The sequence below is a fragment of the Loxodonta africana genome, chromosome 2, assembly GCF_030014295.1.
Source record: "Loxodonta africana isolate mLoxAfr1 chromosome 2, mLoxAfr1.hap2, whole genome shotgun sequence".
Taxonomy (NCBI): domain Eukaryota; kingdom Metazoa; phylum Chordata; class Mammalia; order Proboscidea; family Elephantidae; genus Loxodonta; species Loxodonta africana.
The window spans coordinates 162,051,426-162,123,514 of record NC_087343.1 but is presented as its reverse complement, the minus strand read 5'-3'; the positions used below and the strand labels follow the sequence as shown (position 1 = coordinate 162,123,514).

Genomic DNA, 72,089 nt, shown 5'->3' with positions numbered 1-72,089 from the left:
TGTATCTATCTATCTATCTATCATCTATCTATCTATCATCTATCATCTATCTATCTATCTACCTGTCTGTCTATCATCTGTTTATCCATCTATCTACCTACCTATATACCTTTCCAACCACCCATCCATCCATCCATCCATCCACCCACCCACCCACCCATCCATCCATCCATCCATCCATCCATCCATCCATCCATCCATCCATCCATCCATCCATCCATCCATCCATCATCTCTTACCTTTTTAATATAGAAGGTAAGTAAAAATAACTCAGCTGTCAGTAAAATTGGAGCATCTCAGAAAAATTCTGGCAATTAAAGCACATTAGATAAGAATTTCTTGAGGGTAACTTTAGCTGAGAATTTCTAATTTCAATATAAACTGCTTCCTGGAAGAATGAAAGTTATTGGTACACCTATGCTGTTAACTCTTGTCTACTGATGGGAAAACAATTAGTCTGGAACTTCTGAATTAGCCATTTGAGATCCATGTGACCCAGGGCAGGCCATCTCATGTTAAGACATGTAACATTGTCTTTGCAGTTGGATAAAACTATCTCTTATATAGTATTAGAATGACAATCGAAGAGGCCAATCTAATTTAGAAGTTCTTTTTAAATTAAAAACGTGATGGGCCATTACTATCATTGACCACCTTTATCATCATCATCATCATCAATAACATCATGACTGCTGACATTGACTAATCTGGTCCAGAATTTCATGATGTCTCTCTTTCTATCTCTGTCTCTATGTACTACTCACCTGCAAAGAGGAACAAACAAGCCACACTGACCAAAAGAAGAAGGGTGCCTGATGGCTTCATGGTTACGAGGTCTGCAAGGTTTGTAGGAAATACGTTATGGGTGTGCTACAGGCTGTATTTATAAGTGGGTCCATATGCACGCAGCAAAGTACCTATACAATTGGCAGCCATCCAGATCCTCCACCCTGATTATGTAATCTATTTCCCCAGTGGTTAGGCACCAGAAACTAAAGAAACTCATTTCAGGTCATTTTTAATAGGTAGGAGCAATGGTCAAAAATGGTGTTTAGGCAGAATGAAATTTATTACATATAACACACCTAGAATTTCCCCTGTTCAGCACACTGTGATAATTGTAATCAGGTCGCTTTTTTTTAAATTGCATATTTTGAACCTACCCCAGCTGAGCCTTGGGGCTAGAAAGCTTCTCTCTTGCAGTAGCCTGTGCATATATACGTAACATTTGGTGTCACAACTATCAAATAAATAAAAATGCTGATCCGAGGGATTTTCAGGCAAAGGGATTTATTAGGCAAGTAGTTTTTTTTTTTTAAGTAGTAGCACACCCTAAATGGTCATTACATTAAAAATCTCAGATTATTCAAGGTGAATGTTCATTAAGGAGCCATTTTCTTCAATTACCCTAGACAGTATATGATAGTTCCTATTTAATGTTTTTTAACAAGTATTTTGCAGGTGAATTTTTAGTCTTTGCATGTATTGTTAGCCAATGTTTTCTTCTTCTTCTTACTCAAATGCACCATGCACTCTTCACCTGTGAGCTCTTTCTCTTAATGTTTCCTCTGCATGGACAGGTCCTAGCCCAGAAACTTGAAGAATTGGTTCCTTTTTTCTAGAAATATCAGCTCGAATATAACCGGCTCAGTGAAGGTTTCCCTGACTATCCAAAATATTCCACACCCCAAACAAAGTCAATGTATTTTACTGTCTTTGCATATTTTTCAATGTCTGAAATTATCTTATTTATTTAATTGTTTACTTGCATAACTTCCTACCACAAAGTAAACGCATATATAAGTACAACCATAACATGTACATGCATGGACACTAGGATGCATGCTCATGGCCCTTTTTCCCTACTGTGTCTCCACGCATAGAACGTTATCTTGCACATAGAAGCATGCAAACACCTATGAATCTACCATTCTGATTTAACAATTGTTAACCAATAAATACTTCTTCCTCCCTTTAAAAATAATAATTGAGCACCAGTTATTCCAGGTGTTGATAGGCTGAAAATAGTGACAACAAAGACAGATTCATAAAGTTTATGTTTTTCGGTCCTTCACAAACACTTGCTGAGTGAAACCTACTGAAGCCAGGAACATTATTAAATTCTGGGAATGTAAATATGAATAAGAGAAACTCAGAAGCAAAGGGAGATGAAAACAATTTGATTAAAGCTATACACAAATAAGTAGGGGAGCACTGACGAGAACACACCCATTTGAGTAGGGTGGGAGAATGGCAGAGGGAAGATGGTCATGACCAGGCTTCACACAGGGCCCAGACTTCATAGCTGTTAGAAGTTCTTGAGGCATATAAAGAGATGGCCAGTATTTCCATAATAAGAGATGTTGTTGTTAGGTGCCACCAAGTTGGTTCTGACTCATAGCAACCTTATATACAACAGAAGGAAACACTGCCCAGCCCTGCGCCATCCTCGCAACCCTTGTTATGCTTGAGCCTATTGTTGGAGCCACTGCATCAATCCATCTCGTTGAGGATCTTCCTCTTTTTGCTGATAAGAGATAATAAGAATAAAACAAAACTAATAAGAACTAAGGTTTATTTTTGGAGATGAGAGTAATGGCTAGACACAAGTGCATAGACGGGCCTTAAGGTGAAGGTTCTATAGGCTATGCTAAGGACTTTTATGTTTCTTGTGTTTGGGGTTTATTAAGATTCTTGAATCTAAGGATTTATAATTTCATAAGTTTTATAAGTCTTCCAACAGTTATACCTTCAAACATATTTTGCACCTACTCTAAGCTGCTTAATATTGTCTCACAACTTACAGATACTCTCTATTCATCAACTTTTTCACATGTTTTTCTTTGTGTTTTATTGTGGTTTGTTTCCAATGCTATGTCATCAAGTTTACTAACTTTTTTTTCCCCTGCAATATCTAGTCTGTTGTTATTACCATGCGATGCATTTCTCTTCTCAAACACTGCCATTTTTTTCATCTAATGGCAATGCAGCTTGCTTCTTTATTATATCTTCCTTCTATCTACTTAACATGCTCAATCTTTCCTCTACCTTCTCGAACATATGGAATGGCTGATTTAACGGCCTTGTCCACCATTTGTGTCATTTCTGGGTCTCTTTAAATGGCTAATATTTTTCCAGATCATGGGTGGTATTCTCCTGCTTCTTTGCACACTTTGTGTATTTTACCTTGTTGGATGTTAGATTTTTTTTTGTATTTCTATAAATATTCTTGAATTCTTTTGTTGGATGAAGTTAAATTACTTGTAAATTGTTTGTTTGTTTGTTTGTTTTAAGGCACGTGTAAAGCTTTGTAAGATAGGACCAGAGTAGCCTTTACTCTAGAGCTAATTTTGCCCCAGTTAAGAGAAAATAGTTTTAACACACTCTACCAAATATCCATGAATTATGAGATATTCCACTCCGGCTGGTGGGACCGTGGAATATTCCCAGGCCCATGTGAACTCTAGGAGATAGAGTTTCACTATCTCTTCCATTTAGGTGACTCTTTTCCTAGCCTCATGTAGTTTCTTAACACACGTATAGGCTGATCAGTATTCAGCTGAAGACTGAAAAGGACTTTTTCAGATCTCTGGCACTCTCTTACTCAGACCTGTAAACTCTAATTGCTTGGGCTTCCTCTGTGTCCTCAACTCATGAAGGCTGCAGGTTCTCCTTGGGATTCTTCTTCCTGCCGTGTCACCTGGAAACTCTCCAAGAAGTAAACCGGAGCCATCTTAGGGTTCCTTCATTTCTTTCTTCCTTCAGGGATTAGAGTCTTATGTCTGATGTCCAGTATATAAAAAACATTGTTTCATTATTTTGTCTGGTTTACTAATTATTTTAGGTGAGAGGATAAATAGTAAATTCAGTCTCTTTTCTTCATCTTGGCCAAAACTGAAATTCTATGCTAAAAGTTTTGGTTTATCCTATTTTTGTCCTAAAGGTGATGAGAATTATATACAGGAGTAACATGACTGAAAGGAGTCCTGATGGTGCAGTGGTTAAGCATCTGGCTGCTAACTGAAAAATCGGCGAATCAAACCTCCCAACCACTCCACAGGAGAAAGATATGGCAGTCTACTTCTGTACCTTTGGGTAGTTCTGCTCTGCCCGACAGGATCTCTATGAGTCAGAATCGCCTCAATGGCAAGAGATTAGAGACAGTATAAAATCTGCCTTTGTGTCAGAAAACAGAATGCAAACATTAGCACCAATAGACTAGCTCTTATACTGACTAGCTGTGTGAACTTTAAGCAATTTTTGAAAGTCAAAAACCACATTTTTATTTTATATTTACTCATAAGCTTCCTGCTTGCCAGAAGATGGTCAGAAGCAGTTCACACTAAAATAAGTATATACAATATGGTTTTTTAAATAAACATTGAAAAAAGCAAAGTTAGGGAAAAAGTGGAGGAAGGAAATATGCTAACTACAAAAAACTAATGGTTACTATGCTTAGACATTAATTTTGGAGCAGAACTTTCTGGAAGCCCAGACAGAAGGAGAAAATCACGGTGTTAAATTAATTTGGATTGTCAGAAAGAAAAAAAGGCTTTAATTGGTATCCTAGTAATACATTTGTTGATATTTTTTAATACTAAGATATTTCAAATACATAGTAAAATACCAGAAACAAAACAAGTTGCATCAAGCTGACTCCAGCACATGGTGACCCCAGGTGTCTCAGAGAAGAAATGTGTTCCATAGGATATTCAATGGCTGATTTTTTGGCAGGAGATTGCCAGGCCTTTCTTCCAAGGCACCTCTGGGTGGATTCAAACCACCAACCTTTTGGTTAGCAGCTGATTGAGTTAACCATTTACACCACGTGGGAACTCCTCAGTAAAGTACAGAATGTTATAGACAGACATACATGTGCCCATTACACTCATTTTCCAAAAGTTCACATAACTCCACATATTTTTATTATGCTTTTAAACAAATAAATCATTAAAAAGTTGTAAAGGAAAAAAAGGACATAAACTGTTAGAAGTTATTGGAGCTTATTGTCAGTAACAATTTTGAGAGCATTTCAGAACTGTTTTCACAGAACTGGAAGATATGTCCCTCATGATTATTATTAACAGTAGTATATTTCCCTATAGATACATGACACAGCACTTTACGGTATGCACAGAGCCTTTATACATGTTATATTTATTCATTTTTCTAAAATTTGATCTGTGAATTCTTATCATTATCATACATGTGATACTATTGACCCTTAGCAAGTTGTGATTAAACTCACAGTTGCTAACAGGACTCAGAACAAACTCAAATCTGGTTCCTCCCAGAGACTCCACATCTGTGCAGGAAATAGGCTGACACGCTGTTGATAGTACAGTACATGAGGAGCTAACACGGTGAATCCTCGTGCAGATCAGGTTGATGGTGAGAACAAAAGGTGCCAAGACCTCACTGAAGAGATGACATTGGAGCTAGAGGACGAAAGAAGAAAATTCATGAAAAAGAATGATTACTCGCCTTTGCCACCTCTTTGCTTACTTAGTCTAGTAGTCTGTACATTTCTATGGAATAGATTTCCCTATCAGTGTGTTTCTGCAGTATCATAGTTCTTACGTGGGCAGCATGGTAAACAATATTCCCATAAAGTGGGCATGTAAAAGAGCCCTGGTGGCACAGTGGTTAAGAGCTTTGCTGGTGACCAAAAGGTCAGCAGTCTCAATCTACCATCCACTCCTTGGAAACCCTATGAGGCAGTTCTACTTTGTCTTACAAGGTCCTATGAGTCTGAATCAATTTGATGGCATGTAAAGAGCTCACTAGCAAGTAGAAGCAAATTACTGCCTAGATTTGAAGACTTTAGGAACAAAAAGCTTAGTGTCCTTGGAAGGGTGGGAAAGAAATCATACATGATGATGAATTCATGACAGTCTACTAGTTTCATTTATATAAAACTGTATGAAGGTTTCCAGCAAGTCCCAGAAATTAACCTATAATTATGATGCTTGTAAGAGGGGCTCAATGCCTCTTTAAATACACAGTAGGAATGCATTTAATGATGTCTGCTTACATCTATAAAACTGTTTTCAAAGCATTATACATCCAACAAGGGTATTACATGAAATGAGCTAGATTTTATTTGGTGAACACTTTATGCATAATAAGAACTTCAGGACTGTATTTATAAAGTCAAACTATTCATACGAACAATCAAATAATTTAGGTGGCTGCTACTGCTGCTCTGATGTGAGAATTGAGTGGTGCCCTCTTCTTCCACCACTTCCCTTTCTCAGGAGGTAATCTTACATACTTTTTCAGAGATAAAATTGACGGTTAATTTCCTCTACTTCTCATAGCTAGTTTTTCTGAGTCCACACATGTACCCTCACTCCATTCCTAAATCTCAACCCACCCCTGATTTTCAGTTATTTCTTATTTACACTTCATCCTTTAATATATCAAGGACAGAGTCGTAGTGGCAAGCATCAAATACTTTCTGTCATCCTTCTTACAGCAAAGACCTAAAAACACAAGTGAATCAATTATGTGTAGCAATCTAAGAGCCTTGATCATCAAAGACAAAGCTGAAGAGTCGACTGAGCAGCAGGGGGAAGGAGAGACAATTCAAAAGCAGTGTAGAAATGTCAGTCATGAAGTTGCCTGTGCCCTGCTGGCTTGGTCAGCTGGCACAGTAGCATTTGGGACACGTCTCACCACTTCGGGTGAGGCTGGGAGGCAGCGAGTCTGCACTTGAATCCAGAGTTGGGCGGATGCTGCCCCAGACCTGCAAAAGTTAAACACAAGCATCTAACCTACCAAGTAGGATCAAAATAACACCTCCCCCTCTGGGAGTTTCACAGAGGAGAGGTGCTTCCTTCCCCTCACCCACAACCCAACCTGCTCCACTCCAACACCAGTCCAGCAGTACTCAACAACTGCCAAGCCCCTAAACCAGAACTCGGGCTATCCATGCTCACACTAGTCTTCTGGCTTAAAAAAATGTCACACCCCCTAAGTCAGGAACTCAGGGCAAGGAGACCCTGCCCTTTCATCCACCCACTGGCATAAAGAGTTCACAGGTTTGCAGCAAACTTCATCCCTTTCTAGACCTGGGTGGGCCAATTCAATACCTCATGCCCTCATTAGCATAAAACACCAGAGTATACAACTAAAGCCTATTTTCAACTGCAGCAACCAAGGGGGAGCTGCAGATTCATGACATTTGGCACCATCCTGCCCCTTAAGCAGGGATCTCATCCACTCACATCAAGGGCCTGAGGGCTGGCATTACCATCCACTCTATCTAGCCACCAACAACAAGGGTCTGAGAATAAGTGGTGCCTCCCAGCTCCTCCAGCCAGCAGCACCAGGTACCCAAGGACTGGCTGCAATACCCACCCACTACACACCCTAGGGGACAGGAACATGCCCTCTACTCAGGCACCCAGGGGCAGCTGTCAGCTTCCTGCCTTGCTTCACATATAGCCCCCTACTGTAGCCAGATACCTGCACCTGGCCTGAACACTACTATGCAACCCTGCCCATCCAGGACTACAGGTGAGAGCCTGCACCACACACTCAGTGACTGACAAACTGGACTCCTGTGCCACACCCACACAAGAAAAGTGAACAGACTCCTGGGCTCACATACCTAGCAACTGCTCTAACCACCTGGTGACAGAACATGAGAGCTTCAAAAATGCCAGTAACCAAAGTAGGTCACAAGCCCAGCCTACTTGTGCATTTTTTAAAAAAAAGAGGGGTCAGTAAACAATCAAACAATAAATAAACATAATAACTTATTGATGCCACCCAAAAAAGAGTCAATATCAAATCACATGAAGAAGATGGTCCAGATGGCTCCAACAAGAGACAAAAATTAAGAACCAGGAAACCTTCCAGAGAAAGAAAAAGTAATGGAATTATCTGAGACAGAATTCAAAAAACTAATGTACAGATCTGCCCAAAAGACCAGGAAGGAGATCGGGTAAAATTCAGACAAAGCCAAGGAACATACAGACAAAGAAAAAGAGGAATTCAAGTAAACAATACAAGAATAAGATGACAAATTTAACAGGCCACTAGAAAACATAGACAGCAATTAGAAATCCAAAAGATTAACAATAAAATTTCAGAGTTAGGCAACTCAATAGAAGGTCATAGGAGCAGAATTGAGGCAAAGTAAGTCATTAAGATTAAAAAAAAGTAAGTCAGAATTAGTGAGATTGAAGATAAATCCCTTGACCCCAATTTATTTGAGGAAAAATCAGAAAAATAGAATTTTTAAAAAATGAAGAAAGCCTAAGAATTATGTGAGACACTATCAAAAGGAAAAACCTCCGAGGGATCAGAGTGCCAGAATGGGGTGTGGGGGTGGGAAGATACCAGAAAACACAGAGAGAATTGTTGAATATTTGCTGACAGAAAACTTCCTTGATAAAATGAAAGACAAGAAGATATCTATTCAAGAAGCTCAATGAACCCCACGCAGGGTACATCCCAAAATAAAGTCAGCAAGACATATTATAATCAAACTTGCCAAAGCCAAAGACAAACACAGAATCTTGAGAATGGCTAGGAATAAATGAAAAGTCACTTACAAAGGAGAACCAGTAAGACTAAGCTCTGACTGCTCAGCAGAACCCATTCAAGCAAGAAGGCAATGGGATGATATACACAAAACCTTGAAGGAAAAAAAAATTACCAGTTGAGAATTATATATCCTGTAATTAGATCATTTCCAGGTAAATAGAAGTTAAGGAAATTTGTAAAAACCAAACGAAAATTACAAGAAATATTAATAGCAGTCCTTCAGTTAGAGAACCAACAACATCAGACAACAATCCAATACTAGAACACAGAACAGATCAACCAGTAATCAGCCCAGATAGGAAAGTCGCAAAAACAAGTAAAGGCCAAAAGACTGAAAATAGGGAACCAGGACCACCAATATGTAAACGATGACAATTTCAAAACACAAAAGAGGGAATGAACAGTGTGGTAATGGAACTTCCATATGGACAGGAAGTTAAGGCAATATTAAGAAATAAAAAATAAGTTTAAACTTAGAAAAATATAGGTAAATTTTAAGGTAACCACAAAGTAATCTAACAAACTTACCAATCAAATAAAAAAAAGAAGAAAAACATAAAGACTCAGCAAACACAGCATTAACAATAATGAAAAAGATTAAAAGAAAATACATGAAGAAAAAGACAGCACAGAAAATTAAGTGGAACAAAGAAACTCTCAATACCACAAAAAAAAAACTGTCAAAACCAAAAAAAAAAAAATTCATCAAAATGACAGAACCAAACTCATACCTATCAATAATTACATTGAATGTAAATGGACTAAATGCACCAGTTAAGAGACAGAAAGTGGCAGAATGAATTAAAAAAACACAATCCAACTATGTGCTGCCTACAAGAGACACACCTTTGATTCAAAGACACAAACAAACTAAAACTCAACAGATGGGGGAAAAATATATATATAAAGTAAACAACAACTAAAAAAGACCAGGACTGGCAATATTAATCATGGACAAAATAAACTTTAAAGCAAAATCCATCTCAAAGAATAAGGAAGGACACTATACAATGATTAAAGAGTCAATATACCAGGAGGATATAACCATAATAAATATATACGCACCCAATGACAGGGCTCCAAAATATACAAAACGAGCTGTAACAGCACTGAAAAGAGAAATAGACGGTGCCACACTAATAGTAGGAGATGTCAACACACCACTTTTGGTGAAGTACAGAACAGTCAGAAAGAAACTTAATAAAGATACCGAAGATTTAAATGCCACAACCAATCAACTTGACCTCATAGACATATTCAGAACACTTTCCCCAATAGCAGCCAAGTATACATTCTTTTCCAATGCACATGGAACATTCTCCAGAATAGACCACATTTTAGGCCACAAAGCAAGCCTTAACAGAATCCAAAACATCAAAATATTACAATGCATCTTTTATGACCATAACATCATAAAAGTAGAAATCAGGAACAGAAACACCAAGGGGGGTAAAAAAAAATCAAATACATGGAAACTGAGCAATACCTTCTCAAAAACTACTGGGTTATAGAAGCAATCAAAGATGGAATAAAGAAACTCATAGAATCAAAGGAGAATGAAAACACATCTTACCAGAACATTTGGGACAGAGCCAAAGCAGTGCTTAGAGGTCTATTTATAGCAATAACATACAACCAAAAAGAACAGCCAAAATCAAAACATTAATCTTATAACTTGAACAAATAGAGAGCAGCAGAAGAAGCCCTCAGGCACCAGAAGAAAGGAAATAATAAAGATTAGAGCAGAAATAAATGAAACAGAAAATAGAAAAACAATTGAAACAGTCAACAAAACCAAAAGTTGGTTCTTTGAAAAGTTGAACAAAATTGACAAACCGTTGGCCAAACTGACAAAAGAAAAACTCAAAAGGAAGCAAATAACCCTAATAAGAAATGAGATGGGTGATATCACAGCAGACACAAATGAAATAAAAAGGATTATAACAGAGTGCTATGAAAAATTGGGCTCCAACAAATTTGAAAACCTGAAGAAAATGGACAAATTTCTGCAAACACACTACCTACCTAAACTAATACAAACTGAGGTAGAAAATCTAAATAAACTCATAACAAAAGAAGATATTGAAGACATAATAAACTCCCAACAACAACAACAACAAAAAAGCCCTGGCCCTGATGGCTTCACTGAAGAATTCTACAAAACTTTCAGAGTAGAGTTAACACAAGTACTACTAAACTAAAGGTATTTCAGAGCACAGAAAAGGAAAGGATACTCCCAAACTCATTCTATGAACCTAGCATAACTCTGATATCAAAACCAGGTAAAGACACCACAAAAAAAAATTACAGTCCAATATTCCTCATGAACATAGATGCAAAAATCCTCAACAAAATTCTAGCCAATAGAATTAAACAGTATAAAAAAAAAAAAAAATCATGACCAAGTGAGATTCATACCAGATATTCAAGGATGGCTCAACATTAGAAAATCAAAGTAATCCATCATATAACTAAAAGATAAGAACCACACAATCTTATCAATTGATATAAAAAAGGCATTTGACAAAGTCCAGCACCCATTCCGGATAAAAATTCTCAACAAAATAGAAATAGAAGGGAAATTTCTCAACAGAATAAAGGACATTTATACAAAGCCAAAGGCCAGTGCCATTCTAAATGGAGAGAGACTGAAAGTATTCTCCTTGAGAATGGGAACCAGACTAGGATGCCCTTTATCACTGCTTCTATTCAAACATTGTGCTAGAAGTCTTACCCAGAACAATAAGGCAAAAAATAAATTAAAAAATAAAGGACATCCAAATTGGTAAGGAAGAGGTAAAAGTGTCCCTATTCCCAGATGACATGATCTTATACACAGAAAACTCCAAAGAATCCACAAGAAAACTACTGGAACAAATAGACAAGTTCAGCAATGTATCAGGATACAACATAAACATACAAAAATCAGTTGGATTCCTCTACACCAACAGAGAACTTCAAAGAGGAAGTCACCAAATCAATACCATTTACAATAGCCCCCACGAAGATAAAGTATTTAGGAAATAAATCTAACCGGAAACGTAAAAGGCCTATACAAAGAAATCTACAAAACACTACTGCAAGAAACCAAAAGAGACCTACCTAAGTGGAAAAACATACTATGCTTATGGATAGAAGACTCAACATTGTGAAAATGTCAATTCTACCCAAAACTATCTATAGATACAATGCAATCCCGATCCAAATTTTAATGACATTTTTTAACAAGATAGAGTTCCAAGTAGAGTGGGAGAAAAGTATGCTTGTTGTTCCAACTCAGAGATCCTAACTACAACAGAACGAAACACTGCCTGGTCCTGTGCCATCCTCCCAGTCGTTGTTATGCTTAAGCCCATTGTCGCAACCACTGTGTCAATACATCTCATTGAGGGTCTTCTTATTTTTCACTGACCGTCTACTTTACCAAGCATGATGTCCTTCTCCAGGACCTGATCCCTCCTGACAACATGTCCGAAGTATGCAAGACATAGTCTCACCATCCTTGCTTCTAAGGAGCATTCTGGTTGTACTTCCTCCAAGACAGATTTGTTTATTCTTTTGGCCCACCCACTGCCGTCGAGTCGATTCTGACTCATAGCGACCCTATACGACAGAGTAGAACTGCCCCATAGTGTTCATTTGGCAGTCCGTGGTATATTCAATACTCTTCTCCAACACCACAATCCAAAGGCATCAATTCTTCAGTCTTCTTTATTCATCGTCGTGCTTTCACATGCACAGGAGGCTATAGAAAACATCATGGCCTGGGTCAGGCACACCTTAGTCTTCCAGGTGACATCTTTGCTATTCAATATTTTAAGAGGTCTTTTGCAGCAGATTTGCCCAATGCAACGCGTCTTTTGATTTCTTGACTGTTGCCTCCATGGGTGTTGAGAAAAGTGTGGAGCAGAACTCAAGTTCACGTAAAAAAGACCAGACTTAATGGTTTGACAGAGACTCGAGAAGCCCCCGAAATTATGGCCCCAGACTTTCTGTTAACCCAGCATTGAAACCATTCCCGAAGTCCATAATTCAGGCAAAGACTAGACAGGAGTATAAAACAAAAAATGATATACCTGAGGAGTGTGCTTCTTCATTCATATACATGAGACAAAATGGGTCGTTCCTGTCCAGAGGTAGGATGAGAAGGCAGGAAGGGACAGGAACTGGTGGAGTGGACACAGGGAAACTGGGGTGGAAAGGGTGAGTGTGTTCTCATATTGTGGGAATTGCAACTAAAGTCACAAAAGAATATGTGTATAAATTTTTGTATAAGAAAATAACTTGAGCTGTAAATTTTCACCTAAAGCACAATAAAATAAATAAATAAATACCAAGGACAATTTTATCTTAGTTGTATTCTTTTATTTCACATAATTTAATTGCCAAATTGTTTCCCTAAATTGTTTTAAATTAAAAATAAGTATAATTCTACCGTGTTCTCTTAGACATTTTCTAATACGCATTCAAGTAGTCATTTTTTATATTAGAACATGCTTTGTCTTTTTTTTTTTTTTTTTTGTCTTAGTAGTAAAGGCTAACTTTCTAAAGCTGATTACAAGGATTAAATCTAGTCCACAGATTTTCTATTCTGTCTTTGCTCCTATAGTTTTTCCTCGGGCAGTACATTCAGTTTGAAGGTCACCACAGTTCTCATCATTTCCAATTTCTTACAACCAGCTGCTTTATATAGATGTGGACTCTGTAGACCTTTGAGTATTTGAACCCCAACTGGGCTGGATAGGATCCATTATGCTCACTGCGCATCTGTCATTTTGTGGTACTTTGGCGTCTTTCATGTTGTAGTGATGCTGAAAGCTACGCCACTGGCATTTCAAATACCAGCATGGTCACCCATGGTTGACAGGTTTCACCAGAGCTTCCAGATGAAGGCCAAAAAAACAAAAAACAAAAAAAAAACACCCAGCTACCTTATAGGACTTGGTAGAATGGCTCCATAGGGTTTCAAAGGAGAAGCTGGTGGATTCCAACTGCTGACCTTTTGGTTAGCAGCCGCAGCACACCATAGCTCTTAACCACTGCATCACCAGGGCTCCCCAGAGGAAGACAGACTAAGGAAAAAGACCTAGAGATCTACTTCAGGAATTAGCCAATGAAAACCTTATGAAACACAACAAAATGTTGCCTGATTCGCTCATTTTGGACACATCATCAGGAGGGATCAATCATTAGAGGACATCATGTTTAGCGACACAGAGGGCCAGTGAAGGTGAGGGAGACCCTCAGTAAGGTGGATGGACATAATAGCCTCCAAGATGGACTCCAACATGTTGGCAATCATGAGGATGACGCCAGACCAAGAAAGATTTCATTGCATTTGACATAAGGTTTTCATAAGTGCGAGTTGACTCAACAGAGGCTAAAAGCAACACCACATATATTGCACAATGTAATTAAGTCCTTAACAAGTCCCAATGTAAATTTAATTATAGGTCAAAATTAATTTATTGTTCCACATGCATTTATTAGCATCAAGTCTGGACCAGGCATTGTCTTATGTACTGGGAATACAGCAGTAAGCAAAAAGACCACCAAGGTTCCTACTCTCTGCATAAAAGAAATGAAGTAAAATGTAAAAGGTAGATATTATTACTTGGTGTTAATAAAATCAAACATTATATATAGAATTTGTATTAGCAGCCAATTTTCCATAACAAAACTGGCATTAATAAAATGTCTACGGTAGGTTCCGGGGATGGGTTGAAGGGGCCAGGAAAGTGTAATGCCCATGATGTCATACACCCCACATCACAATTTTTGTATCTGCATTAACTGATCACTAAATGTCAGGCTAGCATTCTTATGTACAGGGCATATAGCACTGGAGACATAGTCATCTTGATGTCAGGCAAGTATCTGCTGAATTCTCCAAAATATCCTCATAGATACAACAGTGAGACACGAACTAAATGAGAGTTTTGGAATTGACTGTATTCTGATTTGGAGAGATATCTGCAATGTATTGTTACATGGATCTGTTTTTGCTTATTCTGATGTCTATATTATTGTTATATATATATCAGTTGTTCTTATCCAGGGACAATTTTTTGTACCCCCACCCCCCAGGGGACATTTGGAAATATCTAGAGACAATTGCTGGGGAGAGGGGACTACTGGCATCCAGTGGGTAAAGGACAGAGATGTTGCTAAACATTCCACAATGTACAGGACAGTCCCCACAGAAAAGGATTATCCAGCCCAAAATGTCAATAGTGCCAAGGCTGAGAAAGCCTGATATAGATATAAATACATTAATTCATAGGCTATAGGAGCTGAAAGGAAACTGAGATAAATACTCCAATGTGTTGATTTTATTGTAGACATATCTGATTCCAAAAAGAGAAAATGAGCTCCAATGAAGATTAAATCCATTTTCTGGACATTTAAGGCAGAGCATGATGTTCACTTGTGGAAGATAGAATTAAAAGTCAGTGGTTTTAGACAGATTAGAAAAGTACACCTCTATGCCCAGATATATACGATGGCCTTTCCCTTTTTGTCTCTCTGTTCACTTCCACAGCAGTGGGTACTGAGTTAAAGGCTGACCTTTACTTTAAAACCCTGCCTGTATTCAAATACGTAATTCATCTAGTTCTAGTCCCCTTGCTAAGTTACTGCCTGGGGTTAGCAGTTCTTTTCCTCTTGAGATAAAGGCATTGGCAAGTGGCCCCATGTCCCTTTGGAAAGACAGGTGCATATTCTTGGTTAGGTGCAGCTTGAATACCAGTTCTAACACCTGAGAAAGACTACTAATGGTGAGCATAGACCCAGAGCAGGGGATGTCCAGGGCCTCAGTGATCCGAACTCAGCCCTGATCTCTGATTTTGAATACTTAACAATCACTGCTAATCAAGGACTTCCTGCGAGTCCTAGCAGGAGTACGACTGTGCTTTATTATTTGCATTATTTGAGTGAATGCATCTTATCAAACCCAAAGGATAACTGCAGTGAGCTAAACTGGGCCGAGAAAAGGTGATCTTTCCTTATTACAAGAAAAGGTGTAAATCTTCAAATTAAAGCAGAAGAAATACGTTCAGTGTATTTCCCCTTAACCTATGTGAGAAGTCACATGCACCAGCTCTGGAATAAAAAAAATGTCAAAGACAAAAACAGCATTTCACTAAATGCCCGGTTTAGAGTTAATTAGCCCCCATGAATCAGGGCCTTTCAGGCTAAAGCTGTAACCACAGAACAAAATTAAAAAATTAGGGCACATATTAGAAATTATGGCAGATACAGCCCACCTTCTTTACATATTTGCCTAAGGTCTTGATTGAATTTTAAATACTTTTACTTGTGATATCTCCAAAATATAGATCAATCTCTTCCAATTCAACACCTACATTAAACTCATTCAAATTACTGTGATTGTGTGGTATATAGTTTAGGAATATGGGATTGAGATAATCATCTTGGATTTAAATTCAGACTCTAATGCTCTGGCTATATGATCTTGGACAAATCATTTATATCTCTGTACGTCAGGTTCCTGTTTTGTAAAATGAATCTACAACCTCACAGCCATTGCTAAATTTAATGGATGTTTGCTTGATAACAGTGCATGTGGCAAATACTAGGTAAGTAGATTAGTTAGCCTTACTCAAGATGAGCTATTTTAGTCTTTATCCTCATTACTATTTTCTCTGGCCTTTTTTTTTTTCTTGTTGTGCCCTTCTTCACTTGTGTGTGTGTATATACTTGTGTATTTCACTTCAGCAAACCTTACCATTGTCACAGACAGTCCCCCAGCAACCTCCTTTTATTCAAGCCTAATCATCAGCCTACCATATTATTTGTGCCATGAATTTAGTTTCAAACACACAGTAAAAGGAGAACAGCTCAGAAAGAAATGACTTGTCAACAGTTGGTATAGAAAAAAATTTCTGAGGATAGCTAGTAATTACAAGTTTGGCATGATCCAGTTGTGACAACGTGCCCATGGTCCCCTGAGGGTTTGATGAGAGATATAGATGTTCAGCTAAAATAAATTACGATACTATGCTTTGGCGCAGGGAGTACAAACCATACTTGAAACAGTGTGTTCTGTCTTTCGTTATCGTAAGTATAAGGAACATGGACAGAATTATCAATTTGAGCTCCCATTGGCAGAGATTCTCTGGTTTATTTTTTATCTGCCTTCTTTTCATCCCCAAAGAATAGTTTAGAACTAGATAAAATTACATGTTCTGGCAATTTACTGACGTAAGGCAAACATAATGAATACTGAAATAAATGGAAACATTAAGTAGAAGAGAAGACCTTGGCATGAGGGGAGAGGATGTTGACAGAAGGCGGCACAAGAGGCATTTCAGGCAGGATAGGGCAAAGTGGTAGAAATGTGTCTTTTCTGGGGGAGAGGGAGGGATAGTAGACAGGAGCCTGGCCTGGACGGTGGGGTTGTTCCAAAAGAGGAGAGGAGAAGGGGCAGGCCATATTTTCAAAGACGTACAATGACTAAGTTATCAAACTGCACATAAAGTTCTACATGTACACATTCAAAGTAAGTTGGTGTTTCATCTCAAGGGTAGACTATAAGAAAGAGAGAGGGGCTTGTTACCCTAATGAACAGGGGATTTAGTCTACAGATAAAAAAAAGATGGGGAGGGGGAAGAGGGGTGGATATTAGATGAGGATTTCCAAAAGTGCTAAAAGAAAATAAAATAGATATTTCGAAAACTACGTAATTACTGAGAAAAAGAACAGATATCCTAATCAGCGAAGATGACAGTATAATACTGAAACTGATAACAAGATGTACTAATAAAGGCTACTGATTTTTGAGCTGTTGTTATGGGTCAGAGATTGACATTAACTAGTTTATTAAGTCTTCTCAACAATATTAAATCTTCACAACAAAATTAGGGGGTAGGTACTATTATTCCGCTTTTGCCCATGAGGAAATAAAGACAAAAGGAAGCCAAATGATTTGTCCAAAGTCACATGGCTTATGTCAAAGCCATAACTCAAATGTTGACCTGTATGACTCTATAATTCATCACCTTATCATTGTAGTACACTGATACATATCATGTGGTCATTTTTCTCCAGCAAAGGGAATAATCTTTAAGTATGGAAGAACACATATTTCTGCACCATAACCTATACCACTTCCTTGCTCTTTAACCGGATATCGGATGCATCCTCCAATTTGGCTGGCTCTTCTTCAAGTATATACATAAAGGAGTACATCTATATGTGTAAAACTGTATTTGACAGTTTTAAATCAGGAATAATATCTTAAAATTAATAATTAGCAACACATTTTATACTTCAGGGTATAAAGCTAAAATCTTAACACTGATGATAAATTCTTTCATGATTTGGCCTCCTCAGTCCTCTGAATTTATCACCTATCATTTATCCAAACAATTCTCTTCCGTCACCGTTGCCTCCTTGTTGAATCTTGAACAAAATAAGCATGTGCCAGCCCTGAGGTCTGTGTTCTAGCTTCTCTTCTTCTTGGAGTGCTCTTCCCAAAATATTTTTGTGGCCAACCACTCACATCCAGGCTTTCATAATAAGGTCTACTCTAAACAGTTTGCGCTTGACTACTAACGTAAAGGTTGGCAGTTCAAACTTATCCAGCAATACCAAGGGAGAAAGTCCTGGTTATCTGCTTCCATTAAGATTACAGCCAAGAAAACCCTATGGAGCAGTTCTACTCTGTAATACATGAGGCTGCCACCAGTCAGAACTGACTCAATGGCACAATCAAGATCTAGAACTCGACTGGGGTTAGGGAGAGTGGAAAGAAAGGGCTGGATTCTGGATAGGAAGAAGCACCAGGACCTACAAATACAATTTGGATTTTATCTCCTCTATGAAGGAGAAAAAAAAAAAAAAAATTTTCTTATGAAGGAGAAAAGTTTTCAAACTAGAAAGGATAGAATAGGCATGATTAAAATAGAATTAATTTGCAAGAAGATCAAGTAGAGAATCTGCTTTTTAAAAATAACTTCTTAGGCTCAAACAAGTTACAACCCAGAATAATAAAATATTTTGCTATGATGATCATTAATCAACAAATAGGATACCTTTTAAAATGAAAGGAAAGTTTTCAGATATAATAATAATAATGCACATAAAATAAGAGAAATAAATTAAAGTAGATAAAAGAAAAAATCAGGGAGCTTATCCCCAAAGACATGTCCTTAGTTAACATTTTGGTTTTTTTTTTTTTTTTCAATCTTTTCTATATATAATTTTGTTTCTATTTTAATACATAGTTAAAATTATCACATATATAGAAAAATTTATGTCTTGTTTTTGAATTAATAACACTCTAATAAAACATTTCATATTCCAATAAATAAATAAGCAAACTAAACACTAAAATTCTTGTCACTGATGCCATAATTACTGTGACAAATAAATGAGACTAACCCTACAGAGAGTTTACTGTTTCTTCAACAACATGAAGTATCATTAAATACATTAGGTTTATGTGGTGTTCTTCAGAGAAACCATCTAAGACGAGTTAGAAATACCCCATCAGAGACTGAAGAAAACCAAAAACACAAGGAAAATACTAGCCCAGAGGACTAGAGGAACACATGAACCAGAGACTCCACCAGCCTGAGACCAGAAGACTAGATAGTACCCGACTACCACCAATGACCGCCCAGACAGGGATCGCAACAGACAGTTCCAGACAGAGCCAGAGAAAAATGTAGAAAAGCATTCAACTTCAGGTAAAAAGACCAGGCTTACTGGTCTGACAGAGACAGGAGGAACCTCCAAAACTATGGCTCTCAGAAGCTCTGCTACCCCAGAACTGAAACCATTCCCGAAGCCCACTTTTCAGACAAAGATTAGACAAGCATATAAAACAAAAAATAACACATGTGAGGAACGGGCTTCTTAGTTCATTCAAATATATCAGACCAAATGGGTAGCTTCTGTCCAAAAGCGGGATGAGAAGACAGAAAGAGACAGGAACTGGACGACTGAACATAAGGAATCTGGAGTGTAAAGGGGGAGCATACTGTCACATTCTGGGGATTGTAACCAATGTTACAAAACAATACACGTATAAACTTTTGAATGAGGATTAACTTAAGCTATAAAATTTCACCAAAAGCATAATTAAAAAAAAAAAAAAGATAAAACAAAAGAAGAATTGACTCAGTGGCAAATGACAACAACCACCACCTTCTGTCATGGATTGAATTATGTCCCCCCCAAAAATGTGTGTATCAGTTTGACTGGGCCATGATTACCAGTATTGTGTGATTCTCCTCCATTTTGTGATTGTAATTTTATGTTAAAGAGAATTTGGGTGGGATTATAACACCCTTACTATGATCCAATGTAAAGGGAGTTTCCCTGGAGTGTGGCCTGCACCACCTTTTATCTTACAAGAGATAAAAGGAAAAGGAGGCATGCAAAGAGTTGGAGACCTCATACCACCAAGAAAGAAACACAGGGAACAGAGCTCGTCCTTTGGACCTGGAGTTCCTGTGCAGAGAAGCTCCTAGTCCAGGGGAAGGTTGATGACAAGGATCTTCCACCAGAGCCGAGAGAGAGAGAAAGCTTTCCCCTGGAGCTGGTGCCCTGAACTTGGACTTCTAGCCTCCTAGACTGTGAGAGAATAAATATCACTTTGCTAAAGCCATCCACTTGTGGTATTTCTGTTACAGCAGCACTAGATAACTAAGACATCATCTGATTTAATACTGCAATTAGCCACCTAGCCCTCCCCAAGCATTTTTCACCTGCCTTATCGTAATCAACCTTACCTTTATCATTAGCTTTTATCACCTTCTAATTTACTATGCCATATGCTTGCTTATCATATTTATTGCTTCTCCCTACTAGAATGTAAATTCCACTTAAGTAAGGAGTTTGGCCCTTCTCCCTTTGGCCTTTTCTTTGTCCCTTCTCATCCCAACCTATGATACAGCACCTAGAAGAGAGCCAGTCGCAGAGCAGGCAACCAGTAATTGTTTGTTGATGGAATGATGGTTATTACCTAAGAAATGAACCTAGAGGGAAGAACAAGATGGCAAAGTGAATAGACACACTCATTTATTCCCCCAGCAACTAACTCACTGAATAACAAATAAAAACAAGCACAGACTGAGATCTCAGAACTCTGGACAGCTGCTGAGGTGATGGAGGGTTGGATGAGTCTAGAAGTGGGGAAGAGGAGGAGTAGGATGTTACAGAAGCTGGGAGAACCTACTTGCTAACATCAGGAGCACTGGCTCATTGTAGCCATTTTGGGATAGGGATGGGCAACACTCCAAACAGGGAACACAGAAAGGGCATTAACCTGAGGAAGCCACAGCCCAATTTTTTAAGGCAGTGTAGATTGGCTGTGACAGTTCATAGGTCTCACAATTAGGATAAGGCAAAAGAAGACTGGCACTGAGAGAAGGCTGTTGAGTCTCTGGAGATGAAAGAGTCTCTGGAGATGAAAGAGCATCAGGGCTGGGAGAAACTTCAAGGACAGCTGGGTGATGGGAATGCTTCAGGCACATGGGCAACACAGACGAAAATGGCTGTCTCCCTGCCCACAGTGATATGCCACGGAAGAGCCTGTGCAGAGGTGCCTGTGAGGAAAAGACATAGAAATCACCCCACCTTCACCACAGGAAAGTTGAGTCCCACTGCTTACATCAGCATCTGAGACCAGCTAACTGCCGCCCCACACACATACATATTGAATTCCAGAGACCAAGCATAGAGAACTATTGAATCAGCACTGAAAAAAACCTAAGGATAAGAGTTCCCTCTTGTGGTTCTCAGGAGAAGATAACAAGCCCACAGCTGCTGAGTCAATTCTGACTCATAGCAACTGTCCCATGGAGTTCCCAGGACCGCGAGTCTTTACAGGGGTGGACTGGTATGTGCAGGCCCCAGCCTCCGATATGCAGCTAGGAGCTTGGCCACTGCACCACCAGGGTGTGCAATCAGGAAATTTTCCCACAAAAACCAGAATACAAAATTTAAAGCAAAAAAAGATAAAATGGTCCAAGGTCAACAACAAATAGTAAAATACACAATATCACAAGAGAAGAAGGGTCAATAAAAAACAAAGCAAGAAGAAGAGGAAATTTCTCCAAAGGAGGCCAAACTAATGCAAAGAATTGATAGTTTTCAGACAATGGTGCTAAATATGTTTAAAGAAAGCAAAAAGTACACAGAAAACAAACTACCGGAAAACAGGAAACAAATTGAGGAAAAAAAACGAGAGACTCAACAAGGAAATTGAAAACTTAAAAAAAAGAGAGAACTACTGGAACTGAAGAATAAGACAACTGAATTGCCATTGAGTTAATTCTGACTCATAGTGACCCTATAGGCAGAGTAGAACTGCCCCCATAGAGTTTCCAAGGAGTGGCTGGTGGATTTGAACCGTCAGCATTTTGGTTAGCAGCTATAGCTTGCTATAGGTCTCAACCACTGTGCCACCAGGCCTCCAAATTAGAAAAACCAACAGAAAAACTCAACCATAGAGTTGAACAAACAAGAGATATAATAAATGAATAAGAAAACAAAATACTTGAACTTACCAAGTCTCAAGAGAAACAAAAGAAAAAAACAGAGAACAAACTCAAAAGGAAATGTGGGATTCAGTCAGGGCTCCAAACTGGTTCGGAACAATTCAGCAATTGCCGACATAAATAAGGCCAGTGTAGGCATTGCATAGCAACCAAATCTGTTACCTTCCAGATTTTGACCTGAGTAGGAAAAAACAGCAGTGCCCCTCACAATGATGGCGACCAACCATGCCGCTTTGAATGTCTGTTGTTCTTCACAATCCTGCAAAAAATCCAATCTCCTGCATAGATCTGAAAAGTTTCATGAGCCTGATGTGGAGGACTGGGTTATTGGCAGTACGGTGGAGAGTGACAAACATTCAAAGCAGCACAGTCGGTTGCCATCTTTGAGTTGGTCAACACTGTTTCCTACTCAGGTCAAAATCTGACAGGCTACAGATTTGGTTGTTATGCCCTAGTTTATGTCAGCAATTATTGAACTGTTCCCAACCAGTTTGAAGCCCTGAATTCAATTAAGAAATTTAACATTAGAATTATTGGAATCTCAGAGCATTATGATAGCAATAAAGGCATAGAAACAATTTTTGAAGAGAGAATTTTTCAAACCTGAACAAAGAACCAAGCCTGCAAATACAGGAAGCTACACGAGCTCCAATTAGAAGAGACAAAAAAGATCAACCCTGCATCATAACCGAATAAAATTCTTGAAAACCAAAGACAAGGAGAGAACTCTGGAAGCAGCAAGAGAAATACGCAATGTAACATATCAAGATTCTTTCATAAGAATCAGTGCATATTTCTACCCAGAAACTCTAGAGGTCAGAAGACAATAGAGCGACATATATAAACACTTCATGAAAACAATTACCAACCAAGAATTCTTTACCCAGCAAAGTTATTCAAAAATGAGGTGCAAATCAATACATTCCCAAATAAACAGAAGCCCGGGGACTTGCCATCACCAGACCAGCTTTGCAAATATTACTCAAGAAAGTACTCAAAACAGAACGGCAACAACATTAAATAAATAGCTGTAACTATTTAAAAAAAAAAAAAATCCGTGCCGTCGAGTTGATTCCAACTCATAGTGACCCTATAGAACAGAGCAGAACTGCCCCATAGAGTTTCCAAGGACCGCCTGGTGGAATCGAACTGCAGGCCCTTTGGTTAGCAGCGGTAGCACTTAACCATTATTCCACCAGCTTTTCCAGCTGTATCTATACAAGGGGAAAAAAATAAATGAATAAATAAGAAAGGCAGAGAGGAATGGTCTCCAAAAAATGCAACAATATGGGCAATCATAAGGACCAAGTATATGATACTTTCAGGGGATAAACTCAATAATTAAATCCTACAAACAGTACAACATCAAATCTGTAAGAGATAAGTACAAAGTAAAACTTATCAAGTATAGGTTGTATATTTATGTTAATGGAGACACGCCAACAGAAATGAGGGAGGAAGGAGCATATCTGGAATAGATCTTATGCTAAAGTTGTACTTTAACTGTTGTTTGTATGTTAAATGTTGCAATGATAAGCTGTGCAATGTAAAATATGTTGTAACCAATAAAAAATCACCAGGAAAATACATTCGAAGGAAAAGAAGGAAGAAAGCAAAATGGCTTATCACAAGAAAGCAGCCAAATACAAAAAAATATATAAAAATCAGAATAAAAAAATAGATGCAAAACACTCAAAAAACAAGTAGCAAAATGAGTGAGACAGACCTTTTATTTTCAGGAATACCCTTAAATGTAAATGGTATAAATGCCCCATTCAAAAGGCAGAGAGTGGCAGAATGGATTAAAAAAAAAAAATGATTCATTCTTTTGTTGTCTACAAGAAACACACCTTAGACATAAGGACATAAACAGACTGAAAATAAAAGGATGGAGAAAATACTCCATGCAATCAATAAGCAAAAAGAGCAAGGATGGTCATACGGATATCAGATAAAATAGATTTTAAATCAAAATCTATTATCAAAAATAAAGGACATTGCACAATAATAAAAGGATCAATCCAGTAAGAAGACATAAGAATGATAAATATATATGCAGCTAACAGTAATGCTCCAAAATATATGATACAAATACTAATATGAAAGGAGAAATAGACAACTCCACAATAATAGCAGGAGACATCAACAAACTACTTTCAATAATAGACAGAACATCTAAAAAGAAGATAAAGGACATTGAGAACTTAAATAAAGCCATAAGCCAATTGGACCTAATGAACATATATAGAATACCCCACCAAGTATCAAAACAATACACTTTCTTCTCCAGTGCACAAGAATCGTTTTCCAGAATAGATCATATGCTAGCACATAAAACAAGTCTCAACAAATTTAAGAATATTGAAATCATACAAAACATCTTCTCTGACCGTAATAGTATGAAGCTAGAGATCAGCAATAGGAGAAATAAGGAAAAAATTAACAAATACATGAAAACTAAATAATACACTACAAAAAAAACTATTTGGTCATAGAAGAAATAAAAAATGAAATTAAAAATTTTCTAGAATCAAATGAAAATGAGAACACAACAGACCAAAACTTTGGAATGCAGCAAAGGCAATACTCAGAAGGAGATTTATAGCAATAAATGTCTACATTAAGAAAGAAGAAACATCCAAAATCATTAACTTAAACCAACAACTAGAACAAACAGAAAAGGAAGAGCAAAAGAAGCCAAAAGCTACCAGAAAAAGGAAATAATAAAAATCAGGCCAGACCTGACAGGGAACACAACAGAGAACCCCTGAGGGAGCAGGAGAGCAGTGGGATAAGGAGACCCCCAAATTCTCATAAAAAGACCAGACTTAATGGTCTAACTGAGACGAGAAGGACTCCGGTTTTCATGGCCCCCAGACCTTCTGTTGGCCCAGGACAGGAACCATTCCCAAAGCCAACTCTTCAGACATGGATTGGACTGGACAATGGGTTGGAGAGGGATGCTGGTGAGGACTGAGCTTCTTGGATCAGGTGGACACTCGAGACTATGTTGGCATCTCCTGCCTGGAGGGGAGATGAGATGGTGGAGGGGGTTAAAAGCTGGCGAAATGGATAGGAAAAGAGAGAGTAGAGGGAGAGAGTGGGCTGTCTCACTGGGGGGAGAGCAGTTAGGAGAGACTGACTTGATTTGTAAACTTTCACTTAAAGCACAATAAAAATTATAAAAAAAATCATGGCAGAAATACACAAAATAGAAAAACAATAGACAGAATCAAAGAAACCAGAAGCTGATTCTTTGAAAGCATTAATAAAATATACAAGCCTCTGCTTAGATTGACAAAAAAAAAACCACACGAGAGGCAAATAACCAAAGTAAGAAATATAATTGGACATTATAACTGATACGACAGAGATAGAGAAGACCATAATTAATTACTACGAAAAATTGTACTCCTACAAATTTGAAAATCTAGGTGGAATCCCTGGAGAAGGACATCATGCTTGGTAAAGGAGAGGGTCAGCAAAAAAGAGAAAAATACTCAAGGACATAGCAACAGTTGTGAGGATGGTACAGGACCCAGCAGTGTTTCTATGTGTTGCACATAGAGTCATTATGAGTCAGAACTTACTCAATGACATTTAACAAGAGATGAAATGGACAAATTTCTAGAAACATTCTACCTACCCAAACTAACACATACAGAGGTATAGAATTAAAACAAACCCATTACAAAAGAAGAGAATGAAGGTGTCATCAAGAAACTACTAAGAAAAAAAGTCCAGGTCCAGATGGCTACACTGGAGAATTCTACCAAACATTCATAGAAGAGTTGACACCTATCCTATTCAATCTCTTCAGAAACGTAAAAGAGGAAGGAATACTACCAAACTCCTGTGAAGCCAATATAACCTTGATACCAGAGTCAGGCAAAGACATCACAAAACAAGAACATTACAAACCAATATCCACTATGAACACAAATGCAAACATCTTCAACAAAATTCTAACTAAGAAATTTCAGCAACATATCAAAAAAAAAAAATCATACACTATGATCAAGTGAGATTCAAACCAGGATTACAAGTGTATTTCAAAAATTTAGAAAATAAATCAATATAATCCACCACATAAATAAAACAAGGCGGGGGGGATATACGATCATAACAATCAATGCAGAAAAGGCATTCTAAAAAAACCAAAACCCTTTGGTGATAAAAACTCTCAGCAAAATAGGAATAGAAGGGGAATTTCTCAACATAATTAAAAGCATATATGAAAAACCAACAACTAACATTATACCCAACAGAGAAAAGCTGAAAGCCTTCCCTCTGAAAAGAGAAGGAGGCAAAGATGCTCGTTATCACCATGCCTATTCAACTTTGTACTGGAAGTCCTAGCCAGAGAAATGAGACAAGAAAGAGATACAAAAGCCATCCAAATCAGAAAGGAACAAGTAAAACTACCTCTAGTTGCAGATAACATGGTCTTATACACAGAAGACCCTAAAGATTCCACAAGAAAACTGCTGGAACTATTAGAAGAATTTAGCAATGCTCAGGGTACAAGATCAACATACAAAAATCAGTTGGATTCATTTACAGCAACAAAAACTAACCCGAAAAAGAAATCAAGAAAACAATATCATTAACAATAGTTCCCAAATCAATAAAATACCTAAGAATTAATCTAACCAGGGACATAAAAGATGTATAAAATAACAAAGTACAAACACTACTACAAGAGACTAAAGGAGAACTATAAAAATGGAAAGATATTCTGTGCTCAGGGATTGGAAGACTTTATACAGTGAAAATGTCAGGGACCCCGGTGGTCATGGCCCCCCTTTTACCTAAAGCGATCTACAGATACAATGCAATTCCGATCCAAATCCCGAAAACATCCTTTACTGAAAAGGAAAAACTAATGACCAAATTCTTATGGAAAGGAAAGAAACCCTGAGTAGCCAAAGCAATAATGAAGAAAAAGAACAAAGCAGGAGGACTCACACTCCCCAATATCAAAATATGCTGTACAGCCACTGTAGTCAAAACAGCCTGGTACTGACTTAAAAAAAAAAAGGATAACAACAAAGGTTGGTGACGATATGGAGAGATTGTCACCCTTAACTATTGCTAGTGGGACTGTAAAATGCTACCATTACTACAGGAAATGGCATGGCACTTACTCAACAAACTAGAAATAGAATTACTCAATGACCCAGCTACCCCACTCCTAGGTATATACCCTAAACAACAACAAAAAAATCTGTTGCTGCCAAATAGATTCCAGCTCGTAACTACCCATAGGACAGAGTAGATCTTCCCCTTTAGCGTTTCCTAAGAGTGGTGGGTGAATTCAAACTGCAGACGTTTTGGTTAGCTCTGAAGCTCTTAACCACTATGCCATGCCCTAGAGACCTAAAAATAATGACATGAACAGACATATGCACATCTATGTGAATAAACTTCACTGCTGCTTTATTCAAAATAGCAAATAAGTGGAAAAAATTGAAGTGCCCATCAAAGGAGGACTGGATAAACAAACCTTGGGACATATGTAAAATGGAATACCATGAAACCATGCACAGTGATGAGTCCACGAAACATAACATACATGGACCTGGAGGGCAAAATGCCAAGTGAAATAAGTCAAGCATATAAGGACAAATTTGTATGATCCCTATTTTATAAGAAGATAAGAATATATATAGAGAGAGAGACCAATGTTCATTGGTGTTACCAGAGATAAGAAGAGGAAGGGGAAAGTATTCTTTAGATTGTAGAGACTTGTTATTTTTGGTGATGGAATAAGTGGCACCGAACGTGAATGTAGTGAGCAGAGCAAAACCAAAGGAAAAATGAGTGAGCACATATGGATGAGTACGGGCATATTGGTATACAGGTAGGTACAGGTGTGTACATAAATGAGAACTAACAGAAGTATCTATAAACCTGAAACTTATTGTCTTCAAGTCAATTTCAATTCACAGTGACCCTATTCCAGAGTAGAACTGTCCCATAGGTTTTCCAAGGCTGTAAATCTATAGGGAAGCAGGCTGGTACATCTCTCTCTCACCAAGCAGCTAGTGGGCTTGAACCACCAAACTTTAGATTAGCAGTCAAGCACTTATTAACCACTGCATCACCAGGGCTCCTTTAGAAGTAACTATTAAAAAAAAAAAAACTATAGGTAAGTGTAAATACAAATATGTGGGTTCATGCACATATATTCATTGAAGACACAAATACAGATGCTCCTCAGATATAATCAAACACCTTCCAAGATTGGTTTTCCGGATTTGAAAGCTTAGGACCGTAGTCTCATGGGACAACCCAGTCAATTCTCATAAAATAGTTCATAAAAATCATGATCTGCCTCCTAGTGAAGTGACTAGTATCTGGGATCTTGAAAGCTTGTAAGTGATCATCTAAGACACTACTGTGGAGGAGAAATGTAAGAAGGTAACCAAAAGCTCACAGAAGAAACAAGTCTACTTGAGCCACAACGTCATCTACCCTGAGGCCAGGAGAACTAGGTGGTGCCCAGTGGCTACCACCGCTGACTGTCTGAGTGGGGTCACAATAGATGGTTCCAGACAGAATGGAAGAAAAATGCGGAGCAGGACTCTTATTAAAAGAAAAAATTAAAAAAAAAAAAAGGCTGGACAAACTGGAAATGTAGAGGGGAGGACTCCCTGAGACTATCGCCCTGAGACACCCTTTAAACAGAACCGAGCCTATCTCAAGATCACCTTGTAGCAAAATAACAGAGTGGCACATAAAATAGAGGATATTACCCTTAAAATCTGTGTTCTGCTTAACAACCATCAGTACGAGGCCAAAACATCAACAATTACTGAAAAGCAAAGATGCGAAGATACGTTGACGGGGAAACTAGAGTACTGGAAAGAGAACAAACACAACACCATTAAAGAGAATGTTGACACATTGTGATAAGTGTAACTAATGTCACTGAACAATTTCTGTGGAAGTTTTTTTTTTTTTTTTTGGCCCCAAGGGGAAGGTGGCTTTTATTTCCTTTCTGGAGAAGAGAGGGTTAGGGAAGCTTTCCCACTGCACAGCAGCCTAAGGAAGCGGAACCCCAGAGGACTGGGCTGGAAGAGCAAGACCATCAGGCAGAAAGGCTTCCAGCCCCTCACTGCAGAGGTGTGCTCATGAGAGTCACTCTGCTTGGTGTGGCAGCTTCTGCATCCAAAGGCCCGTGGAGGTGTCTGCCGGTGCTCACTAAGGGGAAAGGGAACAGGTGCCCTGAGTGAGGGAGTAGAGCCATGGGCTGGCTGACCCCACATACATAAGACCCAGCTGGTGTGGTCTTCTCCTGAGAAGGGACTGAGGGGCCCAGAGGCATTGCTTGCTCCGATGGCTGGTCCCTTAAATGTCCATCTCAAACTGTGACTCTTTACCACCCACCGGTGTGTTTTCTGGACTGTTCTGTAGATGGCTCTGCCTGGCTTCCAAGCAGGGCACTCACTGGCAGGGCAATTATTTCATGTTGTATCTTTATCTTTCTTGATAGCAAAGTAAACACACAATCAATGATTCTGAAGAATTTACTTTATTGACAAGCTAATCGATGGAAACAGACATACATCAAACTTCCCAGAACCCAGGCTAAGTAGAAGGTGTGTCTTTCTAAATCTAAGGGTTCCACTAGAGAAAAGAAAAGGCAGAAGTAAGAAAAAGAGGATGGGAGAAGGGGACAAACTAGTACAACACACTGGCTCCGATTTCAGCATTTTCCTTCGTGTTTTAGTCTAATCTTCCCACCACTTTTCCTATAAAAGAGAAAGACAAACACATACTCAGTGAAAAATCATAAATAACACAAACTTTGAAAACAGCAATAATGAAGGAAGACCTGATCCACCTAATCATTAGATTCTACAGATACACTTATCTACACTTTGGAGCTTAATTAAATGTACTCGGAATTGGCATCTGGCCAGATTGCTGAAGGCATAAATCTTGAACAAACGAATCTCACAGTTTTCATAAACCTTAGACTTTCAGTCCTAGTTGCTCATTTTCTGAGTACAAATTTATATACAAGTGAAAAAGGTAGAAGTGAGAGGATAAATAACGGAAAAAGGACTGTATAGTGCCGTAGTTCTGTTCTGAGAGACCAAACCCAAAAAACCCAGTGCCATCGAGTCGATTCCAACTCACAGCGACCCTATAGCAACAGAAACTGACTGAATATTCAAGCATTTGGCTTTTTATAGCCAGCCATGGATTCAGTCCTTCTCAGTAACACGCATCCATTAACTCAAATCTCATCTTGCCCTACGGCCCTTCTTCTGAGAAAAGTTTAGTATAATTAGTCAGATAACGTCTATACAAATGTAGGCATGCATTTATTATGTTATGAGTCAATATTTATTAATTTCATTCTATATGCTAGGCCCTGTGATTGTTGTTAGGGAAGTATACAATGTCTATGCTTGGCAGGAAACGCTGGTGGTGTAGTGGTTAAGTGCTATGAACACTAACCAAAAGGTCAGCAGTTCAAATGCACCAGGCGCTCCTGGGAAACTCTATGGGGCAGTTCTACTCTGTCCTATAGGGTCGCTGTGAGTTGGAATTGATTTGATGGCAACGGGCTTGTTTTTTTTTTTGTTTTTGTGCTTGGGAATTTTGCATCAAAATTGAGAGAAATTAAGACATTAATAGAAGAAACATCAGTAAAAATATAACAGTTGAGGAGGTGAGGTAACTTATCTGGCTTAAACAAGGATTATAATTTTCTTAATTTTAGAACAGACTAAAAGATTGATTAATTAATTAGCTTATTAATTATTTAAACTAATATTTATCAATACAGACCATGTATTATCAGCAAGCTCACAGTCTATTAGCTAAGGTCTGTAGTTCTGCTCTGCTTCTTATAAACAAGGATTCAGTTAATATCAACCCTGATAGAACCTTTCTAGTACACTATCTCTAAAGTTTGAATAGCCTGACTAAGGGTAACCGTCCCTTCCATTCTTCACTGAAAGGCCCTTTTCATCAGAATAGAAAGAATAAACGGGAATTGGTGCCCTGGGAATGCCTTAATTGGATAAAATAATATTTTTGATACTTTTTTCAAATTTTATCATGACTTTTTTTACATGTTTATAATTTCGATGAACTTTCAAACTTCACTGCATTTCTAAGATTAATTAAATTCATCTCTACGATTAGTTAAATTCTTAATTTTTCTTCACTTTCAAAGTTAGCAATGATAATAACAAACAACAAAAACAAACACGGTTGAATAAAAATGGGAATTTTTTTATTTAAAAAAAGGAAAATGTGTTAAAATTCTTAAAGATAATTTTTTTAAAAAAAACTACCCTAAGATGAATCAAAATTAACAGTAGCAAAGTAAAATAACAAAGATTATATTTTCAAATTTATTTTTTAAATCTCTTTTGGTTTAGACACATGTGTTTTCATTTGTCTGAAGTTAATTTCTTCAACTTCCATGGGTGATAGGAGTAGAAATTTCTAGAATATTTCAAAAAAAAGCATTTTAGACTTACGCTGGAGTTTGAGTTTGCAAGATAAAGGTTTGGGGAGTATGATACTTACACCACCGCCTTACAGAAGGCACATTTGTTGCCATATGTCTGGCCATCAGAGCCACAATGGGGGTTAGATTCCCGAGTACAGTAGACCTTGGGATCACGGAACTCATTACAGTCAATCTATCAAAGTAAGCACAATGACAGCGACATCAGTGCGTTCTAAGTGACCGTATCTAGTGGCCGTATCTAAGAAAGAAGCTTGAATGGCAAACTTTTAAAATGTTATTATATATTTGTGATGTAAAAATTCTTGAAATAGAAAATAGCTCTTCTTATCTGTTTAACTAGAATACATGACATGTAATTGAGACTTGCCTTTTGAGACACAATAAATGCATTACTGTAATTGCTGTATTCCTCAGTAAATCAATGGTATTTTCAAAAGCTGTCAATCGGACCTTCTGTTTCAACACAAAATTGCTCCAGCTGAGAGTGTTTTGCTTTTTAAATGGCATTTGTTTGTATGTTTATACATTCTGTTTACAATATAATGTGACTTTAATGGCACTCTTTCTGCATTGCTATGAAGACATGGCTGGTCTTTGTAAGGACTTCCCAGACATTACTTGATGACTTGTTTGTTTTCTTTGTGTCTGTCACATCCATTTAGTACTTCCTGAAAACAAAAATCTAATACCTTTATAATATTAACTTACTGCCTCAAAGTTTGTTTGTATAATTGAACTTTTGAGCCTACTAAAATAATTTAGTAACGGCTGCCTAAGCTGTAGTGTTTAGAAGGATTCTGAAGTTGCATCCAGGCTTGTTGAGAATATATACTATACTTGATGAATAATTATCATCATGGGCTCTGTAGAAAGAATGGTAGTATATATGCCACTAATATTTCTTCCCCAGTTACAGTGTTATCTCAGAAGATGTCTGAAGTTTTAAGATTCTTTTAAACTCAACACCAATTGAGTCAATGTTTGGTGTACGAATGACATTTGAGCCATTTTTTATTAGGGTACTGGCAATATACAATAGGTTGAACAAAAATTCTCGGAATGTCATCTGTGTAGATTGAAATGATATTTAAACATGAATAGAGAGACTTTACTTTATACCTATCCTAGTTCCATTAGAGTAATAGTGTCCCGTGTTTACCAACTGCCTCATAATATTCAAACTCTTCATATGAATCACCTCAACTGAACCTTGCAATAACCCTGAGAGGTATATTCAACAACATATTAACCAGGTTACCAGTGAGGATAAAGATTCTCAGCAAAAAATTAAATAGTTTACCGAATGCCACACAACCAGGAAGCATCAAGATCAGTGTTTGAACATATTTTTCTCATTGCTGATTCAGAATTTTCAACAATCTACTATGATTGATTTCCAATACATCTCCATCGAGTGCATTAAAGACCAGCTGTCACTATATATCCGTGTCCACACTTATATTCATTAAAATAGCTTATTAGGAAAATGTACAAGTATAGGTAGAAGGGATCACTTGTTTAACACATTGGTGAACCATTATATATTGACAAAAATTTCTGAAAATGTGCATGGGAAAATTCTCAAAGTGTTATGAAATTAGGTAAAGAAAATGTTTCCGCATATGCCATGTTTAAGGCATCTGAAACTAATAAACTTTGTTGAAATTTGGCATCTTGTACTACTGAGGCTGGGTAATATAGTGCTTACCAGGGATCTTCTTAGGACTTGGATGAATATAAGATATCTAGTCTTCTTGTAGTCCCATCTATGGATATCATCCTTTACCCAATGCCCTGAGATCCTCCATCCTCCCACACCATTTCCAGGACAGTATTCTTTCCTTTCCTTCCTTTAGTTAACCAACCTGGAAAGGAGACTAGAAAAGCTATAGGGCGCTATAAACCTAGAATACTTTTTCTCAAAAGCTTATGTACTTTGCAGTTAAGTCATTAATGTATTATACAATGGTGCACTTAGGTCAGGAAAAGACTGAGGGCTACGGAATCATCACTGATTCTTTTCATCTATTTCACAAACATTAAAGGTGTAACTAAGACACAGTGCTGGGTATTGGTGATACAAAGAGAAATCTGCTATAAACACTATCCCAGTAAGTTCACCATCTTATCTACATTAAGGAAGCAGAGAGGAGTTTAGATGTTTAAAGCATACCAAACCCGTTGCCGTGGAGTCGATTCCAACTCATAGCAACCCTATAGGATGGAGTATAACTTCCCCATACGGTTTCCAAGGCTGTAAATCTTTATGGAAGAAGACTACCACATCTTTCTCCTGAGGAGAAGATGGTGGGTTTGAACCACCAACCTTTCAGTTAGCAGCTGAACTCTTAACCACTGAGCCACCAAGGGTCCTTATTTAAAGCATAATGTGTGGTAAATTCCCCAGTGGGACAACCACAGGCAATGCAGAAGCTAAGGAAAGGGCATCCCAATCCGGTTTCTCTACAGTAAGGACAGCATGGAAAAGAGAAAAGAGTCTCTTACTTGAAAGAGATGCCTCCTTAAGATGCCTTTCCCTGGCAATCAGCCCTTTAATCTTGTGATCCAGCCACTTTTTTCCTTTAGAAAGCAGACATGGAAGTGGCAGTTGGGAAGGACATTCACTTTGAGAGTTGCTGGACCCCATCACCCTCCCCAAACCCACTTATCCTCTTCCACTGTTCCCTGTGAAGGAGGCTAGAAAGAGCAAAGGATTTTGGATAAATAAAACCAAATCAATCAAATGGCATATAAACAAACTGTCATAGAACACAGATACATTTCATACTTTTAAATCATGGTGGCCTTGTATGATCCCTGAAGGAAGGTGAACAGTTATGTTATAAAACTTGTTTGCCATTGACTAGTTGTGTTATCTTGGGCAAAACAATATCTGGGACTAAATTTTCTTAACTGAAGATAAAAATAATAACAGCTGGTTTGTCTCATTCCCAGAGTTATTGTAAGGATCAAATGCAGTCATGTAAGGGATGTAAAAAGGCAGAGTGGAATATATATGAAATAGACCTAAGCTAGGAGTTCAGAAAATAACTTCCTTATTGTAGGCCTGCCCTTATAGTACGTAGCTCTCATAGTATTCTGAAAGGGGTCTGTAACTTGTACAAAATGATTAATTACTTTTGGACTAGATGGTCTCTAAGAACCCTTCCAGCTTTGATGGTCAGAGGTTTAGCAGTGAATTCTGTAAGTGAAGTAGCTTAAAACACACTCTAAGTCCTTAGTTCTTCTGTTGGATGGAAGAAATAGAACCTTTTGCTCAAATGCTTCCTCTTGTTACATCTGGAGACTCCTTCAATTACTGTGTGTGGTATTTTAGCATGGTGGCTGACGATACAAGAGGGCTACTCTCTGCTGGCCACAGAGGTTGGGGAAGATAAAGAATATCTCTACAGAGCCAGCTAGAAGTTCCTCTGTGAGGCAAAAAGAGAAACAGGGGAATGACAGGATTGGAAATAGAGACCATAGCTTTGACAACTTGAGGAAAAGTAGCTAAAATTCCTAGATGTCATGCCTTTCCTCTGACTGAAATACCATTCTTTTATATTTTTGTTTTTTACTTCGTTAGATAGAAATCAAATGATTGGCTTCTTCGTGGAAGTCAAAGCAAAGGTAGGCTGGCGTTGGTGAGTGGTGGTGGGATTATTTTTTCTTCTTTAACGTTTTCTCCATGTGGCTTCTAGGATCCCCTATAAAAAAATCTAGTGCTGAGCTGAAATTCTTCCAAGTCTATTTTAAATGCCCCACTGCTGCTGCAAGGTTGGGGAGTTATTCTGTAGATGGAATTACACTGACCTGTGCTTGAATTTTGCCTCACCCTTTTATTAGCTTTATGACCCTGTGCAAACACTTCACTGCTCTTTGCTTAAATTTCTTCATCTTTAACAGAGGGATAGTAATGTTTATCTGCCAAGATTGTTGAAATGATTAATTCTGTGAAAATGTTTTGTAAGGGATCAAGGACTATATGAAAGACTGCTATTATAAACACTAGCAATGTAAATTACACCTAGAATTTTTGGGGTTCATTACCCTTACTCTATTTTAGTGAGATTTTTGTTGTTTTTTAGAATGTTGTTTTCTATTCAACAGGAACCTTCATTAATGTCTTTAGATACTCCAGCTTCCGGAGACTGCATTTAAGCACATGGGTGTCAGTGTTCAGTACCAGCCTGACTCCTTGTGGTTGTTCAAAGAACTGCATCTTCTAAAATATTCTGGTACTTTTAGTGCTAGGTTATTCATCTTTGCTAATGCTGACTACAAAATCATTTAACTTTGTTGGAAAATTGAACTTGTATGGTCATTAAGTAAACTAAAGACCAATATAGTCCAGCATTTTAGGCCTAAGAATGAAAAAAAAATTTTTTTTTTTTTAAAGCCAAGGAAAATTTACAATCACACACATGCACACACATTACCTAGGCTGTAGGATTACATCTCTTCTTTCCTTCACTGAAAACTGTTACCTCTGTGTTTAAATCAGCTCCATCTTTACCATGCCAGTGTTCTTCATCCCTCCTTTCCTTGGCTTCCATTCCCCTTGCTTTCATAACCCTTCATTTCTACTGAAAAGATGCCAAGGTGACATAAACAGTTAAGCACTTGACTACTAATCGAAAGGTTGGTGGTTCAGACTCTCTCAGAGGTGCTCTGGAAGACAAGCCTGGTGATCTGCTTCCAGAAAGATTATAGCCAAGAACCCAATGGAGCTTAGTTTTATTCCTTTTTTTTTTTTTAATTTATTTATTTTATTGTACTTTAGATGAAGGTTTACAAAACAAACTAGTTTCTCATCAAACAGTTAGTACAGATAATTGTTTTATGACATTGGTTAACAACCCCACAACATATCAACACTCTCCCTTCTCAATCTTAGGTTCCCTATTACCAGCTTTCCAGTCCCCTCCTGCCTTCTAGCTCTTGCCCCAGGGCTGGTGTGCCCCTTTAGTCTCTTTTTATTTTATGGGCCTGTCCAATCTTTGGCTGAAGTGTGAACCTCAGGGGTGACTTCATTACTGAGCTGATAGGGTGTCTGGGGGCCGTACTCTCAGGGTTTCTCCTGTCTCTGTCAGGCCAGCAAGTCTGGTCTTTCTTTTTGAGTTAGAATTTTGTTCTACATTCTTCTCCAGCTCTGTCCGGAACCCTCTACTGTGATCCCTGTCAGAGCAGTGAGTGATGGTAGCTGGGCACCATCTAGTTGTACTGGACTCAGTCTGGTGCAGGCTGTGGTAGATGTGGTCCATTTGTCCTTTGGACTAATCTTTCACTTGTATCTTTGGTTTTCTTCATTCTTCCTTGTGGAGTTTAGGTTTACTCTGTAACATGGGGTACCATGAGTCGGAATTAACTCTTCAGCAACATGCATGGATTTTTTTTTTTAAGTTTTTTTTTTTTTTTTCGCTTTCCATCTACTGAAACTGCTCTCAAAAATGACCCTTTTCAGACTACCTCCACTGGTTATTTATAACCCTGGCATGATTTCCTCATGATATGTGGAAGCTTGATCACGCCCATCATTTTGAAAGTGTTTCCAGACTTCTGCAATATTTCAGTATTCCAAACTCTCCAGCTATTCCATCTCTATCATTTTTGTTGCCTTTTCTGTTTTCCTCCTGAGTGTTAGTTTGTACAATTTACAAGATGGTTTTATATTCTTAAATACTTGATATTCTCTCTTTATGAACATATATTTTTCTCAAATGATACTGACGAGTTCTACATTTTTTTCATAGCCTTCATTACTATTTCAAAGTCTAATTCTTGATTTTCAGAAATCTAGATACCTTTAGTCAACAATTTGGTTCATAATTTACACTCATTTATGTCCATAATATAACTTTTTCTTTCCTTTCAAACTAGTTTTACAGTCTAATTTTTCAATTTACATTAATAACATCATTCTTCAATTTCCTCAGCTTGAAACTTTGCCATTTCTTCCTCCCTGGAAGTGTTACCTTTTGTGTGTGTGTTTTTACCCCAGGTCCTCTTCTCCAACTCCAAATTGACTACCTATTCCAGGCCCTTTTCATCTCTTGGCTGAAACAATGCAATATATTTGGCTCTCTCAGTTTTCATTTCCTCCCAGTTCCACATCCATCCTACATGTGGAAACAAGTTATTTTAAAATCTGTTTTCATCATAGAAGTGAGACTAGTAAATACCACCTTTTGTTTGTTTAGAAAATTATGCTGCTCACAGTACTTTCATATGCACCTCAGATGACTTCCTAATATCTTTTGGACGTAGCATGGAACCATGGAAAGGCCACTCAACATGGAGTCAGGAGTCCACACCTTTTCTGCTGCGGTAACCTTGAGTCAGTCAGTTCCTCTTTCTGGGACTGCGGTTTTCCCATCTGTAGATGATTGTGTTAAACATCATCTCTAAATGTTCTCCCTGTATCCTGCCTGTATATTAATTATAAGTGAAATCATGATAATTTAAAAAATGAGGAGCCCAAAACTCACTCTAGTCATAAAGCCTTGTTTTAATAACTATACTAAAGTTCACCATATCTTTATGTTTAAAATACAAATAAAAGCAGCTATCCCCCAAAATATAACACAAAATGGTTGCTTTTGAGCAAAATACTGCTTTTGAGAGGCTTATTATACAAATTACAAAACAAACTATTCATTTAAACATCCCTTTAAGGAAACATTTTCCAAAAACAGACCCTGATAGTAAAATTCCAAAAAATAAAGGCACTGTAGTGAGTGATTCGAAAAAGCAAAATTTATTCAGCTCGAAGGACTACCTCTATTCGGAGATTATATATTTCAAATGTGTTATAATACAATCTTTTTAGTGAATTGCTAGTGATGGTAAATACTGATTTTATTTTTTGATTGTTGTTTTTGTTATATTAATGTTCTTAACTGGCAAATGAAAGATTCAGTGGAATATTAGTTATTCATATTTATAGGAAAAATTTTACTGGGTCACGAAATGCAAAAGTCTGGATATATGTTCTTTGGGTAACTTGGAAATTTCTTTTTATGGAAAGTACAATTGAAAAAATCTATAATTCATATTGCTTATTATAATCTCCCATCAGATGTTTCATCATGGAGAGACTCCTTGGTATGAGAAATATGACTTGAGTCTCGAAGGAAATTTTTCTTCCTTTTGCCTAGGCTGGATCAGACTTGAGCAGGCATGTTCCCAAGGTTAGTTTCAACTTCTCAGTTTGCCTGTCATTGAGACTGCCACCCTCCTCCCAGCCAAGCAGAGGACAAATGGTAGCTTTGAAGCCATTTGGGAGTGTGGCACTATCACTGCCCTTAATATGTGAGTAGAGAAGAAACAGCAGCCTAGGCAGGAAAGGTTGGGTTTCATAATGATTGAGATACATAGGGCAGAAGGGGGTTTTAGAGATCATTGAATCCAAACCTCCATCTTACAAATGGGGAAACAAAGGCACAGAGAAGGGAAGAAAATTTCCTCAAGTCACACAGCCAATAAATATTTGAATTAGGTCTCATCTATATTGCCTGACTCCAAAGCCATGCTTCCCAGGGTAGCTTGCTTCCTCTTACCTACCTGAAAATGTTCAGGTTTTATTGTTTATGAGTCACCTGCGTAACTATTAGAATGCAGATTCTGAGCCCTCACACGATAATTATTGTCCAATAATCCCGTTGCGGTGCCCTGTGATCTGCCACTTCACCACGCACCCCAGGTGATACTGAAGCAAGCTGCCTGCTTCTTGTAAGACGTAGGTCCGGGAAAAATAATGGAATCAGTGAATAATAGATATTAAGTAAACTTCAGAAAATTTTATCAAAAATCTAGCAAATTAAAGATCAAAAATAGAAAATGACTTGAGTGTCAATGAGAAAACTGGGCTTAAATTCCTTATCTTTTATATCTATGTGTAATGGTCTTATCATTATATTTTACTACCTAAAGGAATATGGCTGGATCTTATTTTCTTTCCTCGTTTGTTTGTTTTTATATTCAACACGTACTGTATGACCATAGTTATTTAAATACAAGAGGAAATTAATTTTACAATGTACAATTTTATATAGTATTACAAACACACATGGGTGCTTGCATGTGGACAATAAACACACACAGGAACGCACGCATGCACACACCACACCTACACGCATGCACATACACACGCACACTTTAAGTTAATTGCAAGCCTTCACCAGTGCAAGATGCGACCCATTTCTAAGATGCTAAAATAAAAACAAAACAAAGCACGTTTTTGCAATATAGTAGGTATATCAGTGTTGAAAAATATATTTCACCTCCATTGCCACCTTCAATCGATTCGAAGTAGTGTATGGAAATTTTTGGCACCAAAGCCTCTTGGGCACACCAAGGCTAAACAAGAACTAGTGCCAAGGTCAAATACAAATGTTCAGTAGGAGTCCTGCAGCAGGGTTGGCAGAGCAAATACCACTCATCTGTGTCATCTTTTGACGGAATTAAAAATCCGGAAAGGAGTTGGTGAATTCATTTGGATACAAAATCAGTCAGAGAATGAAGGTAATTTTTGTCCACCCAAATTTTTCATCCCAAATTGTATTTTAATTTGAGTAAACCAGAGTGTGTATTTTCAATAAAGAAGTTTAAGTTTCCTATCTACTTTCAGTTGACTTCGTTCTAAAACAAAATAAATAAATAACACCTGCCGTAACTCCTTCAGAGACTTTTAATTTGTAATCAGTACCAAACACTTTCACATAGTTCATGTAATTTTTATTTCATTACAGTTCTGTGAGGTGGATAATATTATCCCATTCCTACAGTTGTGGAAATTATAGCTCAGAAAAGTTAAGTAACTTGCCCAAGTTCACACAGTGAAATCAGTGCTAGAGAATGACTTTTGTCGCAGAGCCATTCTATTTTTATTTGTATTAATTCTTTTCTAATAAAATGTAAAAATGGTTGTTTAGTCTCTTTTTTATTTTATTTTGTTGTTGTTATTGTTGAGGATATACACAGCAAAACATACACCAATTCAACAATTTCTACACGTCAGTGATGCTGAATACATTCTTCGAGTTGTGCAACCATTCTCACCCTCCTTTTCTGAGTCGTTCCGCCCTCATTAACATACACTCACTGCCCCCTAAGGTTCCTATCTAACTTTTCGAGTTGCTATTGTCAATTTTATCCCATATAGATATTTCTTAAAGGTGCGTAATGCTCAAGACAGACATATTTTAACTTAACATAGGTAAGCTAAACTATTGTTTGTTTTTTAAGAAGACTTCAGGGAATAATTTTGATTTAAGGTTTTTAAGATTATCTCAGAGCAATAGCTTCAGGTGTTCATCTAGCCTCCATGGCTCCAGAAAGTCTGGAGTTCATGTAAATGTTATTCTTTTTTTTTTATTATTATTAATGAAAATAGTATACTCATAGAGTGATTAAAGTTAAAAAGCTAATTACTTCTGCTGATTTCTGCATTTGGCCTGCTTGCTCTTAGTTTTTGCTCTTATACCCATTAGACAAGCCTCTTTTTGGCCAGGGAATACCAAACAAGCACCACCCAGGTCTGAAGACAAGATAAAAATATGCACTGACCTGTCTTCCTTGACTGAAGACACCTGGAAATAAAAAATAAAAAAATCAGTAATTTCTGAACACGCAAAAAGTAGGATTTATAAAATTAAGAAATCCCCAAGCTTGGAGTGTTTCTATTCTGGCCCCCTGGCCTTTTCAGCAAATCGTAGCATGCCTACTTAACTCTTTACACCTGCTCACATAGGGACGTGTAGAAGTTTTGTAGATGATGTAAGGACATGGACCTTGAGAAGGCAATGTGTGGAAGAGGTCAGGGTGGGTCAGAAGAAAATAGATTAAGAATCTGGAGATTCATGTTACAGTCCTGGCCCTGTCATTAATTTACTGTTTGAAAGACTTTATCATTTCTGATCTTATTTTGGAGAAGTTGCATCGGAAAGTCACCACGAGCTTTGACGTCCAAAGATTCAGTCCATTCAGCCCTCCCAAAAAACTTTGTTTTAGGTATTTGAGGAAGGGGTTAACTTTGTTGTTTATTATTTGAGCCCCAATTTTTTTTTCTACCTTCTATATTAAGCTTTAATGAATTGGCCCTAATATAGGTCAACTCATGTTCCCCCCTATAATTCATTTCTCCTTATGTATCTCTCTAAATTCCTGGGAGAGAAAAAAAAAAAAAATCCATATATACCTTCTTGGTTCTCTCTCTTTCTTACACCCTCTTTACGTTTCAGTGTGTGAAGTTAGTTTGTGGCTAACTACCTCAGTAGTTCAACCAGTGAAATAAAAGTCCTAGGCCCAATTCTGGTATGGGCTCCCGAGTTTTGATCTCTGCACTGCTGTTCCAGCAACATCCCTCACATGCAAGTCCAAGGACACTTCAAAGAGAGAAGGTGCTGGATAAGTTCAATTCTTCTCCAATGATAGCCTGCACAAGTGTGATGACAAATCCAAATACATGAAAGTACATTCTTTATCAATGGAGACAAGGGGAGAATGAGGCTTTTAAGTTTGAGTGGAGGTTACTGTTCATCTACTGAGTGATTTCCAACCTTGTTGATACATAAGTAGCAGTGAAGGTGGTTGTTTAAAAACACAGAGCTTTAAGTCAATCTCTTAAAAAACTTTACTATGTAAGACCAGGAGGGCCTGAAAGTTTATATTTTTGCTACCACTCTAATTGATTTTTATTACAAAAGAAAATTTGCTATAACAATATTGAAAAATTTCTCCACTATGCCAAACTGTGATCCAAAGCAAAAGGATTTATCCAACATCTTTTGTGGAGTGGTATGTGTAAGAAATGGCAAGCCTACTAAATCAGGATTAAAATGCAGAATTTCTGAGTCCAAACTAGTACACATTTCATTAAACTTTAACACAAAAAGGGTAATAATATTATTAGTAGATATTTGTTGAACACTTACTAGGTCCCAGCCAATATGTTAAGCACTTTACAGGTATTCTCATTTAATTCCCTATATGGGGGCAGTCCTTTTATATCTCATTTTACGAACGAGGAAAATGAAGCTCAGAAAGATCACACAGCTATAAACTAAAAATGCCGTACTGAAATTTATTAATCTCCATCTCAACATTAAGGCTCTTAGACACTATGTCCTCCTAGTCCTCCATGGGCTCTTAGGACCCCATATTTTTTGATAAGTGTATTTGTCAGCCAAATCCAATTAAAAGAGTAACCCACCTTTGTAAAGTGAGGCAATAAGAGGACAGTAATTAATTTTTGATACTATCTTTGTAAATAAGTTTTAATACATTCAGGTATCTTTTTTCTGCCATCTCAACGGTGGACTGAGCTACCCGTTCAATTTATTTGGATTGAGTAATCCCACTTTATAATATCAAAGGAATTCTTTATCCATTTTTTGTATTTCTAAATGTACTTTTATGTAAATATAACTAACTTCCAGCTGACAATGTCTTCTCTATCTGTTCAGTCTTACTGAAAAAAATTTTTTATATGTTCAGTCATTTAAATTCTCGATAGCAGTAAAATTCATCCACTGTTGTCATAGAAATGATATACAACATAGAAGATCCTATGGCTTAGTCTCATTCTAGCATTTTACAAATGACTGAATATCTCAGAAAGCTATTTCCCCAAAAGTTTGCATGGGCCATTAGTGGAAGAGAAAAAAAACACGTCTTTGGTCTAGAGATCTTAGCATGTGCTTCTTCATCTACAACACCATAGAATGAAAAGACAAAAAAAGGAAAGAAATAGATATGGGACCCTATTCATTCAGATTGTCCTATTCCATCGGATAAAATCATCAGAGTACAATATGATTGTCCTCTGAACCATTTTAATTCATTGACTATATGATGATTATTCATTAAGGTGTACAAAGATATTGCTCTGCCTGAAAACTTGTTTAATTCACCAGCAGCATCTATGTTTTGCATTCTAAAGCTTGAGTTGCCTTTTTTATCCTTGATTGATTCAATTTCAATTATTTGAGTCCATGTGTGCAAGGATAACCGAGGACAGAAAAATTTTCCTTTGCCTTTGAAATCCAAGTAAATATTTAATGTAATTATCTATCTTCCAGGCCTCTTTTATGGAACAAATGTCAATTTTGAGGTCTGGAAGATCTAGATTCAAATTTTTAATTTTTCTCCATCTCCTTGCAAGTCTTTGGAAAATATCTTCACTTCTCTGTACCACCTTTATCTTACATATAAAATAGGGATATGAATACCTTCTGTGTATTGGGCACAGTGCATAAAAACCCTCACTACGTTGCCTAGAATACTGTATATGCTGAATAACTGAAAGCCATTTTTATCATCATCATTTTTATCCTCACAATCATTATCATTATTCTTACCACGATCTCTCAGAATCAGTGTTTTATGTAAAAATGGTTGGGATTTTAAAATATGGTGAATAGCAACTCTTGTCATTTCCAATTTGGTGTAAACATTGGATATTAATTTAAAAGGAAAAACTCACCTGAGAAGAAGCAGAAAAGAGCCAGAGAAAGGAGCAGAAAGACACCTGATATTTTCATGGTGCCAGTAAGCTCACTCAGATCAAGGCTGTTTTGTCCACCTCAGGCTCTTGGTCAAAACACTTTCCAGGAAGCACTAAAACATACATACTCACACCTATATATATATAGACATGATAGAGGGAGTTGGGATCTCCACCTTCTTTATAAAATCACATTCTAAAACCGTACACAGCCCTTTTCACTTTAGGTGTTTCTTGGCACCTGTCATCAACTTAAAGAAATGCTTCATGTTCCACATTAATCTAAAAAATTAGGACAATTATGTGAGTCATACCTCAGATCTTATTAATAGAGGATGTTATTTTCCACTGGTAGTCTACATTTTCCTAACAACCAATACATCCTCCCTGTTCTTCCCTCTAGGTTTTCGCTACATTAAAGGAATGATTCACTGCTGAAGCTCCACGTGATCCCTGTGTCTCTTTCAGACAGGTACTACATGTCTGTCGTCCAGATGAGTAAACACAGGGGAATGAAATCTTGGGCGTCACGGGGATTTTCGGAGTCCAAATTAGCCAAGGTGTGCCTAGAGAAAGCAGGTATTCTACATGGTCACTGGAACTGCATCACAGAAAGCATTTTCTGGGCACGAATCAGCTTGTTCATTTTTTAATCAAGACCTCAGTCAAATGCCAGTGATTTTTGATTTTTGAATCAAAATGACCAAAGGGCTCAATGTATGGTTTTTAAATTTAATTTGTAAAAAGAAAATTTTTAATTCACTTCAGAAAGTTACTAATAAACTTGAAATGATTAATGTTTAGCATTTCTCCTTTTTTTGCAAAGTAAAGAGAGCAGTCATAGTAAAGCTCTCCATATTTTAACTCCTTGAAAAAATGCATTTCATGTAGATTAGATGAATCTCATTAACTGTCATAACCAATTTATTGGGATTCCGTAACTTTCTCTGAGGGAGCAGTTAAAGGTTTTTGGCTGTAACGATAATGAGAAAGTTTGTCTTAATTCATAAACAGCTATTTAAAATGTTAAATTTTTTCACTTTGAGAAAAATATATACATAATTCAGATATTGTCTCCTTTGTCTGAGGACATTTCTTTTCTTTTTGGAAAATGCACATTTGTAGAAACTTTAATTTGATCCATCTCAATATTTACAATGAATTTTCTGTCTTTAGAAATGGTGAATAAAGATTATTGAATCTGATCATCAAACAGGATGCTATGGCTTTTTTTTTTTTTTTTTAATCACAAATGGAGCCTGACTATGATATAAACAAGGAAGATTTTCTTTTAATTGCCTCTGAGAAAATTTTTCAAAGACCTGAACTTAAAGAGAATAAAAAAGAGAGGAGAAAATAGCCGGCAGAGGGAAGAGGGAAGAATAATAAAAAGGGAGGAAAAACTATGCTTGCAAGCATTAAAAGCAGTTTCATTCTAAGGTGGCGTGAACACACACACACACACACACACACACACTCATATGTACATAATGTGTAAGTTCCTTACAGAAAGTTGTAGGTCAGATGCTAGACACTAAAAGTAAAAAGACATGAAAGAAGAATCTTGAAGTCATATTTAGATTTTTCCTGAACACTTTACGAGAAGAGGAGTCTGAGGGTATTTAGAAAAATATAAATGTAAAATTGTTTAAGAAAAGCCATGAAATTTTCAAGTAACAGTTATACCTGTCATGATATTGAACTGTTTTTGCCTTGTTAGGTGAGATAATGTAAAGAGCAGAGCTTTGAAACTTTAAAACGCATCACATATACTTGGTTTTGGGTACTGCCACTATTTTTTTTTCCCTCCTTCCCATACCACAATCACAGCTTTCTCCTATCTTTTGCCTTCTTCTCCTTGCCTTCTTCTCCTTTGTCATGGATTGAATTGTGTCACAAAAAAATACCTGTCAACTTGGCTAGGCCGAGATGCCCAGGATTGATTGATCATACACCATTTTGTCATTTGATGTGATTTTCCGATGTGTTGTAAATCCTGTCTCTATGAGTTAATGAGTTGGGATTAGTGGCCATTGTGTTAATGAGGCAGGACCCAATCTACAAGATTAGGTGGTGTTTTAAGCCAATCTCTTTTGAGATATAAAAGAAAGGAGGGAGCAGAGAGACAGGTGGACCTCATACCACCAAGAAACAAGAGCCAGGAGAATAGTGCATCCTTTCTACCCAGGTCCCTGCACTGAGAAGCTACTCGACGGGGGGAAGATTGGTAACTAGGACCTTCCCCCAGAACCAACAGAGAAAGAAAGCCTTCTCCTGGAGCTGGCACCCTGAATTCTGACTTCTAGCCTCCTAGACTGTGAGAAAATAAATTTCTCTTTGTTAAAGCCATCCACCTGTGATTATTTCTATTATAGCAGCACTAGACTAATAAGACATCCTTCTTTGACTACAATGTACAGGGCTGATCTAAGCATAATCTCATGTCTAAAAATGACAACTGTTCATAAGCATTAAGAAATAATGAAAAATAACATAGCAGTGGTAGTCAGCAGTGTTGCATCATAAAGTCCACAGTAGCCTTTCTAAAATTTATTTTTAAACATCTCCCTCTCATCTGAATATTTTATTTATGGCCATTGCTTCTCATGCTTTGCTCTAAAAAAAAAAAAAAATTGCTCTAAACACTTAAAATCGCTGTTCACCTGAATGTTGCTCTTGTCTTATTCACCATCTTGCTTAACTTTCTCAGCCTCTGACAACCTTCAAGAGCTTTTCTTCAATATGAGGTTTTTGCTCTTTCTTGAGTAGAATGAGTCGACCCCCTTTTCTGAAAGTCTTCAGTTCTGCATAGTCAGCATTTACCTGGCTCTCACCAATACAGAGTTTTGGAGCTGGAAAGCACAACCTAAGAACTGGTTTGTGAGTGATGTAGGGGAACATTTCCAGCATATGTGCTTTAAGAAATCTAGCACTTTGGATAATAATTTTTATTAAATTTCTGAGGCCATCTAAAAGGTTTTTTTTTTAATAATTATTTTTATACAGCTTTAAGGATAGGGTAAGGAACAATCTCTGAGGAATCAGCTTCTTAAATAAGAAGCTGAGATAATAGAAGGTTATAAAGAAGTTACTGAAAAAAAATGTTAACAAACACTATAGAAGCTGTGTGTAATTCTAGTCTTTTGGCTGCAGAGTAAGTAGATGAGAGCCTTTTAAGTTTTGTTTTCTGTAACACTTTGAAGGAAAAACAGGGTATGTTTTAAGAATCTTAACTTTTAAGGGTATTTCAATGAATTGATTCATGCAAAAAAAAAATGAAACAGGGAAAAGAAAAAAAGAAAGGCAGGTGTAAGAGAAGGCAATAGAAATCAGGGCTCTTAAACAGACATACTAGAATGTAGTCCTAACATTCATGCAGTTGACTCCCAAAATATAGCTATTCACACTTTGTTTTATGTAATTAAAGACAAGAGTACTGTGAGATTATATTTTTCCATCTCTAATTTATTATGTAAATACTATACTTTTACTCACAAATATCACCATTAGGGTAGTATCTACAAACTCATCCACATTTTATTTAATAAACATTTTAAGAGATCTTAATTTTGATTCTACAAGTTTTGCTACTGATTCGAAAATTGCATTTCATCTGCTGAGGTGCAGCTTCATTGTTTTTAGAATGCCTAGGTTGAGTCCAATACACATATACTTGTGTTTGTGTGTTTTAATATTTAATTGAAACATAAACATTTTCCGTCCCCCAATATTGCTCATACATAGTAAAAGGTACTGTTTTGAAATATCACTTCTCAGTCACTTGTATCCTTATGCCCTAGGCCCTTGAGGTCTTTCACCATTTAACCTAGGTCATGAGGTAAAGGCATATTTTCAAGGAGGGACAGCCACCATCTTGATAAAATCACTGCTCAACATTAAATTATGAAGGGGCCTTTTTAAGGTCCGTAGACAGCACTGGGTATGGGCTGGGTAGCCATATGCTGGACGTTGTAGGGTGGCTATGAATTGGAATCAGCTCTATGGCAATGGTTCTTTTTTTTTTTTTTTTTCTAAGTGGTGCAATAGGTTAAGTACTTGACTACTAACCAAAAGGTTGGCAGTTTGAACCCACCCACAGGCACCTAGGAAGAGAGGCCTGGCTATCTCCTTCCAAAAGGTCACAGCCTTGAAAACCCTATGGAGTGCAGTTCTTCTCTGCAAACAAGGAGTCACCACGAGTCTGAAGCAACTTGAAAGCAACTAGTTACTGGTAGCCATATATTATTCTAAAATCAGGAATTTTTTTTTTTTTTTGAAACTATTTGATTTTTGTTCAGAGAGAAAATTATTTTTCTTGGAACTCAATTTGACCACAGAGGAAATAGAAGAAATCTTTCCTAGCACTGAGGGGAAGGGTCTGGAAGACAAGGAAAAAGAAGTTCCAGAGTTAGAAGTCACTTTCCTGACTTAGCGCTCAATCCCTGCCTCGCGGAGGAGGATGAAGATGCATCGTCTAGCCTGAAATGGGTTCAGCAGAGTGGCAATAACAAGGAGGTGTCTAGGTATTTTGAGTTGAGAGCAGTTTCATGGAATCTCTCATGTTTCAATGAAGATCAGAAAATGCAGCAAAAATTCATAGTACCCAGAATAGGTAAGTACCGAGAGAGCTGATGAACTGGAGAGTTTTGATTTCAGGGCGAGGAGGCACAAAGAGACATTACAAGAGAAAATTTGACAGGTGAGAACCATAATTCAGCAGAGGGTGCTAGCACATCAGACAGATAAAAAGTGGAGGGGAGGGGGACAGGCAGGATGTACAGTGACCAGAGGAGACATGTTTCACTAAAGTAACTCCTGGGAGAATAGAAGTCAATATCCAGGAACCGACTGGTAAAAAACGCCTCACCAGGGACTGATGTAATGAAACACTGCTCTGTCGATGTCATAAAGTTGTATAAGATTTCTCCTAGATTCATATAGCATGTTCAGGATTTTTCATGAATGAAGAATGAGGAGAACCAATGAAAAGGAAGAATCAGAAAGACACATTCACTTAGTAAAATGTGACATCCTTAAGGGGAGAAATTTTGTTGATTTTGTCCAATGTGATATACTCTGTACTTTTGATTATGGTTAACAATAGGTACTCAATAAAGGTTTTTCGAATGACTGAGATTGAAATACTTTAAGTTGGAAAGATAAACTTTTAGTGTTATTACTGTGAAATCAAGATGAGAACAGTTAAAATAAAAAATAAGAAAATTTTATTTTTTGATAGTTATAAACCATAGCTGATACAAAATTTAATCCCATTCTATTCAGTATATTAGGCCCATTCTTCAGTAATGTTGTATCAGAAAAAAAGAGACTCATTCATTGATCGTGGCCTTAAGGATATTTACCTCATTCTTCCATTCAATATGGTTTAAAGAAACATTTACATTTCTCCTGAGAATAGACTTAGTACTTATAAATCATCACTCTCTGATTGATAAGAAAGAGCATAGAGCCCCTAAAAAAATAAAATACTTAGGAATAACTCTAACCAAGGATCTAAAGGACCTATACAAAGAAAACTACAAAACACTACTTAAAGAACCCAAAAGAGATTTACATAAATGGAAAAACATATCATGCCCATGGATAGGTAGGCTCAACATTGGAAAAATAATAATTCTACCCAAAACAATTTGCAAATACAATGCACTCCCAATCCAAATACCAACAACAGTCCTTAAAAAGATGAAAAAACTTATCGTTAACTCTATGCAAAAAGTGAAGAACCCCAGGTAAGTAAAGCACTATTGAAGAAGAAGAATAAAGTAGGAAGACTAGCACTACCTGACCTCAGAACCTACTATACAGCTATGGTAGTCAAAACAGCCTGGTACTGGTAAATGACAGGTACATTAACCAACGGAACAGAATAGAGAAACCCAGATGTAAACCCATCCACCTATGGTCACCTGATCTTCGACAAGGGCTCAAAGTCCATCAAATGGGGAAAAGACAGTCTTTTTAACAAACAGTGCTGGCAAAACTGGGTGTCCATCTGCAAAAAATGAAACAGGACCTATACCTCACACCATATACAAAAACTATTCAAAATGGAACAAAGACCTAAATATAAAGCCCAAAACTATGAAGTTCATAGAAGAAAAAATAGGATCAATGATAGAGGCCCTAATACACAGCATTAGCAGGACACAAACCACAACCAACAATGCCCAAACTCCAGAAGATAAGCTAGGTAACTGGGATTTTCTAAAAATTAAACATCTATGCTCATCAAAAGACTTCACCAACAGAATAAAAAGAGAACCTACAGACTGGGGGAAAAAAAAAATTGGCTATTACAAATCAGACAAAGGTCTAATCTCTAAAACCTACAAGAAAATGTAACATTTCTACAATAAAAAGACAAATAATCCAATATGAAAAATGGGCAAAGGGAATGAATATACACTTTACCAAAGAAGACATTCAAGCGGCCAACAGACACATGAGGAAATGCTCATGATCACAAACCATTAGAGAAACGCAAATCAAAACCACAGTGAGATACCATCTCACCCCGGCATTACTGGCACAAATCAATAAAATAGGAAATAACAAATGTTGGAGAGGCTGCAGAGAGATTGGAACTTTTATGCACTACTGGTGGAAATGCAAAAAGATACAACCATTTTGGAAAATGATATGGCGGTTCCTTAGAAAGCTAAAAATAGAAATACCATATGATGCAGCAATCCCACCCTTAGGAATATATCTTAGAGAAATAACAGTCACCACACGAATAGACATATGCACACCCATATTCATTGCAGCATTGTTCACAATAGCAAAAAGATGGAAACAACCTAGATGCTCATCAACAGACAAAAGGATAAACTGTGGTACGTAAACACAATGGAATATTATTCAACAATAAAGAGCAAAGATAACATGGATGAATCTGAAGGGCATTATGCTGACTGAGATAAGTCAATCACAAAAGGACAAATATTGTATGAGACCACTACTATAAAAACTCATGAAAAGGTTTACACACAAAAAGAAACAATCTTTGATGGTTATGAGGGTGGGGAATGGTGGGGATGGAAAAGCACTAAATAGACAATAGATAAGTGGTAACGTTGATGAACGGTAATACAGTACAGAGTACTGGGGAAGCCAGCACAGCTTGTCCAAGGCAAGGTCATGGAAGCTCCATAGACACATCCAAACTCCCTGAGGGTCCAAATTCCTGGGCTGAGGGCTGTGGGGACTATGGTCTCGGGGAACATCTAACTCAACTGGCATGACATAATTTATAAAGAAAATGTTCTACATTCTACCGTGGTGAGCAGTGTCTGGGGTCTTCAAAGCCTGTGAGTGACCATCTAGGACACTCCACTGGTATCACCTCTTTGGGGGCATGGAAGAATGAAGAAAACTAAAGATACAAGGCAAAGATTAGTCCAAAGAACTAATGGACCACATCTACCACAGCCTCCACCAGACTGAGTCCAGTACAACTAGAGGATGCCTGGCCACCACCACTGACTGCTGTGACAGGAATCATGACAGAAGGTCCCAGACAGAGCTGGAGAAAAATGTAGAACAAAATTCTAACTCAAAAAGAAAGGCCAGACTTGCTGGCCTGACAGAGACTGGAGAAACCCTGACTGTATGGCCCCCAGACGTCCTAAAAAACTAAAATAAAAAGAAAGAGCATAGATTTTGATGCCAGATGGACCTGGGATGTACCCTTCACTTCTGTCTCAGACTACGTAATTTGATAAATGTTAATTTACCTCTCTGAGTCTTAGTATTCTTAGTAAGAATGACTTTTTTTCTATCTTATACCAAGTTTACTGACTTGCTTGGCTCACAAATGCCTTTATTTTTTTGTCCAAACTTTGTACTGAGTCTCTCAAGATTGTTTTAGTCTTTAGTATGCCATCACATTAGCAAATTCTCCCAGTTTTTTAATCTATGATAAACTTATTAAACATGTCTTCTTAGTCATCCTCAATGTTACCGACAAAATGTTAAACAAAACGAAGATATTTCACCAATTTATCCCTAAGAGATTACTTTACTGAATTCAATATTCATATTTATTCCGGCATGATGCCAAGCTTTTCACCCTTATGAAATGCAATGAGGCAAGCTTGGCATGATATTCTCTTAATAAATCTATGTAGACTACTAGTCATCCTCACCTTCTTTCTTAAATGCTCATAATACTGTATTTCCTGCTCCTCCCCACAATAGGCCTTACACTCCTTCCAAAATAAAGTCTACATAGTTTCTCATTTATTTCTCTTATATTCCTGTTTTCCTACCTTAATTCATGTATTACCTTTACCAGTTCTGTAATCTCTACGTGTATAGATCATACAGTGAGAAGTCAATAAATCGTATAATGAGACATCTAAATTACAGTACTCTTCACGGAACCTTTCTTAATCCATTAAAGCAGACATCCTAAATTGGTAGCTTTAAGATCATCTCTGGCTTATCAATGTATTTCCTTTGTTCCACATGGTGTTTAATTTTTTTTTTTTTTAATTATCCCACAACTTTTAGAATTTGAGTATTTAACATAAAATAAAAATAAAAAAAACATATTTTTCTGTTAACATTTGGGCCCCTCATTATTATGGTAAAGCCAGCTGGCATTTATTCATACCTGCTTCACTCCTATGTGCTCCTGTTTCACTCATTTGCCTAACTTGTTGCTGGCCACTGTAAACATTTCGGTTTGAGGGTCCTGCCTTTTGACAATAATATTTTTTTTCTTATTAATTCTTATGTTACATATCTGTTCTCGTCTTGTGAAACTATTCTATCTTTTAATATTATACCCATTTGATATCTCGTCTATTTTTCTAGATGCTCCTTGTGGACATTCTATACCTTCTTGTTGTTATTATTAGTTGAAAAGTCAGGACTGGCTCCTGACAACCTTAGTATTACAGAGGAAAACATTACCTGGTCCTGAACCATCTTCATTATTGTTGGTATGTTTGGGTCCATCGTTGCAGCTATTGCACTAATCCATCTCACTGAGGGTTTCCTTCATTTATGCTAGCCTTCTGCTTTACCAAATATGTCCTTTTCTAGCAATTGGTCTTTCCTAATGACATGTCCAAAGCAAGTCAAGTCCCTTTTTCTAGGGAATATTCTGGTCGTATTTCTTCTAAGACTGATTTGTTCATTCTTTTGGCAGACCATAGTATTTTCAATATTTTTTCTCAACACCACAATTTGAACGCATCAATTCTTCCATCTTCCCTTATCATTGTTCAACTGACACATGGATATGAGGCAATTGAGAAGACCACAGCAGCTTGGGTCAGATATGCTATGGTCATCAAAGTGACTTTTTTTTTTTAATTTGAAGAGTTTTGTTTTTTTTTTTTGCAGCAGATTTTCCCAATGTAACATGTCATTTGATTTCTTGAATGCTGTTTCTATAGGCATTAATTGTTGATGCAAATAGAATGAAATCATTGACAGCTTTAATTTCTTCTCCATTTATCATGATGTTATCATTCCATCTGTGAGAATTTTTATTTTCTTCAGGTTCAGGTGTAATCCATACTGTAAGCTGTAGTCATTGACCTGCATACGTGCTTCAAGTTGTCTTCATTTTTGGAAACCAAGGTTATATTTCTGCATATGGCAAGTTGTTAACAAATTTTCCTCTAATGCTGATGCTGCATCATCTTCATATATTCCAGCTTCTCAGATTATTTATTAAGCATGCAGATTGAATTAATAAAGTGAAATAATATAACCTTGCTGCACCATTTTTCAATTTTGGACCATGCAGTATCCCCTTGTTCTGTTGGAACAACTGCCTCTTGATTCGTCTACATTTCCAAATGAGCACAATTAAGTGTTCTGAAATTTCTATTCTTTGCATTGTTATCCATAATTTGTTATGATCCACATAGCTGAATGCCTTCGCATATTCAGTAAGGCACAGATAAGTGTTTTACAGCCTACATCTGGTTAATCTTTAATTCTCAAATCCCGTCTTGTATTTAGGAATTATTCCACAAATACTTATTCCAAAAATATGATTTTAAATAATCACATGTTTACCAGAGATCAATAATAACTATTTTAATCAGCATTTTCCATATTACATCTTATGCCTTTTTATAAACGTATAAATATCAGCTTAACTCTGGGTTTCTACCATTCTCCTTTCATTTTCTTTATTCCCTATAGATGTTTTTGAACAAGACTGCAGTCTTGTAAACTTTTATATCCCTGTATACTAGGTTCTTATACTCACTGATTCTCAAGCAAGAAAGGATAGACAACTTAACACATAACTGGGAGTCAGATTTTGCAATTTGCAGATCCTTGAGTGGCAATTCTCTCTCCATCCAATTCATACAACCTGTACCATTCATCACCTCTATTTCACAATCCACACTTCCTTTATATCCCATTTGAATAAGATCAAAGCCACTTTAGCTACAACGAAAATCAAACTAAGTCATAAAGTATATTTTGCTATATAAAACTTTGAGTAGTTCACTGATATTATAAATCTTAATATAAAAACCAAAAAACCAAACCCATTTCCATGAGTTGATTCCAACTCATAGCTACCCTATAGATCAGAGTAGAATTGACCCGTAGAGTTTCCAAGGAGTGCCTGGTGGATTAGAACTGCCAACCATTTGATTATTAGACATAGCTCTCAATCACTACGCCACCAGCATTTAAATCTTAATACAGGATTAAGAAAATCTCTATTTTATTCAAATATCTCTCCCTTCCTTATTTGCTTTCTTGTTTTGTTTTTTCCTTTTTCTAGTTTTTGGATATTTCTTTTTGAATTCATTTTTTAAAGTTGAATTTTGTGTATGTGTTTTTATATTAAGCCTCCTCAAATCTCTTAAGTTTAAGTGTCGTAGCTGAACATTAATTCAGATAAGATTCAAGAAGCTATCTGTAAATTACGGGCTTAGGAACACCGTGATAAGAAGCCATGATCCTTAGGTATCAAAAACTTAGGTCAGAATAACTTTTTTTTCTTCTTTGATGAGGTAACTAGAGTGGTAGGTTTGGGGAATACAGTAAACGTAATAAGCTTGAACATCAGTAAGATATTAGATAAGTTCTTTCATGCAACACATGAAAATATATGAGTCACCCACTATAACTTGTTGAACAACTGAACATAAAGGTGCTGATGGACGAATTAATGTAACTAGGAGAAAGAGAATACTATCTCAGTCAATATTTTTATAACTGAACTAAACGAAGATATAGAAAGCATGCTTTAAATATGAAGTCATATGTCTACCATCCTGCCCTTATATAGTTCATTTTCTTGGCTTGCATAGAGAGCCTTGCATCAAGTTTCATTTTATTCAATTTGATCAGGAATAACTCCCTATATGTTGAGATCTTTTTGAGTCCTGACATAGACTCTCTCCCTCAATGATTGGATCAAGTTTATCAATAAAATTGTTCAAGGAACAGGGCTAAAGTCTATTCCTGTGATTTCTTATCTCACTCTTCTCAGAACTTTTATAAATTTATTCCACGTAGTTAGGTATTAAATTACTATGTTTCATTATTTTCTAATTGATTCATGTGTTCTAGCCTTGAAATTATAATGATCTTAAGGGTAAAGCAGGGGTATATCTTATTTTGCTTTTAAATTCCTCTACTGATTTTACTTTGAGTCCACACCAAAAATCATGAAGATGGTGTAGAACCAGGCAACACTTTACTCTATTATACATAAGATTACCATAAGTCAGATCCAACTCGACAGCAACTAACAACAACTGATTTCTCTGGTCTGTGAGCAAGGTCATAAAGTATTTTTTTAATGAAAAAAAAAAGCAATTGTTTTCATACTTTAGTTGCCCGTCTCATTTATTATTATTATTATTTTGGGTTATCTTCTCTAAACTGACTCAAATTTTCTATGCCACTCTTTGAATATTGAGTTTTTTTCAGTGATTTCGAACGATTTTTTGGCTTTGCCTCCTGTAAGTTCTCATAGCATAGGCACATACCTTAAATATAGTGCTTATAACATTGTGTTGTTCTTCGCAAGGAGCTCACAGTTTAGCAAGTCAGATGTATAAGGTATAATTTGAATATAATGTGCTCACATTATAGAAAATATATGTTTGCAAAGTGCTACGGAAGCATAAATAATGAAGCAATTAATTTTGCTAAGATGGCGTCATCAGAGAAGGCCTCATAAAAATGATAGTGGTGCAAATGTCAATTTTGAAGGATAAATATGAGTTCTGTCACAAAATAAGGTTGGTTGGCTCTTTATTGGGATAGTAATGGGGGCTGCTGAAATCCATGATGATAGACATGAATGTGTGAAGACTACTGACTATGCAGTAGCTCAATGTGGCTAGAGAATAAGATACCTGGTAAGGATAGTTGAAAAGGAGACTGAAAATAGTGTAAGAAGATTCTTGATTGCCTTGCTAATGTTTGCATTGTGCATAGTGTCCCAAGATGAAAGATATAATAATAGGCATATTAGATGAAATGAGTGCTAACTATGGATCAGAGAGCAGTAAAAAATTCTTGCTCACATACTGACTTTCCCTACTGTCTACATGGTAACATTTATTCATCCTCTGGAAAATATGATGGAAAACAAGTAGAGCGAATTGTGCATTGGCAACAATGGAAAAAAGGAAATAGTTCCAGCCCAACTAAATATCTGGCTTTGCCTGTTCTCTTTGAAGTTTAATTATAACCATCATGAGAAGCCTCTTAAATGTTTGCAAAGACACTCAGCAATATGAGGGGAAAGTTTGCCAAAATCTATTAAAATCTCAAGGAAGGCATACTGCCTAGGTCAGATGATTTAGTTCAAACAAGTCATTATTATGTTTGCCATAAACTCTGGGAAAAAACCTCTGCAATATGTATTATATATTGCAACAATTGTAACTGTTATTTCCCTAATAAACCCCATAATTGTGAGTATGGTCTGTGAGTTCTGTGTGGTCATTGCAGTGAATTATCGAACCTAAAAGAGTGCTGTGCAAGATATGGTTGCTGTCAGAATTGGTAAAAATGGCAGAGATAGGAGGCGAATCTGACCCCCACATCATAGGAATCAGCCTTAGGTTGGTAACCTTGATTCTTTCCCCTTACAAAGTTGGGGGAGGCCAGACTCCGCCCCCAGGCCATTTTTAGGTTTTCAATCTCCTCCGAAGCCTCAAATTTCTTGGTGTTCTCTAGTTCCCTTTAATCTCTACTTGTAAACTTCCAAATTCTTTCTTAAATTCATATTTTTTTTTGATAATTGCCTTAATTCTTTGTGTGGGGTGGAGGGGTGTGCGCGCGCATGCTTTAGGTGAAGGTTTACATCTCAAGTTAATTTCTCATGCAAAATTTATGCACATATTGTTACATGACACTAGTTGTAATTCCTATAATGTGACAGTACACTCCCCCTTTCCACTCCATCCTACCAGTTCCTGTCCCTTCCTGCCTTATCCTGCCACCCATTTTGTCTCATGTATCTGTTTGAACTAAGAAGAGCACTCTTTAAGAGTATTATGTTATGTTTTATAGTCCAGTCTAATCCTTGTCCGAAGAGTGGGTTTCGGGAATGGTTTTAGGGAGGTTCCTTCAGTCTCAGTCAGACCATTAAGTCTGGCCTTTTTACGTGAATTTGAGTTCTGCTCCACACTTTTCTCTAGCTCCCTCAGGGGCTGTCTGTTTTGTTCCCTGTCAGGGTGGTCATTGGTGGTAGCTAGGCACCATCCAATTCTTCTGGTCTCAGACTGATGGAGTCTCTGGTTTATGTGGACTTTTCGTCTCTTGAGCTAATATTTTCTTTGTGTCTTTGGTGTTCTTCATTCTCCTTTGCTCCAAGTGGTTTGGGACCAATTGATATATCTTAGATGGCTGATCACGTGCTTTTAAGACCCCAGACATCACTCAACAAAGTGGGATGTAGAACATTATCTTATTGTAATAAATTTTGTTATGCCAATTGACTTAAAGGTTCCCCGAAACCATGGTCCCCAGACCCCAGCCCTAGCTAATCTGTTCCTCAAAGTATTTGGTTGTGTTCAGAAGACTTCTTAGTTTTTGGTTTAGTTCAGTTATACTGACGTCCCTTCTATTGCGTGCTGTCCTTCCCTTCACCTAAGATGATTCTTCTCTACTATCTAGTTAGTGAATTTCCATTTCCCTCCCTCCCTCACACTCATAACCATCGAAGAATGTTTTCTGGGTTTAAACCTTTTCTTAAGTACTTATAATAGTGGTCTCATACAATATTTGTCCTTTTTTGACTGACTAATTTCACTCAGCGTAATAATGCCCTCCAGATTCATTCATGCTGTTGAGAAGTTCCATGGATTCATCATTGTTCTTTATCATTGTGTAGTATTCCATTGTGTGTATGTACCATAGTTGGTTTATCCATTTCTCTGTTGGTTGGCATCTTGGTTGTTTCCATCTTTTTGCTGTTGTGAACATTGCTGCAATGAACATAGGTGTACATATATCTATTCGTGTGATGGCTCTTATTTCTCTAGGATATATTCCCAGTAGTAGGATTACTGGATCATATGGTACTTCTATTTCTAGCATTTTAAGAAAGTGTCAAATTGATTTCCAAAGCGGTTGTACCATTTTACATTCTCACTAGCAGTGCATAAGTATTCCAGTCTCTCTATAACCTCTCCAACATGTATCATTTTGTGTTTTTTGGATTAGTGCCGGCCTTGTTGGGGTGAGATGGTATCTCATTGTAGTTTTGACTTGCATTTCTCTAATGGCTAATGATTGTGAGCATTTCCTCATGTATCTGTTAGCTGCCTGAATGTCTTCTTTGGTAAAGTGTCTGCTCATATCTTTTGCTAGTTTATAAATAAGGTTATTTGTCTTTTTGGTTGCTGAAGTGTTGCAGAATCTTGTAGATTTTAGAGACTAGACACTTATTGGGTATGTCATAGTCGAATTTTTTTCTTATTGTATCATGCTAAAAGAAGAAAGTAAAAGCTAAAACACACTTTCATTCTGACTCTTTCAACCCTCTTTACTCCCTAGAATCTTGTAGGCTCTAGGTATGTGGTCTCGATTTCAATTTATCAGTATGATAGTTTTAAAACATAGTATTAAAATTGCATTTCTGTTATGTAGAGGAGAACTCTATGGCCCTTCCTCTGGAATCTGGGCAGACTAGGAATTTTGTCATGTAGTATAGTACATCTGAAGTGATGCCATGTGATTTTTATATCAAAAAAATAAAACCGATCCCTTTGACATTGTGTTCATCTTTTCTTAACATTAATGGTGTGTGTCCCTAGTCATGCCAGAAAATGTCGAGCACAACTGAGGAAATTGAAGGAGGCTCTCCCCATCCTAATACACATATTCTGTTATTATTTTTTAAGTTATCCAGACATTTCAACCAAAAGAGAAGTCAAGAAGAATGATTTAGGCATGCTAATGTATGTATGTATACTTTCTACTTGGCAGTTCCAGTGGTTTCTAAACTACATTATATCCCAAACTAAATTCCCCTTCACCTCTACTGAATCAGTCTCATCTGCATGTCCTTTTCCTTGATCAGTAGTATCACAAAGAGAGGGTATTTTTCATCTCAGAGTTATTTTAGTTTTAAATATATACCTTGTTCTTAAATGTCTACATCATTCATTCATTAAGATAGTATATTCTTCCTCAGTCACATATTTTTGTAAGAAATAATCATAAATTATTAAGTTTGAACAGGCCTGATTTTATAGATGTCTGATAGTAATAATAGGAAGACCAGGAAACTTTTGAATATATAAATATTCAAAATCCCAAACTAAATCCATTATCTTTGAGTTGATTCCTATTCATAGTGTGCCTATGGGACATAGTAGAACTGTTCTATAGGATTTCCAAGGCTGTAATCTTTATGGAACCTGTACATAGATCAAGAGGCAGCCTTTCAAACAGAACAAGAGGATATTACGTTGTTTAAAGTCAAGGAAGGTGTATGTCAGGGTTCTATCCTTTCACCACACTTATTCAATCTGTATGCTGAGCAAATAATTGGAGAAGTTGGACTATATGAAGAAGAATAGGGCATCAGGATTGGAAGAAGGCTCATTAACAACCTGTATTATACAGATGACACAACCTTGTTTGCTGAAAGTGAAGAGGATGAGAAACACTGATAAAGATCAAGATTACAGCCTTCAGTATGAATACACCTCAACATAAAGAAAACTAAAATTCTCACAACTGGACCAATAAGTAGCATCATGATAAATGGAGAGAAGATTGAAATTGCCAAGGATTTCATTTTACCTGGATGCACAATCAACTCTCCTTGAAGCCGCAGTCAAGAAAAGAAAAGATACATGGCATTGGGCAAATCTGCTGCAAAAGACCTCTTTAAAGTGTTGAAAAGCAAAGATGTCACCTTGAAGACTATGGTGTGCCTCACCCAAGCCATGATGTTTTCAATTGGCTCATATGGATGGGAAAGCTGCACAACATATAATGAAGACCAAAGAAGAATTGATGCCTTTGAATTACGGTGTCAGCAAAGAATACTGAATATACCATGGACTGCCAAAAGAACAAACAAATCTGTCAGAATGCTCCTTAGAAGCAAGAAGGGTGAGACTACATTTCACATACTTTGGACATGTTATCAGGAGGGATCAGCCCCTAAAGAAGAAAAATGTTTGAATTTTCCTTCTTTGGTCCAGTTTTCACAGGTTTTACTATATTACTTTATAAAATTTTGTGAAAAAATTTCAGAGCTGTACTTAATCTATTACATTTATGACTTCAGTGTTGTGATACAGCCCACACAGCTAATTCATTTTTATTTTTTTCTTCATTCACTTTGTAAAGTAGAGGATCAGCAAAAAAGAGGAAGACCCTTGACTAGATGGATTGACACAGTGGCTCCAACAGTGGGCTCAAACATAGAAATGATTATGAGGATGGTGCAGGACTGTGCAGTGTTTTGTTGTATTGTACGTAGGTTCATTATGAATGAGAACTGACTCTACAGCATGTAAAAACAACAAGTCTTTACAGAAGCAGACTGCCACGTATTTCTCCCCTGGAGTAGTTGGTAGGTTTGAACCTCTGACCTTTTTGTAAACAGGCAAGCACTCAACCACTGCACCACCAGGGCTCCTCATAAATATTACTCCTTTCTAATTAGACCAAACACTTCATCGCTTCCCTAATTTTACAAGAATCACTTGGTATTTGCTTTAAAATATTTCTGCCACTTCCTGAATCCTGTTCATAAGGTCCAGCACCATTAATAAGTAGGTTGGAGGAAATTTGAAATCTTCAAAACATAATGTTGAAAGTCTATGTCTTGATGATTTGGAATACCAAAAGAACAAAAGAGGTCATGATAATCTGAGGGACTTCTCTGTTCCTACTCCTTTAGTTATGTGGTTGTTGTTATGACAAGAAGAGATAATACATAGAAGCAATTTGCAAAAATGCTGCTATATGCAGTGAAAACTGTGAGAGCCGTAACTCAATGGGACTGCCATCTTTTTCCAGGTCTTACAAGTTTTCCACCTTTGACAGGGTGCAGTCTTACTACCTGTCTATCACTCTCTACTAGTGAAAAATACTTGAGTTTTCCTTCTCTGACAAGTTTTTGCCTTACACAGGTTCCAGTTTTCACAGGTTTTACTGTATTTATAAAATTTTGTGAAAAAAATTTAAAGCTGTATTAACCTATTACATTTATGACTTTAGTATTGTGATACAGCCCACACAGCTAATTCGTTTTATTTTTTTCTTTATTCGCTTGTCTAATACTTACATTATACCAGGTGGCAGATTAGGTGTACAAAACAATTATAATTATTGTATCCACTCGTAAAGCTTGTGACCTAATTATGAGAAAAAGGCATTAATAAAACTATATTTGTGATATGTGCTCATTCTTGAAAGACAGGTAGCTAGAGCTAATGATAGGTATTGTAAACAGATTAGATCTAATTTGAGGTAAGAGAAACCTTCTTTAATTGAAAATTAAACTGTGGTCTGACATTTTCCGTACTCTTCAGAGAGTCCTGAGAGCAACTTCCTATCCCACCCTGGCTTATCCTTTTCTCCCCACAGTTATAGGCATAAATATTGTAACCTGCTGGAACTTTCCCAGTTCCAGACTCCACCCCATTCTTTTGCTTTCCTGGGAGCTGGCCTGTGATTCACCAGGGGACTTGCTACCTGTTTCTGCTTCCCTTGGCTGTTGCCCAATATACATCAATCTTAGCTTAGCACCAAGTACTAGGAGATCTTCCTCCCACCCAGCTTCTCCCTTGAGTTTGCATCTTGAGAAATAGTATGGGATAAGAGCTAGGATACAAATAAAATCTTCCCTCTTCTGGTCACTGACTAAACTTCTTTGTTCTATGTTTAGTTGTCGTAGTTTTGTTTTTTCCCAGATGACTGCTTATAGAACCAAACCAAACCAGACCCAGTGCCATCGAGTTGATTCCAACTCATGGCAACCCTACAGGACAGAGTAGAACTGCCCCATAGAGTTTCCAAAGAGCACCTGGCAGATTCAAACTGCTGACCCTTTGGTTAGCAGCTGTAGCACTTAACCACTACACCACCAGGGTTATAGACGATAATCATAAATTCTTGGGGCTGAAAAGAATTTAAGACATCTTATAAAGCTTGCAACTGGCTAGACTCCATCTTCAATCTCCAGAAGAGCAGTTAAGAGTATTTAAATTTTGAATATTGTTGGGACAGATGGATTGCTTTTGCATGACCTTTCGTGCCATGGTCTTGTAACTCCCACCCAAGTGATTGGGTGGGACTGTGCGAATAGGGTAATTGTGGTCACTAAGGGTATTGGTCAGGTTTGTCATCCCACTAGGCTTGAAATGAGCCACTCGAGAGGTGGGAAAGAGAAGATCCCACCACCACCAAGGAATAACAGCCAGGAGCGTCCTTTGGACCCAGGATCCCTGCACTGAGAAACTCCTGGAACTAGGAGACCAAGAGAGAGCGAGCTATAACCCTGAAGACAGTGAGAAGCAGTGATAGGAGAGATTGGCAGGAGACTGTCCAGTGGGCTTTCTAGCCCACTGAACAAGAAAGCTGAGTGCCTGGGGTGCCTCAGGGGACTTACTGACAGGGGCTAAAAGAGCTTTGTAACACTTGCCTGAGCAGGGCAGAAGCCTTTGGCCAGAGAGAGGCGTGCCTTCAAACACAGCCGAAAAGAGGCTCCCCTAATGGAAGAACTGTATCTTGAGTGGTCCTGAGTCTGAATTGTAGCCTGTCACTTTCCTATTAAACACCATAATTGTGAGTATTGTCTGTGAGTTCTGTATGGCCCTTGCAAGGAATTATCAAACCCAGTAGAGAGTGCCATGGAAGGGATGGTTTGTGTCAGAATTGGTAAAGATGGTGGAGAAAGGAGGCATGTCTGATCTCTGCCTTATAGGAATCAGCCTTGGGCTGTTGACCTTGATTCTCCTCCCACCTTGTGAAAAGATAGGAGGCCAGATGCCTCCCCCACACTGTTTTGACACAGACTTTATTCCTTTAGGAAGCTCCTTCCAATTGTTAAACTGCACAATTAGAAAATGCCTTCTTATATTTACACCTGCCTCCGCGATACTTCTCAGTTGTCCTAGTTCTCCACCTTGAAGCAACACAGATCATGTTGTTTCGTGCTTCCACTTGATAGAATTTCTCTCTTTCTCTCATTTTTTAAGTATATTTCATGCTTTCTGTCAGTATCATCTTCCCTGGGCTAAAAACACTCAGTTTTTTTAATCTCTTAAATAAAACTATCTAGTATTTTCATTACTTTGATCAAATTTGTCTATACAATTTCCAAATGTTGTGTAATTGTTTACACACGTTGTTGTTGCTGTTAGGCACTGTCGAGTCGGTTCCTACTCATAGCGACCCTATGCACAACAGAATGAAACACTGCCCGATCCTGCACCATCCTTACAATCGTTGTTATGCTTGAGCTCATGGTTGTAGCCACTGTGTCAATCCACCTCATTGAGGGTCTTCCTCTTTTCCGCTGACCCTGTACTCTGCCAAGCATGATGTCTTTCTCCAGGGACTCATCCCTCTGACAACATGTCCAAAGTATGTAAGACGCAGTCTTGCCATCCTTGCCTCTAAGGAGCATTCTGGCCGCACTTCTTCCAAGACAGATTTGTTCGTTCTTCTGGCAGTCCATGGTATATTCAATATTCTTTGCCAACACCACAATTCAAAGGCGTTAACTCTTCTTCGGTCTTCCTTATTCATGGTCCACCTTTCACATTCATATAATGTGATTGAAAATACCATGGCTTGGGTCAGGCACACCTTAGTCTTCAGGGTGGCATCTTTGCTCTTCAACACCTTGAAGAGGTCCTTTGCAGCAGATTTGCCCTAGGCAATGTGTCTTTTGATTTCTTGACTGCTGCTTCCATGGCTGTTGATTGTGGATCCAAGTAAAATGAAATCCTTCACAACTTCAATCTTTTCTCCATTTATCATGATGTTGCTCATTGGTCCAGTTGTGAGGATTTTTCTTTTCTTTATGTTGAGGTGTGATCTATACGGAAGGCTGTGGTCTATGATCTTCATTAGTAAGTGCTTCAAGTCCTCTTCACTTTCAGCAAGCAAGGTTGTCTCATCAGCATATCACGGGTTGTTAATGAGTCTTCCTCCAATCCTGATGCCCATTCTTCTTCATATAGTCCAGCTGCTCAGATTATTTGCTCAGTATACAGACTGAATAGGTATGGTGAAAGAATACACTCTGACACACAATTTTTCTAACTTCAAACAACACAGTATCCCCTTGTTCTATCTGAACAACTGCCTCTTGATCTATGTAAAGGTTCCTCATGAGCACAAATAAGTGTTCTGGAATTCCCATTCTTCGCAGTGTTATCCATAGTGTGTTATGATCCACACAGTCGAATGCCTTTGCAGAGTCAATAAAACACAGGAAAACATCCTTCTGGTATTCTCTGCTTTCAGCCAGGATCCATCTGACATCAGCAATGATATCCCTGGTTCCACGTCCTCTTCTGAAACCGGCCTGAATTTCTGGCAGTTCCCTGTCAATATACTGCTGCAGCCGTTTTTTTTTTTTTTTTTTTAATAACTTTTATTAAGCTTCAAGTGAACGTTTACAAATCCAATCAGTCTGTCACATATAAGTTTACATACATCTCACTCCCTACTCCCACTTACTCTCCCCCTCTTGAGTCAGCCCTTTCAGTCTCTCCTTTCTTGACAATTTTGCCTGCTTCCCTCTCTCTCTATCCTCCCATCCCCCCTCCAGACAAGAGTTGCCAACACAATCTCAAGTGTCCACCTGATATAATTAGCTCACTCTTCATCAGCGTCTCTCTCCCACCCACTGACCAGTCCCTTTCATTTCTGATGAGTTGTCTTCGGGGATGGTTCCTGTCCTGTGTCAACAGAAGGTCTGGGGACCATGGCTGCCGGGATTCCTCCAGTCTCAGTCAGACCATTAAGTTTGGTCTTTTTATGAGAATTTGGGGTCTGCATCCCACTGATCTCCTGCTCCCTCAGGGGTCCTCTGCTGTGCTCCCTGTCAGGGCAGTCATCGATTGTGGCCGGGCACCAACTAGTTCTTCTGGTCTCAGGATGATGTAGGTCTCTGGTTCATGTGGCCCTTTCTGTCTCTTGGGCTCTTAGTTGTCCTGTGGCCTTGGTGTTCTTCATTTTCCTTTGCTCCAGGTGGGTTGAGACCAATTGCTGCATCTTAGATGGCCGCTTGTTAGCATTTAAGACCCCAGACGCCACATTTCAAAGTGGGATACAGAATGATTTCATAATAGAATTGTTTTGCCAATTGACTTAGAAGTCCCCGCAAACCATGTTCCCCAGACCCCCGCGCTTGCTCCACTGACCTTTGAAGCATTCATTTTATCCCGGAAACTTCTTTGCTTTTGGTCCAGTCCAACTGAGCTGACCTTCCATGTATTGAGTGTTGTCTTTCCCTTCACCTAAAGCAGTTCTTATCTACTGATTAATCAATAAAAAAACCCTCTCCCACCCTCCCTCCGTCCCCCCCTCGTAACCACAAAAGTATGTGTTCTTCTCAGGTTTACTATTTCTCAAGATCTTATAATAGTGGTCTTATACAATATTTGTCCTTTTGCCTCTGACTCATTTCGCTCAGCATAATGCCTTCCAGGTTCCTCCATGTTATGAAATGTTTCACAGATTCGTCACTGTTCTTTATCGATGCATAGTATTCCATTGTGTGAATATACCACAATTTATTTACCCATTCATCCATTGATGGACACCTTGGTTGCTTCCAACTTTTTGCTATTGTAAACAGAGCTGCAATAAACATGGGTGTGCATATATCTGTTTGTATGAAGGCTCTTGTATCTCTAGGGTATATTCCTAGGAGTGGGATTTCTGGGTTGTATAGTATTTCTATTTCTAACTGTTTAAGATAACGCCAGATAGATTTCCAAAGTGGTTGTACCATTTTACATTCCCACCAGCAGTGTATAAGAGTTCCAATCTCTCCGCAGCCTCTCCAACATTTATTATTTTGTGTTTTTTGGATTAATGCCAGCCTTGCTGGTGTGAGATGGAATCTCATCGTAGTTTTAATTTGCATTTCTCTAATGGCTAATGATCGAGAGCATTTTCTCATGTATCTGTTGGCTGCCTGAATATCTTCTTTAGTGAAATGTGTGTTCATATCCTTTGCCCACTTCTTGATTGGGTTGTTTGTCTTTTTGTGGTTGAGTTTTGACAGAATCATGTAGATTTTAGAGATCAGGCGCTGGTCGGAGATGTCATAGCTGAAAATTCTTTCCCAATCTGTAGTGGCCTTTCTACTCTTTTGGTGAAGTCTTTAGATGAGCATAGGTGTTTGATTTTTAGGAGCTCCCAGTTATCGGGTTTCTCTTCATCATTTTTGGTAATGTTTTGTATTCTGTTTATACCTTGTATTAGGGCTCCTAGGGTTGTCCCAATTTTTTCTTCCATGATCTTTATCGTTTTAGTCTTTATGTTTAGGTCTTTGATCCACTTGGAGTTAGTTTTTGTGCATGGTGTGAGGTATGGGTCCTGTTTCATTTTTTTGCAAATGGATATCCAGTTATGCCAGCACCATTTGTTAAAAAGGCTATCTTTTCCCCAGTTAATTGACACTGGTCCTTTGTCAAATATTAGCTGCTCATACGTGGATGGATCTATGTCTGGATTCTCAATTCTGTTCCATTGGTCTATGTGTCTGTTGTTGTACCAATACCAGGCTGTTTTGACTACTGTGGCTGTATAATAGGTTCTGAAGTCAGGTAAAGTGAGGCCTTCCACTTTCGTCTTCTTTTTCAGTAGTGCTTTGCTTATCCGGAGCTTCTTTCCCTTCCATATGAAATTGGTGATTTGTTTCTCTATCCCCTTAAAATATGACATTCGAATTTGTATCGGAAGTGCGTTAAATGTATAGATGGCTTTTGGTAGAATAGACATTTTTACTATGTTAAGTCTTCCTATCCATGAGCAAGGTATGTTTTTCCACTTAAGTATGTCCTTTTGAATTTCTTGTAGTAGAGCTTTGTAGTTTTCTTTGTATAGGTCTTTTACATCCTTGGTAAGATTTATTCCTAAGTATCTTATCTTCTTGGGGGCTACTGTGAATGGTATTGATTTGGTTATTTCCTCTTCGGTGTTCTTTTTGTTGCTGTAGAGGAATCCAAGTGATTTTTGTATGTTTATTTTATAACCTGAGACTCTGCCAAACTCTTCTATTAGTTTCAGTAGTTTTCTGCAGGATTCCTTAGGGTTTTCTGTGTATATAATCATGTCATCTGCAAATAGTGATAACTTTACTTCTTCCTTGCCAATCCAGATACCTTTTATTTCTTTGTCTAGCCTAATTGCCCTGGCTAAGACTTCCAACACGATGTTGAATAAGAGCGGTGATAAAGGGCATCCTTGTCTGGTTCCCGTTCTCAAGGGAAATGCTTTCAGGTTCTCTCCATTTAGAGTGATATTGGCTGTTGGCTTTGCATAGATGCCCTTTATTAAGTTGAGGAATTTTCCTTCAATTCCTATTTTGGTAAGAGTTTTTATCATGAATGGGTGTTGGACTTTGTCAAATGCCTTTTCTGCATCAATTGATAAGATCATGTGGTTTTTGTCTTTTGTTTTATTTATGTGATGGATTACATTAATGGTTTTTCTGATATTAAACCAGCCTTGCATACCTGGTATAAATCCCACTTGATCATGGTGAATTATTTTTTTGATGTGTTGTTGGATTCTATTGGCTAGAATTTTGTTGAGGATTTTTGCATCAATGTTCATGAGGGATATAGGTCTATAATTTTCTTTTTTTGTAATGTCTTTATCTGGTTTTGGTATCAGGGAGATGGTGGCTTCATAGAATGCGTTGGGTAGTATTCCGTCATTTTCTATGCTTTGGAATACCTTTAGTAGTAGTGGTGTTAACTCTTCTCTGAAAGTTTGGTAGAACTCTGCAGTGAAGCCGTCCGGGCCAGGGCTTTTTTGTGTTGGGAGTTTTTTGATTACCGTTTCAATCTCTTTTTTTGTTATGGGTCTATTTAGTTGTTCTACTTCTGAATGTGTTAGTTTAGGTAGGTAGTGTTTTTCCAGGAATTCATCCATTTCTTCTAGGTTTTCAAATTTGTTAGAGTACAATTTTTCATAATGATCTGAAATGATTCTTTTAATTTCATTTGGTTCTGTTGTGATGTGGTCCTTCTCATTTCGTATTTGGGTTATTTGTTTCCTTTCCTGTATTTCTTTAGTCAGTCTAGCCAATGGTTTATCAATTTTGTTAATTTTTTCAAAGAACCAGCTTTTGGCTTTGTTAATTCTTTCGATTGTTTTTCTGTTCTCTAATTCATTTAGTTCAGCTCTAATTTTTATTATTTGTTTTCTTCTGGTGCCTGATGGATTCTTTTGTTGCTCACTTTCTATTTGTTCAAGTTGTAGGGACAGTTCTCTGATTTTGGCTCTTTCTTCTTTTTGTATGTGTGCATTTATTGATATAAATTGGCCTCTGAGCACTGCTTTTGCTGTGTCCCAGAGGTTTTGATAGGAAGTATTTTCATTCTCGTTGCTTTCTATGAATTTCCTTATTTCCTCCTTGATGTCTTCTATAACCCAGTCTTTTTTCAGGAGAGTATTGTTCATTTTCCAAGTGTTTGATTTCTTTTCCCTAGTTTTTCTGTTATTGATCTCTAGTTTTATTGCCTTGTGGTCTGAGAAGATGCTTTGTAATATTTCGATGTTTTGGACTCTGCAAAGGTTTGTTTTATGACCTAATATGTGGTCTATTCTAGAGAATGTTCCATGTGCGCTAGAAAAAAAAGTATATTTTGCAGCAGTTGGGTGGAGAGTTCTCTATAAGTCAATGAGGTCAAGTTGGTTGATTGTTGTAATTAGATCTTCCGTGTCTCTGTTGAGCTTCTTACTGGATGTCCTGTCCTTCTCCGAAAGTGGTGTGTTGAAGTCTCCTACTATAATTGTGGAGGTATCTATCTCACTTTTCAATTCTGTTAAAATTTGATTTATGTATCTTGCAGCCCTGTCACTGGGTGCATAAATATTTAATATGGTTATGTCTTCCTGATCAATTGTCCCTTTTATCATTATATAGTGTCCTTCTTTATCCTTTATGGTGGATTTAAGTCTAAAGTCTATTTTGTCAGAAATTAATATTGCTACTCCTCTTCTTTTTTGCTTATTGTTTGCTTGATACACTTTTTTCCATCCTTTGAGTTTTAGTTTGTTTGTGTCTCTAAGTCTAAGGTGTGTCTCTTGTAGGCAGCATACAGATGGATCGTGTTTCTTTAACCAGTCTGTGACTCTCTGTCTCTTTATTGGTGCATTTAGTCCATTTACATTCAGGGTAATTATAGATAAATAAGTGTTTAGTGCTGTCATTTTGATGCCTTTTTATGTGTGTTGTTGACAATTTCATTTTTCCACATACTTTTTTGTGCTGAGGCGTTTTTCTTAGTAAATTGTGAGATCCTCATTTTCATACTGCTTGACTTTATGTTAGTTGAGTCGTTACGTTTTTCTTGGTTTTTATCTTGAGTTATAGAGTTGTTATACCTTTTTGTGGTTACCTTATTATTTACCCCTATTTTTCTAAGTAAAAACCCAACTTGTATTGTTCTATATTGCCTTGTATCACTCTCCATATGGCAGTTCAATGTCTCCTGTATTTAGTCCCTCTTTTTGATTATTGTGATCTTTTACCTATTGACTTCCATGATTCCCTGTTATGTGTATTTTTTTTTTAATTAATCTTAATTTGTTTGTTTTTGTGATTTCCCTATTTGAGTTGATATCAGGACGTTCTGTTTTGTGACCTTGTGTTGTGCTGATATCTGATATTATTGGTTCTCTGACCAAACAATATCCTTTAGTATTTCTTGTAGCTTTGGTTTGGTTTTTGCAAATTCTCTAAACTTGTGTTTATCTGTAAATATCTTAATTTCTCCTTCATATTTCAGAGAGAGTTTTGCTGGATATATGATCCTTGGCTGGCAGTTTTTCTCCTTCAGTGTTCTGTATATGTCGTCCCATTCCCTTCTTGCCTGCATGGTTTCTGCTGAGTAGTCAGAACATATTCTTACTGATTCTCCCTTGAAGGAAACCTTTCTTTTCTCCCTGGCTACTTTTAAAATTTTCTGTTTATCTTTGGTTTTGGTGAGTTTGATGATAATATGTCTTGGTGTTTTTCTTTTTGGATCAATCTTAAATGGGGTTCGATGAGCATCTTGGATAGATATCCTTTCGTCTTTCATGATGTCAGGGAAGTGTTGTGTCAGGAGTTCTTCAACTATTTTCTCTGTGTTTTCTGTCTCCCCTCCCTGTTCTGGGACTCCAATCACCCGCAGGTTATCCTTCTTGATAGAGTCCCACATAATTCTTAGGGTTTCTTCATTTTTTTTAATTCTTTTATCCGATTTTTTTTCAGCTATGTTGATGTTGATTCCCTGGTCCTCCAGATGTCCCAGTCTGCATTCTAATTGCTCGAGTCTGCTCCTCTGACTTCCTAGTGCGTTGTCTAATTCTGTTATTTTATTGTTAATCTTTTGGATTTCTACATGTTGTCTCTCTATGGATTCTTGCAACTTATTAATTTTTCCAGTATGTTCTTGAATAATCTTTTTGAGTTCTTCAACAGTTTTATCAGTGTGTTCCTTGGCTTTTTCTGCAGTTATCCTAATTTCATTTGTGATATCATTAAGCATTCTGTAAATTAGTTTTTTATATTCTGTATCTGATAATTCCAAGATTGTATCTTCATTTGGGAAAGGTTTTGATTCTTTTGTTTGGGGGGTTGGAGAAGCTGTCACGGTCTGCTTCTTTAAGTGGTTTGATATGGATTGTTGTCTCCGAGCCATCACTGGGAAACTAGTTTTTCCAGAAAATCTGCTAAAAAAAAATGCAGTCAGATCCCTATCAGAGTTCTCCCTCTGGCTCAGGCTATTCAGATGTTAATGAAGCCGCCTGGGGAGGGTGGGGGAGGGAACAGAGAGATAGGAGAGTAGCACCTCAGAATATAGCCAGAGTTGCTTGTCTTGCTTGGAATGACTATTATATCTGTGATTCCCGCGGGCGCGTCGCCTATGTGTGCTGGCTGTGTGGAGATTGCCCCCGGGGGGTCTGGCCCGCTGGAGTCACAGTCAGATCCTCCGCTTCCAGCCCCACGCCCAGCGTCAAGGCTCCCCTACTGGGACGGTGCACTCTCGACTCCAAAATCAGTCGCTGCCTCCCGGGGACTTCTCGTCCCTCCAGCCGCATGTCCGTGCCGCCTCCCGAGAACCAGTTGGGCCTCCTCCCGGGGTTAGTTCAGATGGGTGGAGCAGATCCCCGTGCTTGTGCCATGACCCAGTGTCCCGGCTGGGACGCTGTTCTCCCCGCTCCAATACCAGTCGCTGCCTCCCGGGGACTTCTCCTACGGGCTTCGTCCCACGCCGCCCCCGCTACCCGTCTGGTCCCCTTCCCGGGGTTAGTTCAGGGGGGT

General features: G+C 37.6%; 1 protein-coding gene across 1 annotated transcript; it reads right to left on the bottom strand.

Annotated features, from left to right (window-relative positions):
• Positions 1 to 29,534: 29,534 nt before the first annotated feature.
• LOC100663480 (serine protease inhibitor Kazal-type 6) lies at positions 29,535 to 36,140 on the bottom strand. Its single transcript, XM_064279709.1, has 3 exons — positions 36,072 to 36,140; positions 31,641 to 31,756; positions 29,535 to 29,842 (listed from the first exon to the last, which is right to left on the bottom strand). The coding sequence occupies exons 1-3, from the start codon at positions 36,138 to 36,140 to the stop codon at positions 29,797 to 29,799; spliced, it is 231 nt and encodes a 76-aa protein (XP_064135779.1). The 3' UTR covers positions 29,535 to 29,796.
• Positions 36,141 to 72,089: the final 35,949 nt, after the last annotated feature.

Excerpts from the sequence above, each read along its gene's own strand:
- LOC100663480 (XM_064279709.1), bottom strand. The coding sequence starts at position 36,140 with ATGGAAGCCAAGGAAAGGAGGGATGAAGAACACTGGCATGGTAAAGAT. Across the intron at positions 31,757-36,071 it reads GAGCTGATTTAAACACAGAG|ATTGACTGTAATGAGTTCCG; the intron begins GTAACAGTTTTC and ends TTACTTTGATAG. Across the intron at positions 29,843-31,640 it reads GCCTTCTGTAAGGCGGTGGT|GAAAAGTGGTGGGAAGATTA; the intron begins GTAAGTATCATA and ends TCTCTTTTATAG.